This window comes from Uloborus diversus, chromosome 9, assembly GCF_026930045.1.
Source record: "Uloborus diversus isolate 005 chromosome 9, Udiv.v.3.1, whole genome shotgun sequence".
Classification (NCBI taxonomy): Eukaryota; Metazoa; Arthropoda; class Arachnida; order Araneae; family Uloboridae; genus Uloborus; species Uloborus diversus.
Window position 1 is genome coordinate 120,049,335 of NC_072739.1, and position 72,089 is coordinate 120,121,423.

The 72,089-nt window shown below is 35.2% G+C and overlaps 2 protein-coding genes across 2 annotated transcripts; one reads left to right on the forward strand and one right to left on the reverse strand.

Moving 5' to 3' along the window:
* Nucleotides 1-283: 283 nt before the first annotated feature.
* LOC129229634 (probable RNA-binding protein EIF1AD) lies at nucleotides 284-25,269 on the forward strand. The gene is given in 5 exon segments (XM_054863987.1): nucleotides 284-330; nucleotides 332-371; nucleotides 4,308-4,416; nucleotides 13,863-13,971; nucleotides 25,090-25,269. Coding segments are annotated over 5 exon segments (456 nt in total). The 3' UTR covers nucleotides 25,241-25,269.
* An 18,111-nt stretch (nucleotides 25,270-43,380) lies between these two features.
* Nucleotides 43,381-58,691, reverse strand: LOC129229822 (uncharacterized). Its single transcript, XM_054864196.1, has 3 exons — nucleotides 58,570-58,691; nucleotides 50,170-50,707; nucleotides 43,381-43,660 (listed from the first exon to the last, which is right to left on the reverse strand). The coding sequence occupies exons 1-3, from the start codon at nucleotides 58,661-58,663 to the stop codon at nucleotides 43,513-43,515; spliced, it is 780 nt and encodes a 259-aa protein (XP_054720171.1). The 5' UTR covers nucleotides 58,664-58,691; the 3' UTR covers nucleotides 43,381-43,512.
* Between the last annotated feature and the right edge of the window lie 13,398 nt (nucleotides 58,692-72,089).

A 72,089-nucleotide genomic window follows, 5' to 3' on the forward strand; every position in this document is an offset into this window, starting at 1 on the left:
GATGATCTTTTCGAACCCTGATTAGGGGCCTCCACACTTCCAAATCCGGCCCTGGTTGATGTGGGGGGGGGGGGGGGGTCTTGATCTCTATGCCCCTTCCCTTGTATCCGCCCATTCTCAAGTACTTGACAACCAGGTAGAATGTAATATGATATTTGATGCTCTTGAATGTAAGCATTGATTCAAAAACTTTCATTAATATTATTTCATTCTTCTTAGATATCAGCACTCAAAGAATACTCCCTGTTTTAACTATTCAAAGTTGCAACCTAACGTGATTGAGATGTCTCGCACCACCAAGAAGAAATATGTTGTGGATGAAGTACTGAAATAAATATGATCTTCCTACAAGTGAACAGAAAATAGTTAAAGTATGACAATCATGTTACTGTGGATAAAATTTGAATTTTTTATTTGAAGGAAGACTCCGTCCCAAGCTTTATGTATGAAGAGGGCTGTATTTTTTTGAAGGGAAAAAAACTATGATTATTTTCACCCTCTTGCACATTCCTATTTTCCAAATTTATCTGTTTTGTTAACTTGTTTTTTCTGTACAACTGTATAAAAAAATTTAAACAGTCAATTTCTTTGAATCTTCCGCGGGAATGGATCTTTTTCTGCGACTACATTCAAGGAATAAATCTGAGAAATTTCTTTGGAAATCCTACCATTTCAAACGAAAAATAGACCCACGGTCTAAAAATTGTTCTTTCTGTCAAAAAAAAAAATGTTTTAAGCACCGGACTGAGGCTTTCGGTTAAATTTATAAGTTTAACTTGTACTGTGAACGACAGAGCTGAATAGCTCGATCGGCCAAGCATTCGACTGGTAACCAGAAGAATGAGTGTTCGTGCCCAACCCAAACGATATGCATCAAAAAAATTTGTCTAATATCTCGCATTACATGAATAGAGTCTGGTGGGGTAAAGTGGTCATAAAATCATAGGTTTTCAACTTTGGTGGATAATAAATACAACAAATAATTTAAACACCTCAACTTTTTTTGTTGTTATTTTACATTGCATTATTAAAGAACACAGTACACTGAAGTTTAGAAAAAAAAATATTGCTTTAATTAGTTTTATAACACTTTCTTTTCCCTTTGTATTTATGACCACTTTACCCCATAGGATGGGGGAAAGTGGTCATAGCATGGGGTAAAGTGGTCATAGTTAAAAATAAATGCAAAACCGTATTAAATAACCCTAATATTTGTATATTTCAGTTATTTTTATGGTTACAAGTATATGCACTAATATTATGCGTGTATTCACGAGTATATACGTGTCGTGTAAACATGAGTAATCACGTTCATGTATGAGTAGATACCGTGCATACCTGAGTATATACGTGTATAGTAGACGTATATACGCATATATGTACAAGTGTACATGTGGGTATATACATAACTGTACATAAATGTATATACGGGTATACACGAGTTAATTCGTGGATTCATCCAGTGCGTGTTTGCACGTGTCTACTCACGTATTTACCAGGGCTGGCAAGTTTTTGCCGGGGTGGTTAAAACCACTGGTAGAAACCGGTTAAAACCGGCATGGCAAAAACCACTTTCTGCCACATTTTCGGCAGAAACTGGCAAAAACTCTCAAAATGACAAAAAAAAAAAAATTGACAGACAGTAGAAAATGCATGGAAAAAATAATTAATTGTTAACCAAATCACAGTTTAATTTACAATATTATCACAATTCAGAATCAAATGTTACATTGTTTGGATTCTGCAGTTGCTTCTTGGAAAAGGTGGTTCCAAAAATCTAAATAGTTTCTCAATTTAATATGCACGAATGAGAAACTTTAGAATATTCTTGCAACAGAAGAGCTAGCAGGCAATACATCAAGGAACAAGCACTATTCATAAAACTTTCAAATTGTATATTTTTTAAACTGGTCCATCATGTACTAACTAGGGTAGTGGTAAAAATTCGACTAGAAAAATGAGTTTCGAGAAGTGGGGCCAATTTGTTTTATGAAGCTGTGATATTAGGTACAAAATGTAGATTAATATTGGGAAGTAAAATTTGTCACTTTCTTCTTGAAGCACATGATAATTTCAATCACAAGCAACTTAGATGAAGCTTATTTGCGAGCAAATTACAAACAGTAATGCCAGTTTAATTCTGCATGTCACTCCTCTATCCTAAGAACACATATGACTTTTGTCCTTTGTTAAGATTAATCCAAATATTACGAACATCAGCAATTGAAAAGTTCCCTTTCTGAACTAAACCAAGGGCACTAGCATAACATTTTATTTTTTACAATGCTGAAATGAAGTTTAATTTTTTAGTTTAAACAAATATCATTTAGTAAGTACCTTAGTTTTTTAAGACAATTTTAAGTTTTTGCCGGTTTTAACCGGTTATAACCAGTTTCTGCCACTGGCACAGCAAAAACTAGTTTCTGCCGGCAGAAAGCCAACCCTGGTATATACACGTATATATGGAAGCACGAGTATATACGTATGTATACGTGTAAACACAATTATATACCTGAAAAAAATGTATATACGTACATTTATGTGTCCGTACATACTCGTCAACCAGTACATATATGTATTCACGAGTATATATGCTTACATACATGTATGCCTACAGAGCGAATCCAAGCTCTTGAGCAAAAATCTAAGGGGTGTGAGAAGTGAGGATAAAAAGCAAAGAATAATAAGGAGTTTATGGTCGTTGACGCGCTACATGCACACAAAGCCAGAAACTGATGGATGCAAAACAGGTCACAAATTTTTTACACAAAGATGATTTTACTCAAAATTTAGTTTTTAAGAATATTTAGAGCACTTTTCAAAAGTTACGGCCCGTAGTAGTTCTAATACACGCATCGCAGCAAAGGCGCAGCGACGGATGAAAGTTTTTCAAAAGTCTCGTTATTAAAACAGAGAGTGCTTTGTGATTGCGACGCATGCATTACAGCTGCAGGCCGCAAATTTCTTCAATCGCTTTAAAACCTTCTTACAATCTAAAATGTTGTGCAAAATTGTCTTAGTGTAACAAATTTGTGACCTGTTTTGCATCCATCAGTCTTTGGCTTTGCGTGCATGTAGCGCGTCAGCATTGTGTTTGTGACCATATGTTCCTTGGGATTCTTGCTTCTTATCCTCCCCTCTAACACCTGGTAAAAATTTTCCCAAGAGTTTAAACTAACCCTGTATACTTGTATGTCATATGCTTGTATGTAAGTATCTACTTGAGTACGTACGTGTATATACGTGTCTACCTGAGTATATAAGTGTTCGTATACATACGAGTAAAAGCAAGTATATACTTGCATTGTCGAATGTAAGTCTGCATAGATAAAAAATACCCATATCGCAGATACCCATATACGTATTTATTGGTGCATTTATGTGAATACGTTTGTATACGTGCCTACACGAGTATATGCGTATGCATACGTATATACTCGTATATTTAACCCCATTTACGGTAAAAACAATACATATTAAGTGACATTAGAAGAACAATATTCGTTAAGCCTAATATTATGACCACTGTACCCCATCTTACTGAAATTGTTCTAAAAAATGATCTAAAATATATTCAGCTAACTGCTAATGAGTAAGCGATCTTAAGACATGTAGGAAGCTTCCTGTGCCGTCAATCTGTTCATAATTCTAACAGACAAAATTTCCCAAAGAAGTTAAAAGAGGTGTTTAGATTTTTAAAATTTTCATATTTACACAAAATATTTTGTTTACCAAATAAAATTTTGCCAGGTTTGGAAATTTTGTATTAAAAATGTAGTTTCTAACTCCCCAAATCTAAAATAAAATTTTCACATTCATTCGAACATTTATTTCCAAGCTATAGTCATTTATTTGACGTATGACCACTTTCCCCCACCAGACCCTACTTGATAGCAATAAATAACACAAGTGAGGTGATAACATAAATGTGATGGAAACGCTCCTTGCTGTAACAAAAATGTGATGCAACCTTTAGCTAAATTGATACTGAATTTTAAGTTTTATTTTAAAGCTTTGGCTTCGATCAGAAAACTAAAGCATAATGTAAGCGAAAAATTAAGTATCGGGTTTAAGATTTCAGACTACAAAGGAATAATTTTTTGTTCAGAAAAAAAAATCCTATACTGAAATGTGGATTCTTCTAATGGCAGTTTTTGACTCTTTGTACAAATAAAAAAATTACTACCCCAAATTGAAATTTCGCTTTTTATTTACTTAAACTATGAATATTTATTGAATATATATGCAAAAAAGCATAAAAATATAGTTGCATGATTTTTCATTAATATTTTTCTGGACATTTTTAGGTAATAAGAAGTTGTGGTAATAATTTACATGAAGTTGTTACTTCTGACGGAGAACAGTTTTTAGCCAGCATGCCCATGAAGTTCCGAAAGCACATCTGGATCAAAAGAGGTATCTCTTCCGACATTTTTCTATAATGCCTCATTACCATTACTTATGCAGTATAATGATCACTTTATGGTTAGGTTATTCTCTACTCTATATTGTTTTAATTACTTGAGATATTTTACCTGGAGCTGTATGCTGTTGAATCTGAGTAATTATTGAATGATAAATGTTTCCCAAGCATAAGTGTTTATGTGAAAATCACAGCAAATTTCTGCATGCTTAAAAATAGCTACGAAATGTAAAATATGTTCTTAAGTTAATTTTGAAAAGATGCTTTGTTCTTGTTCAAAAAATTCTTATTATCTCTTTAGGTCTACACTTAAAAATTGTTAGAAAAGTTTTACAAAGCGAACCATTGTGAAATCCTTATACGAATTTGGAATTGTGAAAACTTACGTATTTCATAACTTTGTTGTGACCTTTTTTTCATTTTCCTCCACTTTCTTGTTTGATAAATAATAGGAATTTTCTGTAATACTCAAATGTATTTGTGGTATTGATAGAGACGAGCCAATTGATTGGCGGAAAGAATAATTTACAAAATATTTCTTTTAAGTATACCTTCAACAAAAAACTATAATGAAAACATTTCTGAACAATAAATAAATGTTATTTTCTGCAAATTGCTATAACATGTAGTATGAAAGTGTACAGGTTTAGAAAGTGTGTAAAACTGAATGAAATACTAAAGAATAACCCTCATAGCTGATATTCACATGACACTATTATGAGAATAATTAAATTTGAAGACTTTTAAATGCAGCAAAAAGAAAGTAAAAAAAGTCCCGTCGCCCCCTACTCTCCAACCACATATTTGCAATAAATAGTTAGCACTTTCAATCCATACCCATATCAAGTCAATATTTATACCATCCTAGACCCTCTTCCACCACTCTTTTTAAACCACCTGCCTTCCAGCTACTTTTTGTTTAATGTTATTGATGTTATTTCTATTTATCTTTTGAAGGACAGAAATTTAATAGAAATAATTAAAAATGTTTATGAGCCCACTGCAAGCTCGAAATAGAAGAAGCTTCATAATGCTTTTGTTTTATTTTTTAAAGAAAATCAGGATTATTTCTTATGTTATGATATCCTCAACCCAACTTTTGATGACTCACATTTTTTTTTTCAGTTATTTTATTCCTTCTAACAATATACATATGATTACATCATGCATTTTAGAACTTACTCTCTAAATTTCAAAAACATTTGGCGTAAGACTAATTTTTCTTTTTTAAGTAACGTCTAATTTAGAGATAGCAAACAATTTGGGTTGAGCTAACTTTGAAGTAAATTCGTATCATTTTATTTTTATTTTAAAATTTTCAATTCAAATTCCATTTGAATTTGTGTAATTTCTCACTTTTATGCCATTTACTATTCTTTACAAGAAAAAATGTGAGTCGATTAAGCATTTAATATAATAATATTGTTGATGATGCCTGTATGTTTTTACAGTAACAATAATTATTGTAAAAAGCTGAAAAAGGCGTTTGAAATTTTTAACTAATATCAACACTAGGGAAGCAAATTCGCCAATTAACGATTATGTATATAATCGTTAATTATATTAATATTTAACTCTACAAAAAAATATTACGATTAAATATCATTTGATTAAAAAAAATGTGTACATAATTTATTTTTACAAACAGATGGTTGAAGTAATGTTTGAATGAAGTTATTCAAATGATTTTTTTCCTGAATGAATATACACATGTATACAATGTTGCAACGTTTTTCATGTTTCAATCCTTTTCTCCTTTAGCATAGTACTTTTAGATAACATTATACTTTTTATTAAAAAAATTAATCTTTGATTCAATGGCTACTAATAATTACAAAATCAATTCAAATTAAAAGTGATCCTAAATTAACCTGCTGACCACTGGCTACCCCCTAATATTTTTAAAATGTCATTTATAGTTAACTAAATATAATTTTATTAACAATAATATGAAATTTTGCTCGAAGAAATTGGATGGAACTTTAAAATTATTTTGAGAAAATGAGGAAAGTGGAGAAAAATAAATCATCTCTCAGAAACAAACAATTAACTATTTCTAACATCGAAGTTATAAAAGAAAAAAAGATGGAGAAATTGATAGCATTAAAAATAATCGTTAATTGGCCAATTTGCTTCCCTAGTATCGATATTAGTTAAAAATTTCAAACGCCTTTTTCAGTTTTTTACAATAATTATTGTTATTGTAAAAACATACAGTTAACATCAACAATATTATTATATTAAATTCAGGGGTCGAAGTAGTCCTATATATCCTATATTTCCTATATTTTCAAAAAAAGCATCAAAACCGTCCTATATTTCCTATATTTTTTGAAAATGTCCTATATTTCCTATATTCCTGTTTTTTACCCTATCTATCTTTTAAAAAGAACAGTAAATCAACTTTGTGACATCGGATTTTTCGCTGAAATATAGCTGAAAGTACGTCCCCAAACGAATTTCAAATTAAAAAACAAAACTGACTAAATCCTGCAACAGGCATCTTCGCTCATTGGCTACAGCAATGTGACGTCATTATAGTGGGGTGGAGTTTCGAGAACTAAATCTGAAGTTGGTTTTAAAATTTTGCGTTTGGGCAACAGCCATTTGTTTTGTTTTCCATCACGGTTTCCGTTCGTATATTTTTGTGTTCAGTGCATTTTGGGATCGTAGAATGTTAGTTCTTTATGATGTTAAAACATAGTTTGTTGTAATATGCGGAATTATAATGGCGAAATCGCATCGCTTAACAAAATTTGGTATGGAGTGGTTGGACCAGGAGGACATTAATCGTACAAATTTTGGTGCATGGTGCACTAAAGGAAAAGATTATTTTTTCTGCATTTTGCCATTTTTGCAACTGTTCAGTGCTCATAAGCGATAGTGGATTTTCGCAATTGAGGCAGCATGCTGAAACATTCAAGCATAAAGAAAACTCTGAAAAACGTCAGAAGGATCCTTCTTAAGCTCTGTTTGTTCTTAATACAAGTGGTAAAGGGTTCAGTTTAGATATAAAATCAAAGAACAGTGGAATTAGTTCTTGGGTCATGAGTGAGGAAAAAATAATAAAATTATCTTTGTTCAAATTTTGTTTAGTTATTTAGTCTATAAAGTACACTGTTTTTTCAAAAAATATTCTTTCAACTACAGGAAAGTCATTTCAGATGTAAGTTGTAATTTTGTTTGAAGCAAAATTATTCGTATAATGTGTCCTATATTTGTCCTATATTTTTTGTGGAAAATGTCCTATATGTGACAAGTCGATCACTTCTACCCCTGTAAATTGCTTAATCAACTCACATTTTTTATTGCAAAGAATGGTAAATGACATAAAAGTGAGAAACTACACAAATTGAATTGGAATTTGAATAGAAAACATAAAAATAAAATGTTACGAATTTACTTCAAAGTTAGCTCAACCCAAATTGTTTGCTATCTCTAAATTAGATGTTACTTAAAAAAAAAAAAAATTAGTCTTATGCCAAATGTTTTTCAAGTAGGAAAATAAAAATCTTATGGAAAAACGTTGGCAGAGCGTGAAATGTGTTTTTTGTTCTGTCCTGCAGAATTTTTAAGAATGAATTGAGCTGTTTTGGTAAAAAAGGCACCCTTCGTTTCGACGGAACACGACTACATTCACACGACCTTGTGGTGCCACTCTTCGTAAAAAATTCTCCGATTGTATAAAATTAGGGGCGCCTTGCGGAGCTCCCTCATTACAGGTATCATTGATGCGCAGCCATAAATAATCAAAATAGAGAATCATTGCAATGGTTCTCTATTTTGTCCTCTGGCATGAAAATATTCCTGTCTCTCAGTCTCCAAAACATTCGTTTCCTTTGTATCATTGAAACAGTTACAATTTCTGAGAATATAACTGTTTAGAATCAGACAAAAGGCACTTCTCTTTTGTCTATTTCTCACCAAATTTGCTTGAGTTCTGCCCCTGCATGCAGTGACGTAAAGAGAAATTTTTTTTAAGGAGGCACTTCGAAAAAAAAATGTTTTTTTTTTATTGATCGGATAGGAAAAAAGGTATTATGTTTTTAAATAAATCAAAATCAATTCCTTCTCCCCCTAAAGTTTTCGAAGTTGAAGTCTCAAAAACGCAGCTTTAGACAAACTTAGAAGATTTTATGAATAGGAGGATCTGGAGGATCTCCGAGGAAAATTGTTCAAAATTGTGGTCAAAAGATTTAAGCAGTGTTTACTTTCAGGAGCTATCCCACTTAATTGTTTTGTAAGTGTAGTTTGAAAAGCCCATTGCTTGTGATATTAAAGAGAGGCGGCATGGGGGCGAATATTTTTTTAAACTCAAATCCTAAAAGCAATTTGTACGGCCATATTTTGTAATTCTAGGGTCAGTGATTTTTCAAAATTAGAGCTCCAAAAACACAATTCTTAGCGATTTTCGGTGTTGTTGAGTATTTGTGGGCTTCTCCCTAAAACTTAAAAATATTTGATGCAAAAGAATGACATCTTTGTTTGTAACATATAAGAAAACTGATATTAAATTGGTACAAGTAAAACCAAAAAACTACCTATTGAAAAGAATCATTGGATGAGTTCAGATCGAGATTTAATTTTGATGTAATTTACTTTGATAAATACATTTTCTCTTTATAATCAGCAAATCATATTCGTGTTCTTAGTTTGATCAATCAATATGAATAACCAATTCAGTTTTAATTGTTTGTTTTTTATCTAGTGGGATAGCATTTTACTAGATAAATATTTGGATTTTCAACATTTCCGTTTTTCGAAAAGTTTTTTAGGCATTAATGTTTCTCAAATATTAAAAACAGATTCATTGCTTGTGTTTTAATTTGTATTATGCATAGCCCTTTGATTGTTCTGTTTATCAATTTGTAAAAAATTCAAGCATGTACTATGCACTGATGTTATAACTAACTTGATTTTCCTGTGTGTATAGGGGGGGGGCGCCAGGAAACTTTCGCCCCGGGCACCGTCAGCTCTTCGGACGGCCCTGTATACACACTGAAGAGCCAAAACATGACCACCCCTAACTTTTTCAAGGAATTCGTCTGGATGACGTGGAGACTGCATGATGAAGTTAGGTTGGTATATAACTGAGGCTGGAGAAGGCCAGGCTTCATTCGAGCACTTTCTTTTGTGAATAATGGGAAAGGGTAACGATCTCGGTGAATTTGATAGAGGGCAGATTGTGATGGCCGAAAGGCTTGAAACGAGTATCTCAGAAACTGCAAGACTGGTAGGTTGTTCATGATCTGTCGTTGTTAGTACTTATGCGAAGTGGAAAAAGGACGGTGAAACCAACAGTAGTCGTAAAGGTGTGGGACGGCCTCAAAGATAAGGGACGTCGGAAACTAGGCCACTTGGTGAAGCAAAATCGGAGGCAGACAGTTGATCAACTGACAGCTCAATGCAATGTCGTTGCGAGTGAAAGTGTTTCCAAACACAGTTCAGCGGACACTGCTGGATATGGGACTGTGCAGCAGATGTCCTACTCAAGAACTCAAGTGCCTCTATTGACCAACGGTCATCGCCAACTACGCCTACAGTGGGACCAAGAACACCGAGACTGGTCCTTGGATGACTGGAAGAGAGTTATCAGGTCCGACGAATCACGATTTCACGTTCATCACATAGATGGTTGTGTCATGGTTCGCCGTCTTACAGGCGAACAGTTACTCCCGTCTTGCACCGTTGGTCGTAAACAGGCTGATGGTGGCGTTATTATGGTCTGGGGGACTTTTCCTGGCAGGCTCTGGGACCCTTAGTTGTGGTAGAACATACCATGAAGGCTGTGGACTGTCTGAACATCGTGGCAGATTAGGTGCTCCCGTACATGGCGTCGGTCTTCTCTACTGGAAATGGCATCTTCCAGCAGGACAATGCCATACGTCACCGGGCTATAATTGGGTTGGAGTGGACCCAGCAGCATGATGAAGTATTCCAATTAATGCCCTGGCCACAAAATTCACCGGATTTAAATTCTATCAAATACATTCGGAATTTCACGGAAAGGCAGCTCGGAGCTGAAACTCCCCCATGTCAAGAAATCTCAACTTTGCTTGACTGCTGCATTAACATTGGGTACAATCTATCTTCAGATGTCTACCAAGAGCTTGTGGTATCCATGCCAAAGCGAGTCGCAGCTGTTTTACAGGCCAGAGGTGGCACAACAGGTTATTAACTGGGTGGTCATAATGTTTTGGCTTATCAGTGTATATATATATATATATATATATATATATATATATATATATATATATATATTCAAGAGCCAAAACATTATGACCACCACTACATTTTGCAATCAACTCACCTGGATAACGTGGAAGGCAGGTGATCAGGTGGAAGTGGTATTTAACTGCTGCTGGAGAGTCTGAAGAATCATTCTTTCACTAAACTTCTGTGTGTGACGGGAAAGGCTGCGGATCTAAGCGACTTTGATATAGGGCAGATTGTAATGACTCGAAGGCTCGGAACAAGTATTTCAGAAACTGCACGACTCGTGGGTTGTTTGCGACCTACAGTTATAGTACTTATGCAAAGTGGATGAATGATGGTGAAACCAGCAGTAGATGACATGGTATTGGACGTCCACACGCTATCAAAGGAAAAAGTCGTAGGAGACTGTCTCACATGTTGAAGCAAAACCGGAGCCAGACAGTGGCTCAGCTGACAGCCTAATACAATGCAGGGCCAAGTAGAATAGTATCGAAGCACATTGTTCAGCGGACACTGTTGGATATGGGGCTACGCAGCAAACGTCCCACTTGTGTACCTTTGCTGACCAAGCGTCACCCCCAATAGCGCCTGCGCTGGGCCCGGAAACATCGCGACTGGTCCATGGATCAGTGGGAGAGAGTTGTCTGGTCAGATTGTTGGGACTCGCTAACTTCCGTGGATGAAATACCCGAAGTTCGAGGAACTAAAACGGGTTGTTGCAAGCCCAACAGAAATTGTGGTGTGATCTGCTCGGGGGAAAAATGGAATTGAAAAACACATTTAACAGTCAAAAACAATTTTATTCAATAACGATAAATATATCTTAAAATTTGTAATATCAACAAGGGTAAATAAACTACTTTTAAAACCCAAACATTTTGACTGAACATGAAACCCCCCCACAAGAACATTTATAGGAATACATTATATAATACTGTATCGTTCGATTCCAAAACTTAACTGACTAGTCAACGCTAGTCCACCTTGAGTCCATTGCCTAAAAATAGAGTAGTCCTGATAATATTCAAGATGGAAGTTCATACCATTCAGGATATTCACTCTTTAATACTTGGCATATCAAAACGTGAAGGCCTGATCCTTCCATAGGATCCTACGTGAAAATTGATTGCAGCTCGTACCACACGTGGCCAGCCGCCATGCTGGACCTTCCATAGACTTGACCTCTCGGACACCAAGAACCGCCACATCCGGTGAAGAACCCTTACACGCGGACATCCAGTCCAGCCAGACTCCAGGACATCTTTTAATCCAATCCAGCGTGAACCTTCGACGGTCTTGTGAAGCCTACGTCCAACAACATCAACTTTCGTGAAAGAAACTCCACAATCTTTCACCTTTTTATCCTTCACCACCAAAATGCCTCAAGGTGACCAATGGAACCTGCCCGCTCTTTTAGCCGGGCACAACGAACTTATTTCCTACATTTTTCTAAAAATGAAGTCCACTCAACAACGTGGAACTGATGAGAAACTGGAGCACACCGCTCCCAGTAACCACCGAACTGCAGTTACGGCAACATGTATCAAAACTGATAAGATAAGAATAACAAGAGTAAGATTGATTGATTGGATGCACTCTCTTAAATACATTTCCCAATTCCACCACGTGATGATGTGACGTTTATTGAATCACATGCATAAATTATCGCTGTGAAACAACACACCTTTTATTTTCTAACTGTGAAACTTTTAAAATAGTTGTTCACCTGCACTCAGTAAAACGTTACTCAACTCGGTAACAGTGACGTCACATCATCGCGTTGTGTAAACAAACGCATGATTCTGTTGGAGTTTCTACTTTGGGGAACAATTCGTCTGCCGGTTAGGTAGTGGGATAATTTTTCAATTTTTGTAATACAATGAATTAAGTTACTAGAACTTTTTTTAAACCTTTGGGAATTGTCTTCAAGAACTAAAATTTCATATTTTTGCTAACACAGATGAATCACGTTTTGTCATGCATCGCAGCGATGGCCGTGTCAGGATATGTCGTCTTCCGGGCACAGTTGCTCCCTCAATGTACAGTAGGTCATACACAGGCCGGTGGTGGCGGTATTATGCTTTGAGGGACGTTCTCTTGGGGGGTCTCTGGGACCCGTGGTTGTGGTAGAGCAGACCCTGAATGCCGCAGGTTATCTGAACATTATTGCGGACCAGTTGCACCCGTACATGGCCTCTGTTTTTCCAGCTGGAAAGGGAGTGTTCCAAAAGGACAACGCCCTGTGTCACAAGGCTAAAATTGTGTTGGAGTGTTTCGATGAACATGATGCTGAATTAAAGTTAATGTCCTGGCCGCCTAACTTACCGGATCTCAATCCGATAGAACACATTTGGGATGTCATGGGACGGCAGCTCAGAGTTCAAAGACCTCCAATTCGCAATATCTCGGATTTGCGTAACAATTGCTTAAACATCTGGTACAATCTGTCTCCGGCCATCTACCAAGGACTTGTGGCATCCATGCCAAGGCGGATTGAAGTTGTGTTGTATGCCAAAGGTGGGCCAACTCGTTATTGACAGGTGGTCATAATGTTTTGGCTCTTGAGTGTATATATATATATATATATTGTCGATCCATGGGTGAAAGTTTTCATTCTTTTGACGTATTTCCATCTTTTTTTTAAATTGGAAACGGAATGTGATGTTACAAAATAAAAGCGAAATATAATCGGGGAGTAAGTTATATCTAGGAAGTTGAATTAACTACGTAAGAGGAAACTGCTTCTTATTGCCTAATGATGACCAAAAAAATTCTCATATTGGAAATTTTTTAAGTAAAGAAAGGGTGTGTACCAAAACTGGTTTTAAATTCAAGAATAAAGTACCTTGTACTTGAAACTAAAAATGTTTTTGTAAAAAGGGTTTAAAAATAAAACTCATAAACAACCAACGAGTAATTCTATCTTCAGTAGGTTGCTTATGTTCTATTTTTAAATTTTTTTCACAAAAAAAATTTTTTTGCGAAAATTTTGTTCATATTTATGTTTCACAAATACCTTATTTTGAAGTATAAAGTGCTGTATTCAATCCTTGGATTTAAAATCTAATTTTGGGATGCACCCTCTTTTTATTTGAAAAATTTCCATCATGAGAATTTTTTTGCACTGCGTCAATCCATATTATGTATTTTTTTCCCTCCTGTTTCTGGTATCTAAGAGAAGAATAAAACATTGCTCTTCCTTTCTAATATAAATATTTTTCAGGAAATTTCGTTGTTATTGATCCTATTGCAGAAGGTGTGAAAGTTAAGGGAGAAATTGCCCAAATTTTGTTCAAGGATCAAATAAACTATTTTAAAGAGCAAGGCATTTGGTAAATTCTTTTTGGATCATTTTAATTTACAATTTACTTGAATTTTTTCTTCTTTCTAGATTCAAACGTCTCACGTGTAATTCATTGTTGGGCCATTCCATTTGGAGGAAGGGGACATTGTTCAGCATATTTTGTTTTATAAATACAAATAAAACAAGCTAGAAGTTTTATTTCTGATAGCAAGAGTAAGGATTTGTCGTCAGGATTCCGTAGAACACTAAACATATCGTTTTTTAATAAAATAATTGATGAATGCGCAATAAAGTACACGTGAAGGAACGGGACTCGTATGGATCCCATTCCATCACAGGCATTTTATTGCATGTCACTCGATTATTTTATTCAAATTGACTAACTTTTGATGTTCTACATAGCTCTTAAGACAAAGCTTTACTGTTGCAGTCAAAAATAAAATTTATAGCTTGTATTATTTGTATTCATGAAACAAAATCTTATGACAAAACTGCTCAAAATGTCTCGTTCCGTCACATCGTCTCTTCAGAACAACAGTAGGATATTTTAGTGTTATTCCTGGGATTAGATACAGATACAAATGCGCTGACCAGCAACAGAATCTGGGCCCAGCTACGCTGGTCCTAGTCGATTTATTAGTCCCCAATGAAGATCAATGGCTTAAAGCTATCCACTCCTTTGCTCATTACCACCTCATCCGATAAGCTGTTCCAAGTGCCCTCGACCCTACTAAGGAAGTAATTTTTCCTAATATCCAGGTTAGGCTGAAGTTTGAATTGCTAAAAACAGTGTCCCCTCGTCTTGCTTTCTGCAAAAAAATTTAACCAGTTAGCATCTTTCATTTTGATAAATTTAAACAGCTGAATCATGTCCTCTCTGGCCCTCCTTAGCTCCAGACCGTACAAATTAAGCCTATCAAGTCTGTTATCTCTACATAGTATAAAATGAAGTCCCCAAAAAGCGTCTGTGTGTTTGAACTCGTAAAACTCGAGAACTACCCGGCCGATTGTGCTGAAATTTTCACAGTTTGTTCCTTTAAGTCCTGAAAAGGTTTGCAGACCAGTTCGAATAAAATTCGATGAATAGTTCTTTTTTTATTCCAATTTACTTCTAATTTTTACATAAGTTGTCAAATATTGGGGTAAGAAATTTCTTGCACATATTAATATTACGTATCGTTAGAAAGGGTAGAATTTTCCGCGTTCTACGCAGTTTGTTTCAATGCTCTAACTTTATTATGACGGGAGTTATTAGCGTTTTTAGCTAGAATTTTTTTAGGCTTAGCTGAAATTTAGGTACTACTTTCTTCATTAAATAAATCAATAAAAAGTGAAGGAGTTGTCCCACAGCTTTCTTTTTGACGCCATTGGACGAATCGACCTTTTTTACTCCAGATCTAACTCGACCTATGGTCGAAAAAATAAGCTTTTATCTCGAAAGGAAAAAAAGTTACAAGCCTTTTTAAATCAAGTTTAAGAAATCGCGATTCCATTCAAATTGTGAACCATTTTCTTTCGCATTTTAATTCCTTAATCTTATTTTATTTTGTGTTTGCATGGTTACACATTTTAGATCATCTTTCTGGATTTAATTTCTTAAAAGTATTTTAATATCTGTAGTCATTGTTTGGAAGGGAAATCGTGATGGTTTTTTTTAGTTATTTTTTACGCCTGATTGTTGAATATACGTCACTTGACACTATTTTTATTTTCAAGGTAGACCGGGCAAAGCCGGGCAAACCAGCTAGTCATAGTATGAATCTGAAAGTCCTCTTACTAGTCTAGTAACCCTTCTTTGAACTCTTTCCAATACAGAAATATCTTTCTTCAGATAAGATGCCCAAAACTGAACAGCATACTCCAAATGAGGTCTTAATATTCTAGATAAAGGCAGAAGAACCTTCTTAGATTTGTTTGAAATAGATCAATTGGTAAACCTAAGCATTCTGTTTGCTTTGTTCAGTGGCTCAGCCAGAAAATTTTTCTGTCAGGTTGTTTTCAAAATAAAAAACTGTTACTTTCTTTCCCATTCATTTACAATGCATAATTATTCAATATCAAAGAGTTTCTATCGATAAGTAATTATTCATTCTAAGTACTTGCTGAAAAACAATTAATAATTTGTTTTGATATCACTATAAAACAAAGAAAGTGGGAAAAAGCACAGAATATTTATCATTAGTTTTACTTTAATCTTACATATATATATATATATATATATATATATATATATACAGTAAAACCTGTAAAGTTGACCACCTTTGTAAGTTGACCACCTGTCTATGCTGACCGCTTTTGTCAGGAACGGAATTAGTCCTATGTTATATAATGAAGGAAAACCTCTGTAACTTGACCACCTCTCTATCTTGACCACCTGTCTATCTTGACCACTAATGAACAACAATTTTGGTTTGGAGCATTGTAAAAAACCCTTTGTAAGTTGACCACTTGGTTTATTTTTTTTTAATTTTTTAGCAAATTATTTTATTTTATTTTTTTTATAGCTTTCCAAGAACATTTTTGATACCAGACCAGCGTTTTACTAACTAAATGAAACAGTAGCATAACTAAACCTCCTATTGAGTTTAACCACACGGGAAAACTATTAAGAACCCTTTTATTCCCCAAACTTGTTTTTCTTTATGAAAACATGTGTCAATAGAAAAGTACAAAGTATTTTTTTCTAGTTATAAAATTTTGTGACAACAATGGAATTGTGCTAAAGAGTAAAGTTACTTGCATTGCAGTATTTCTGGTGCAAGGGATTAAGAGATACGACATTTTCACTCTCAACTGCTTTTTTGAACTATGAGAGTCCAGCTTGTTGCTCTTTGTGTTATAGTTTTACATAAAATGGCTTCAAAAAGAAAGTTAGTTGAACTTGAGATTGATAAAAAGTATGAAATATTAAAACTAATTAAAAAGGGAGAAAGCTAGAGAAAATTAGCTGACACATATGGAATTTCTAAAACTAGTGTCTAATAAGTGCGCCAAATTCAACAAGGAGTTATTTTGTTGAAAAGTAGATCATCTTGGAGTTATAAATGTACATGAGAAAAATTTGCAATTTTTGAGAAGCTATGAATTTTTAGGAACTATTAATATCAAATGAACTTTTCATAAACAATAAGATTTTTTTTTAATCATTTTGCTGAAATTTTAAATTTGCATGACACATTATACGTCATTCTGGGAAAATAATCTCTAAAAATATTTGAATAACATTCTAAATTATTGTTTCAAAGTAATACTAAACAATAAAAGTGAGTTAAACGGAAAGAGTAAGGGTCAATCAATCAAAAAATGAATACATGGTGCAAGAAATGTCAAAAAAAAAAAAATAAAAAAAATCATTGCCTCCTCCATAAGTTGACCACCTGTCTAAGTTGACCACCAAAGGACTGCACCGCAAGTGGTCAACTTACACAGGTTTCACTGTATATATATATATATATATATATATATATATATATATATATATATATATATATATATATACAGTAGAACCTCCCTTAAGGGACACTCTATTTAAGGGACAGTCACAGAGAAAGAAATTACAGAAAAATTATGTACAAGTAAATAAGAAAGAGTGAATTTACTGGGATTCAAGTTTTACTTTTCTTCTAAAAATTAATTGAGGAGAGTTTAACATTATTATATGTTAAAGAAACAAGTACATTTTGTAAAAGTCTTGCTGAGAGTTACATGCACGATTTGCCCATCAAGATACTTATTCAAGTAGGCTCAGGGCCAAAGGAGAGGGCAAAAACTGACTAGCTTTTTATATAATAATTGAAATGTGAACACTAATTGTAATTCACAATGTCTTGCATTGTAAATTACATGAAATAAAGCAAATTCATGCAATGAATTACTTCAAAATAATTGCTTTATGCTGCAAAATTTTTGACTCAATTATAAATTATAAAATAGTAAAAAATTTTTAAAATTTTTGAGTGTAAATTTTATTTAGTTGTGTATGAAAAATGTATAGTATTTAATTATAACCGTTAATAGTCTAAATTCATAAAAAATTATACTTAGTTAACCAGGGTTGGCCAGATTGGACCCAATTGGGTTGGACCCAATGGGTTTTTTTGAAAAAACCCGTCTAAAAAAACCCATTATTTAGCCCACTTTTGGGTTTTTAAAAATTTTCTGAGAAGTTTTTTAAAAAATTGATTAATTTAAATACTTTCACGAGTTAATCTTATTTTTTATTTGTTCTTTACCACAGACAATGGACATAAAAAATGAAATTTTGAACTTGAATAGTATTTCTTAACTCCTGACGGCATTAAAAAATACTTCAAAGATTTTAAATATATTAAACTTTTTTCTTTAACTGGTCAATAATTAACTCAAATTTTCTTGACTTTGTCTTGTCATGTCTGATTTTCTCAACATTTGTAGATTGTACAGAGGAAACTACTCTGGCTAAAAGGCTTTCATGTGAATTATTTTCTACAAACCAACACGTCACAAATCTTGAATAAACAAGGTATATTTTTTTAGAAATCAACAGATTTCTCAAACGGTCAGACAGGAAACAGAATAGTATGTACAGTATTTTCATTATCTTACGAAAAAGTTTAATGTTTCTTACTCTTACACAGAAATAGAAAAAAAAAGGCAACATAAAGTTCAAAGAAATGTTTTGATTAAGCTGGAATTCAGTAAAAAGGGAATTAAACTACTTGAAATTCTACGGTAGTTTTGCATAACAAAATGAAACACAATAAAGTAAAATGCAAAAAAAAATTGTAGTAATTAAAAACGAACAATAGATCGAGAAGTAACTTTGTCTTAACTGTTGGTAATCATGGGAACTAAAAAATCAGAAACTTCACCATTCTTGGGTTTTGTCGTCTTTTATACTTTTCTTCAGAAAACGCTGAATTTTAACTAGTTTTCCAGCTTTTTTTACCCCAAGACAATTTTTGCACTTTGTCCATATACTTACGCTACAATATGTTACAAGTACCCCACATTTTCCCTTAAAAAAGACAAAAAAACCCACATTTCTTTTTTAAAAACCCAGTTTTAGTTGGGGTTTTTTGGGTTTTATTTAAAAAAAACCCATAAAACCCTGGGTCCATGGGCTTTTTTAAAAAAACCCGGGTTTTTGCCAACCCTGTAGTTAACACATTGCATGCATAAACTAAAATACCTCCGAAGGGACACCTCTATTTAAGGGACAAAATGTCTGGTCCCATTAGTGTCCCTTATTGAGAGGTTCTACTGTATATATATATATATATATATATATATATATATATATATATATATATATATATATATACACACACTGGTGTGCAAAAATTAAGGACAAGACGGTTTTTTCAATATAACTTTGTACAAAAGCGATGGGATTGAGATCCGGAGATCGTGCCGGCCAATCCATACGTTCAATATCCTCACTCTCTAAGAGCTGTTCGGCAACTACTGTGCGATGACATGTTGCATTGTAGTCCATGAAAAGGAACTGCGGACCCATAGCGCCTCTAAAAAGACGCACATATGGAAGAAGAATCTCGTTACAGTAACGGGTCCCTTTGACTCAGGCGCGGATCCACGGGAGGGGAACTGGGGGAACGTTCCCCCTCCAAAATCCCAAATGTACCTAAAAATTTTCAGAACAGAATAATACAGCACCATTCTTTCCTTTTTTAAAACTTGAACTTCAAGAAAGGCGCCAGGAAAAGCGAGGAGAGAATTGCAAAAGCAGATTCAAATAGGAGAACTGTGGGAATACCCCCCCCCCCCCCGTCTCAAAAACAATCCCAAGTGTACCTAAAACAGTACAGAAAACAGGAGTACAGAATTTTTTTTTCCGTTTTTTAGAACATGACCTAAGGCATCAGGAGAGGCAATTAGACAACAATAGAAGCAGATCCACGAGGGGAACTGAAGGAATGCCCCCCCCTCTCATATATACCTAAGAAATTTTACAACAGTGCAGGAAAATTCTTCTACTTTATACTTTAACTTGACTCTTACTTTAACTTGAAGAAAAGCTCCGGAAAAGTGATTAGAAAATAGCAGAAGCAGATCCACGGAGGGGAACTGGAGGAATGTTCCCCTCCCCCCAACATATCATGGGTCCCTAAAAGGTTTTAGAACAGAGAGCAGGAAGATATTGTTTTATATTACTTGAACTTGAAAATAGGCTCCAGGAAAAATGATCAGACAATAGCAGAGGCGGATGGCGGATCCGTGGAGGAATGTCCCCCCCCCCAAAAAAAAAATCTCATGTGTACCAAAACATTTTCACAACAGAGTATAGCAAAATTCTTCTGTTTTATAAAACTTGAACTTGAAGAAAAGCGAAGAGAGAACTGCAAAAGGGGATCCAAGGAGGGAGAACTGGGAAATGTTCTGCTCTCCTCTGGAAAAAAAAAAAAAAAAAAACCAAGTAATCCTAAAACTGCCCAGAAAACAGAGTACAGGATTTTTTTTCCTGTTTTTTGAGCTTGATGAAAAGCTCCAGGAAAAAAGATTAGACAATAGCGGAAGCTGATTCACGGAGGGGAACTGGAGGAATGTTTCCCTCCCCCCAAAATCTCATGGGTACCTTTCTAAAAAGTTTTAGAATAGCAGGAAAATTCTGTTTTATATAGCTTCAACTTGAAAGAAAGGCGCAAGAAAAAGCAAAGAGAGAATTGCAAAAGCGGATCCAAGGAATCCTGGAGAATTGTTCTCCTTTCCCCTCAAAAAGAAAAAAAGAAAAAATCCCAAGTGATCCTAAAACTGTTCAGAAAACAACGTACAGGAATTTTTTCACTGTTTTTTAGAACTTGACGAAAGGCTCCAGGAAAACCGATTAGGCAATAGCAAAAGCGGATCCACCGAGGGGAGCTGGAGGAATTCCCCCCCCCCCAAAAAAAAAAACTCATGTGTACCTAAAAACTTTTAGACAGAGTGCAGGAAAATTCTTCTGTTTTATAGAAATTGAACTTGGAGAAAGGCGCGGTGAAAAGCGAGGAGAGAATTGCAAAAGCGAATCCAAAGAGGGGAACTGCAAAATGTCCTTTTCCAAAACACAAATTCCCAAGTAACCAAAAACTGTTCAGAAAACAGGGTAAGGTAAAACCACCAGTAGTTGACACTTTAAAGATTAATTTTTTCTGTTTGATAACATAGCTTTAGAGGGAATTCATCGTAGGAGAAACTTTTAATAAGTGATAACTGTACCAACTATTCCCCTATTATAATGCAACAAAATTAGATTAACAAAAAGAATACACATTTTTTTAATAAAAAAAAAAGGCATTGGGTAGGAGTTGACACTAAACTAAAACGAGAACATCTAATTGTTGACACACTTTGTTTTCAGTAGTTGATACATGCTTTGATCCAGAAAAACTGGAGTTGCTTAATAAATGAATTCGTGCCTACTTGTGTGAATATAGGAATCGCACTGCCGGATCTAGGCAGCAGCAAGGCAAAACCTTTGGCCTACCTTTTGTACATAGTCGATACCCTTTGCCCCTCCCCCCCCCCCTCCCCAGTTGCCGGGTAACAACTTCTAGGAGGATGCAAATTTAGACTATTTCTGTTGTTTTTTCGTTGAACCTACATAAAATTTCAACGAAGGTGGGTAAAAGGTGGCGGGATTTAGGTTTTGCTCCGGTTCAGAAAAATCGAAGATCCGGCCATGCAGGAATGTAAAGACAGTTATAGAAAAATATAAAAATTAAATGCTTCCGTCGTAGGTTATAAGACTATGAGAAGTTTATATAAAAATTCGAATGATCGAAATCGGGGAATGAGTAAATATTTTTCATCGTACTAAAAGGCTCATCGATATGGCACAGTACAGCTTCCCAGTAGTAGTTCAATTTATCCTCTTTAGGGCCATTTCCAGTCTCCTAAATTTTCGTACTTGCTTTTTGCATCTGTTTTCCAGTAATCTTTCAAAATAAGTCTTTTTGAACACAAACCAGTTTAAACTGTCTTTTGTATTCATTTGGTGTAGAGTTGATCAAAAAATTTAAAGCTTCTACAATTCAGTGGCGCAACCAGAGGGGGTGGGGGATCACCCCAGAATGCTGATTAGAATGTGTCTTAAAAACATTTCTAACAATTAAAGAGAATAACAGAACGGACCTTGGAAAAACATAGTTGTTTCAATAAGTTGAAAAAAAAAAGAATGTCGCGAAAAAATCTACATTTCTTTTGAGAAGAACCTTGAAATAAAAATTTTCAATCGTGGCGGTTTATTAATCAGTTAATTACATCCCCTCCATTTTTCTTTTCTTTTTCCTAGTCTGTCTAAAAATAAGAAAGTCCATAATTGGGAAGACCCTTTTCCCCAGTGAAAACTTTAAAGACTGTCTCAAATCTCGTTTAGGGCTTGAATTTCGAAAAAATTCCAGGGGAGAACTATCTACCACCTCGCATTCTAAAAACATCGCGAATCGTTTAATATTGCTTTTTTGGAGCTTCAAATTTGAAAAATTGCCAAAACCCGAACGTTACCAAATATAATCTACAGTCACGTTTTTAAGACGTCCATTACGAAAAATTTCCGGACAAGGGCCCGAATGCTCTCATAGGAAATCAAAAAATGAAAAAATCACAATTTCGAAAAATTTAAAGGGGTGAGCATTTAAATCCTTCGTCACTGAATATCACTTAAAAACTTCGTTTCCTCTGACTTCAATTTCGAAACATTTTTTTGGTAACAGCCCCAGAACCCCACCGCTCGTAACATCATCAAAGTTAGTCTGTACCTGTTTTAGGAAATTCAATTTTGAAAGATTGGGTGGAATGGTGATCGATTTAGATCTATTCTACAAAAAAAAAAAAAAATGATCTGGGGCAGCCCCCAAAAGTCCCGTCTCTTACCTCGAGATGGGAAGATTTGACTCAGTCAATTGGGCGCCGGGCATATTGGGTGCCGGAACATTGGGACCAATGGTGCTCGGCGCTTAAAGTGCTCGGCACCCAATGTTCCCCGCGCCAAAATGCTCGGCACCCAATGTTCCCGGCGCACAAAATTCTCGGCGCCCAACCTTCCTAGACCGCTCTTACCTTACCATCAACAAATATCGCCTATAATCGCGTTTTTAAAACTTCAATTTCTAAAAATTTCCATAGAAAGCCCCTCTAAACTTTCCTTCCCGTAACATCATCAGAGGGCGTCTAAAACTGGGTTCTTAGGGCTATAACTTTCAAAAAATTTCGGGGGGAAAACCCCCGGATCCCCTTATCAGTTGGCGAAAATTTAAAGATTTGAATATAAATATAGCAATGAAAATAACGATTTTCTAAATTATTTTCTGAAAATTATACTTGCAAAATCTGTAAAGCAAAAATTTTTTTATAAGAAGCGTGAAGCAGAGGATAAGTTGTAAAACTCAATTTTTACGGTTATTTTCTAATGAATAATTTCATATACCCCCCTCCCCTCCTCCATAAACATAAACATAAACGGCTAAAAAAGTTCCCCTCCCAAATCCATAGTCTGGATCCGCCCCTGCTTTGACTGAACCTGCGTCGAAGATGTGAAGGTCTGTACGACTACCAAGCATGATGCCTCCCCAAACGAGAACACCGCGACCTCCATACCTGTCCCTTTCAATGATGTTCGAGGGATGATCCCGCTCTCTCCAGATGAGTATGCAATGAGAATCGCTACTCAGACTGAATCTGCTCTCATCTGTAAAGAGTACTCGTCCCCATTCATTGGCAGGCGTTAGAGGTACACACCGTATAGGGCGTCGTGCAAACAGACCACCACCGTGCAGTCTTCTGGCCACGGTAAAACGCGATTTCGGTCGTCCAGTCGCCAGTGTCGTGTGTCTGGCGATTTCTCCCGCTGTCTGCCGCCTGTTTCTTCTGGCCTGTAAGACAATATACCGGTGATCTGCGGGTGTGGTTCCTCGGGGACGACCACTACTGAACCGCCGGATAGCTGTTCCTGTAGTTTGAAATTGTCTCCAAAGTCGTGAAACGATGCTGTGAGCAATTCCGAACTCTGCAGCCACACTTGTCACACTGCGTCCTTCCTCCAACTTCCCAGTGATTCGACCTCGGGTAAAAGCATCCCAATGGTCGTCTAACAGATTGATTATTCGCCATTTCTCGCTGAGGCAGCAACTCGGTGTGATCTTAACTGCTATACGGCGTGCAATCTCTTTGCCAGAAATACTGATCTTACACCGACAGCATGCTTTATACTACTCAGACACTCCCCCATTACGTCTGCCTGCATATCTGCGCATGTGATACCGTACATCACCTTACTTAATCTCCTGATTGGTCTTTCTCTCCGCTCTGCCTCTTTGCTCAGCTGATATGCTAATTTTTCGACTTCGTCCTTAATTTTTGCACACCAGTGTGTGTGTATGTATGTATATATATATATATATATATATATATATATATATATATATATATATATATATATATATATATATATATTTAAGAGCTTCAGCACAAACATATGTTTGGATAAATGCTGACCAAACACTACTACAGCCTATTGATTATACCTTATTTGACTACGAAAGAAGAAATGGTAGACTGTACCCATGGCAACTGATGAAGCGACCATTACAGGAATTGTTGATTCAGCCCTGTAAATGTTCATCCAACTGTCAAACAAAGGCTCGTTCTTGTAAAAAATTACAATGTATTTCACTTTGCAAATGCATCAATAATGATTGTCAAAATAAAAAAGATGGATTTTTATATTTTGCTTTTGAAGACCTAGGTAAAAATGATTTTTGGTATTAAATAATTTTTTCAACAAAAATTATTCTTTTAATTTTTAATTATTTTTTGTTTTATTTTAAATTACCTAGCTTTAAATATCTTAAATTTTAAGAAACAACAGGACATTGAAACTAGGACAATCATTAAAATGGTTCAGATGAGTTTGCTCAATTTATTTACTTAGTACCTAAGGAAGCGGGGGGGTATAAAAAATTAATGAACCAACGAGCCTCCTGGCAACATCCAGAATCGTAATCTGCAAACTTTTCTGAGTTCAAAACAATTTACAGAATGCAGTCCTCATATTTTGCATACTCAACACCCTTTAGCGCCTGCACTAAGTTATATTATGAAGTTTTATAAGTTAGGAAGTTTGTTTGAAAGTACTTTTTACACCTAAGTTTTTTTTTTTTTTTTTTTGCAGGCCAAAAGGTTTTCTTGAAGATGCCACTTTTAAGAAGCAGCGTCAAAATTCAAACTCTGATGATGAATTATTTGTAAATACTAACAGACCTTGTATAGACTCTGAGTCTGAAACTGAATCAGATTCTTGCTCAGAAAATGATGGTGAATAATTTTTATTAATAAAAATATGAAAATGGTTCTTAAAGCGTTCGTGAATACATAGATGTCGCATTTGCTGTGAATGGTTTGAAATCTGGAACTGTCTGAAAATTCAAAAACTTAAATGCAAATATTGAACAAGTTGTGAAAATAAAAAGGAATTTAAAAAAATAAAAAATAAAACATGAAATTATAAATTTTTTAAACATAAATTAAGCAAAATTCATTTTTGAAATGAAAAATTACACCTCACATAGGTCAAAGAAAGAAGTTAAGACTAGAGTTCAAACAAATATTTATGATTATTCAGTAAGTTACCGCCCTATAGCCAGGGCTGAGGCAGAAATACATGAAATACACCGCCAGCTCTGTCATTTCCAGCCGAGGATTGCAGTTTCGTGCTTATTAGCACTCATCAGCCCGGCATAGGAGCTGGAGGTGGAAAAACTATTAAGGAAGCCAAGAGTGCCAAACAAACTGGTAGCTAATACAGAATTAGCACTGACCAGATGAGTGACCGAAACAATGGTTCGGTTCAACCCGAAAATTGAAGGCAAGGCAGGTATATTCATTAAGTTACCGCCCTAAATAGCCAGTGGGGGTTGAACCTTATTTTCGGGTTGAACCGAACCATTGCTTCGGTCACTCGTCTGGTCAGTGCTAATTCTATATTAGCTACCAGTTTGTTTGGCACTCTTGGCTTCCTTAATAGTTTTTCCAACTCCAGCTCCTCCCGGGCTGATGAGTGCTAAGCACGAAACTGCAGTCCTCGGCTGGAATTGACTGAGCGGGTGGTGTATTTCATGTATTTCTGCCTTAGCCCTGGCTATAGTGCAGTAACTTACTAAATATACCTGCCTTGCCTTCAATTTTCGGGTTGAACCGAACCATTGCTTCGGTCACTCGTCTGGTCAGTGTTAATTCTGTATTAGCTACCAGTTTGTTTGGCACTCTTGGCTTCCTTAAGAGGTTTTCCACCTCCAGCTCAGTCACTTCCTATGTCGGGCTGATGAGTGCTAATAAGCACGAAACTAGTCCTCGGCTGGAATGACTGAGCTGGTGGTGTATTTCATGGATCTCTGCCTTAGCCCTGGCTATAGTGCAGTAACTTACTAAATATACCTGCCTTGCCTTCAATTTTCGGGTTGAACCGAACCATTGCTTCGGTCACTCGTCTGGTCAGTGCTAATTCTGTATTAGCTACCAGTTTGTTTGGTACTTTTGGCTTCCTTAATAGTTTTTCCACCTCCAGCTCCTATGCCGGGCTGATGAGTGCTAAGCACGAAACTGCAGTCCTCGGCTGGAATTGACTGAGCTGGTGGTGTATTTCATGTAAATATTTATGGGTTGGAAAAGTTTTTCATATTTCAGAATGCATCTAAGAACCAATACTTTTTTAGCATCAGAATTCTAGAAAATGTTATTTCTAAAATATTGTTGTAGTGAATATTTTTTGCTATTAGCTTTCAGCAAAGATCTTTTATGAGTGAAACATGTTGTTTGTTGTGGATAGTTGTGTAGATATTTATTTAACTTTTCGTTCTTGGCATTTTGTATGAATTGTTCAAAGTCAAAAGTAAAGGAGTCACTTTTGAGTGATTCAATTACTGAGAAGGAAAAAGAGAAACCTCTCTTCATAAAAGAACTCTTTTTACTACATGTGAAATACAGCAGAACCTCATTAATCCAGAATAAAAATGGGGATCCATCTTGTCCAAATTAATGAAAGTTCAGATTCAACAAAATAACCTTTAAAGTGCACTAAGCTTCAAAAACTACTGTACTCTGTAAAAATTGTATTTCGATTTCAAGAGAATGAAATATGTTTTTTTTTACACAAGAGATGAATTTTGAATTACATAATTCGAAATTGTGTGTAAAGATCTTTCCTGTAAAATATTCCTGCTATAGAATTGTCCCCGATACTTTTATCATTCAACAGTTCTTTCAATTTAACAAGTTTAAATATTAGTGGTCAGAAAAAAGTCCTACGAGGAAATCTTTAGTTTTATGGAACAATCTTTAGTCGATGGTACTAAGAAATACATATACAGTGAAGCACCGTTTATATGTTTTTGAAGGGACTGTACGAAAAAAGCGTACAAATGAAAAAACGTATAATTGAAAAAAAAAACATAAAAGAGAAACGTATAAATGGTGATTCACTGTATTTGAACTCATTTTTCTCGGTTAATTGCTAACTTTTATTTTGCTGACTTCATTTTATTGTTCTTTGCTTTTTTTCCGCCATTGACAGTTTTCAAAAAGTATTCTTACTTAGACACACATATAACACACGAAGAAAAGTTAGCAAAGAATTTAAACAAAATAAGTTGATGCAGCATAAACTAGGACCTTTTCATGCAGAGATTTTCAAATGCTGAGATGCAGAGATTTCCAAATAAACCAGTGACAGAAAAGGGATATTTACTGGGAAACATGCTGTCGAATCATTAGTTTCTAATTTTCTTCCCTTTCCCATATTTTCCCATGGTTTTTAGAAAAGATTGAAATATTACAAAACTTCATTTGTTTTGAGCTGATTCAAGCCCGGGTCTAAATTTCATCATACTTGGACCTTGAATGTTAACTGAATAAAACCGAACAACGGCCTGTAAAAATTGGCTACATAAATTGCTATAAATGACAAAATAGAAATGTGTATTTAACTTCTGTTCAGAGTTATTTTTGCTCACATCACTGATCTCAGCTTATTACTTAGTTTATTGATGAAGAAATACTTCATGTCCAAACTCTTTTCGAACTATCAGTTAAATATTAAAGTCAAATATTAAGTTAAATTTAGCCTCCTCTCACTGCAAAAAGCTTGATATATGTGACAAAACCTACCTCGAAGTATCGAAAGCACTAATGATCGAAATCAAAAGGATGATAAGATCGTTTTGAACTTTTTGAGCAATCACGATTGCTTATTGCTTTCATTTGACTGTTTTGATGTCCTATCTTTTTATTTTCTCACCGCCACCCTCCAGGCGTCCCCGTCTCCAGGTTGTGTCAATATCCTACACTTACACGCATACATACACGCACCTACACATACACACACCTACACACATACACAAATGCATACATACACCTACACACATACACAAACACATGCATACACCTACACACATACACCTACACACATACACAAATGCATACATACACCTACACACATACACAAACACATGCATACACCTACACACATACACAAACACATACATACACCTACACACACATACACATTCCCCCCCCCCCACCACCACAAACACTCATACACACAACTGCCCACACACTCATACCTGCACACAGGCACAAACACACACACTCGTGATTGCGAAAAACATAATTTGAATTTCAGATGTCAAAATTCAAATTAATTTTTAATTTTTTTTGTTTTTATTGGATTGATTGAGAGCTGTACTTGTGTTTTAGTTGATTTTGTAGCGTTTTAGTTGTGTTTGTGCTGTTTTAGTTGTGTTTGTACTGTTTTAGTGTTTTAGTTGTGTTTGTGCTGTTTTAGTTGTGTTTGTACTGTTTTAGTGTTTTAGTTGTGTTTGTAGTGATTTTTTTGACTTTTTGTTTTGAATTTTGGTTAGTTTTTCATGGATTCAGTTATGCTGAATAATCCTCATTTAGGCCATAACCCCCGTTATGCGGTGGCGTATGACAACTATGGGTGCATGGCAGTGGAAACAGGGTGTCAGGATGGCTCCGGACAGAGCTCCTCTTCAGGTAGCGTGACACAGTCTGAGGCCGTTCCTCAGATTTCGGTGGAAGTGATTCCACCGAAAAGGCCACCCTAAAGTCTCGGGGGGTTTCGCCGAGGATGCTACTGAGGAGAAATCCTCTGTGATCAAGACTGTGCGGGAAACCACCTACAGTGCCCCCGATGCAGATTTCGCCCATGGGCATCCATTTTTGCGTGCTTTTGGCTGCTGTTCCTTACCTCCGGAATGGGAAAAAGCTTCGGCGAGATAAAGTCGGCCATCACGGCGGAAATGCAATGTGGCCAAAATATACTCGTGATGATACCGGGCATCTTCGGCTGCGACCCTCTTCTGGGCTCCTGCTTCTTCAGCTTCGATTAGATGTTTCGGCCCACGTCTCGTGTTGACTGTTAGAAGCATAGACTAATAATAAGAGTAGACCGAGCTATGGCAACCCTTTTGCTGCTCATAAACCGAACCATGTGACTGGTGGATATCCTAGCAACAGTGGGCGTTGATCGTAGCAGACGATCAACGCCAGCGCGAAATAAAATAAATAGAATTGATGGAACACGGAAGAATGATCTTTTATGGAGTCTGATTTGTAAATTTGTTATTCTAAGTTGTAAATATTTTGTTAATATAGTGAGTTTTTCGTTTAGATAGCATTGTGCATTTTCTTTAGTCAATTTCAATAACTCTCTAAGCAATAAAAGATGCAAGCGACCAAGAAGAATCAGCAAACGGTAAGATTTTTACCTACAGTTTCAATTTAAGATACCGATTAGTACATTTTTGCGTTAACGCAAAACGTTTACGCCATTTCGTTCACGCCAACGCTGACAGCTCCAAATGAAATAAAAGTTACCGAAAACTGATCAAAAACTGTTACTAATGTCAAAATAATGCATAACTAAAAGAAAAACAGTTCAATCTCTGCACCTGGAAGTTTTTTTTAAGGAAAACACATTGTCTTAAAATACATGTCGAGTGCCAAACTATAGATAATGCTGCCATCTAGCAACCATGCTGCCAAAGTCTTCGCCAAGCCCTTCCACCAGTCACATGATACATCTATGAACCAATTTTCTTTATCAGCAAGAATGAGAAAGCTCGGTCTACTCTTATTATTAGTCTATGGTTAGAAGCTTACTATTCTTTCTTGGATTCACCGTTGCCGGAAACGGACTCCGGTGCGTACTTGGTCATGTGTTTATGGCTGATCGTCGACCGAGGTTCTCTTTTGTGACCAACTATACAGTCTACATCATAGGGAAACTCTTTAAGAAGCGGAAGCCTTTTACTCTAGGCCTTGCCCTCTCTTGCGGGTGCATAGGGCATATGCTATTCCAGCGTTTGGTTCGAGGATTTTTCGCATTCCTGGCGGTCGGATCTTCCTTCTGGATCCTAATTTTCCTTCTCGTAATGGGGGATCCTGAATGCCAGCTGGTGTGCACAGTGACTTCAATTCCTGCTTCTGCAGAATTATAAGTCCCTGCCCCGGAGACCCAGATCTCTTCCCACAAGAGGAGGTTGATTCGAATCTCAGACCAGCTCAGTCTGAAGCTCCTGGCAAACTACCGGTTTTGGCCGATTTCTGTCTCTGCTGTCTTTTTCAGTTTGGGCAGCTCGGCGATTGGAACTGCGATGTAGATGTACCATGTACCTTTAATACAAATAATTAAAATAAAAAGCTATAAAGAAATTTTTTAATTTCCATGTAGAATATTATATTTTATTTATATCAAAATGGCGGGGTGATATTAAAATGGCAAAAGCTTTTAACCTAGTTGGATAATCCAGTCTCGTTTTCCTGGTTATACCTGACACTAGCATCCCCTTTGTCCTCCTCTCTAACATCCTCCTTTGTTTTGTTTGCAAGGTGAAACAGGAAAAGAGAAGCCGCCCGTATGTTCCAAACACGTGAATGCAGATCCCTCAGTGTCAGAGGGGGAAAATCTTATTTTCAAGTTCTTTTCATAAAGTTAGAACAGATTAACAGGGTTGCTACCAGAGGCATGCGCAGAGTTTCAGTTATGGGGGTGCCACTATACCAAGGAGCCTGCGGGGGAAGGGGGGGGGGTAAATTTTCACATACATTGTCCCGTAATTTGAAATTTAACAGTGTTGAATATGTACAAAGGGATGGCATATTTAATTTTTAAAAAAAAGTGGCAAGATCAAAAAAAAAAAAAAAATTAAGTGAGCTTATGAAATTGAATTTGAAAATCATCTTAAATATTGAGGGAGGATTTAGCTTCTGGTTTAAAATAAAGTGAGGGAGTCAAAACTAGGTCTGTGTATTAGGAATATGAATCTAATCGTAACTATAATATTCATTCAGAAATAAGGGGGGGGGGGTCTTCCTCCGAGAATTTTTCGAAATTGTAGCCTTAAAAATGCATTTTAGACATCTTTTGTAGTGTTGTGGAAAGAGGGGGGGGGGTCCAGGGACTCTTCCCCCGTTAATTTTTTGAAATTGAAACTTTTAAAAACGCAATTGTTATCTCCGATTATATTGATGTGGGGAGTTAAGAGGCTCTTCCCCCAGAAATTGTTCAAAATTGTAGCTCTAACAATGCAATTTTTATGATGTGGGGAGGAGAGATTCTGGGGCTCTCCCTCGGAATGTTTTCGAAATTGATCAAAGAACTTAAAACGAAGTTTGAGACGATCTTCAACCATGTTGACGAGACAGGGGAGGGGGGGGGGGGGCGCTGTCATACAAAATTTTCGAAGTTAGCTTTCAAAAGAAAGTTTTTACCGGATCTTTGGTAATGTTAGCGGCCGGAAAAGTTTGCTGAACCTCCCTCGGTATTTTCCACAATTGAAATCCCAGAAATTCAATTGTAAATGATTTCCAATGATGTTATCAGGGAGTTTGGGTGCGAGCCCCTTGAAATTTCTTTGAAATTGAAGCTCTAAAATAAAAATTGCAGACGATCTTTGATAATATTAAAAAGAGGGGTGGTTGGGGGACCCCCGAAAAAATTTACAAATTGAGGTCTAAAAAACGAAATTTTAAACAGTCAATATGAATAGGGTGCGTTTCTCAAGGATTTAGGTTGGGTGTTTCTCGAGGATTTGAGTGGGAGCGCTATTCTTGAAGCTTTTCGGAACTGACATCCTAAATATGTGATTGTAAGTCATCCCTGATGAAGATAGTGGAAAGAATGGGGATTGTGGGAACTCTCCCTCAGAATTCTTTTAAAATAAAAATTTCAAAAACACTCTTACAGGTTACCTTTGGTAACTTTTTGTTTCAATTATTAATAAAAATATTGCGAAAACCTCTTCCCGAAACTTCTTTTCAAAACTATTTGAGTGTTTTAGTTATCAATTGTGAAATTTTCAATTTCTATCCTGAATTTTATTTGAAATACGAGCTTTTGCGACCTCAGTAAAAATACTTTTCACATTTTAGACAGATGTGGTACCTTTTAGTGATACAGGAGTGACTCTCGCCAAGGGTGCAACAGAAAGAGAGGCCGTAATTGCCAAGATTATTTCGAAAAAATATGAGTTTAAATTTTTTCGTGGAAAATTAGTAACAATGGAGCTAGAAGGAAAAAAGGGACAAAACCCAATGCCTCCTCCCCTCCCAAAAAAAGAATTTTGCATGCATGGTGCATTTGCTAGGTCTGCTTAATACTTCTACAGTGCAGTGACATACCTGGGAGGGGTGAGGGATGGTTTTCCGCCTCGAATAAACTCTCTTTTTCGAAATGGGGGTGAGATTTCAACCCTCAGTGGGAAAAGAAATATTTTGAAATGTTATTTAAATAAGATACAATATATATTACAAATTAAAAGAGGAGCTAACTCCACCCACAAATGATACAAACATCGACTAAACCTGGGTTTTTAAACTGCCAACTTCAAAAAATGTCTGGGGGAGTGTCTCCCAATTTTCTTACCGAAAACATTCAAGATCGTCTTAAATTTTGACTTCAATTTCATAGAAGTTCAGTGTGAGAGTTTCAAAAACTCCTACCCTAACATTATTGAGGTCAACTAAAATAACATTTATGGAGCTTCAATTTCGAAAAGTTTCAAGTGGAGGGCCTTGAATCTTTCCTCCCTCTAATTACTTGGATTCGTTTAAAACTGCGTTTTGAGAATTATAATTTCTAAAATTACTGGGGAGAACTGTTGGGAAATTATTTACGTTTATTTTGATATATTTGGCTTTAATTAAATCCCATTTTCTTTTATCTTGCACAGTCACAAATGCCAATTCCAATGTTTAACGTATTTCCCGATCTTAGACGCGTGCGTGCCTTATGTCATGAACTGACGAAGTTCCTTTTTCATTTGATTGGCCGCCGTTCTAACATCGGGAAATGCGCATCTCAAATGCATGTCTTGTAATCCATGCAAATGACTCTGGCTGGCATCTTATATGTTGCTTCGGTAGCTCAGTTGCCCTCTCTCTCTCTCTTTTAAAGCGCCATTTTTTTTTTTTTTTTTGTTTTTGTTTCATGGTCAGCTAAGTCGGCTATTTGCCGTCATGCTCTCGATTAGGCATTTTGTAATTGTAAACTATGTCTGCAACCTTAAGTTCAAATTACTGAAACCTCTATAATATAAATGACTCTTCATTAGTCATATTACAAATTTATCAGTAATGGTTTTGCATGTTTTACTAAATTATCTATACTTAGAGAGAACTTATTTTTCTATTTCATATGTAAATAGCTCGCCAGGGATATCACTGTATTATATCACCATGGAGGAAATAAAAAGAAATAATTTCAACAACAGGTATTGTTTTCTGAAAAGGACTCCAATTACACTCTGCATTTCAAAAGGGCACTAATTAAATTAGTCATCTGTGCGATAACTTCGTTGATATAATCTCATTGCACAATACGAACACCCCTTAGCCCCTTCTCTCCAAAATAGTCGAAGGTAATCTACAATTGCGTTTTTATAAATTCAATTGCAAAATTTGCCGGGAAGGAACCCAAACCTATCCTCCCCCAAGTCCTAACATTATGAAAGATAGTTTAAAACTGCGTTTCTACAACTACGACTTCGAGACTTTTCTGGGAGAGAGATAACCGTATCCTCCTACTTCAGCGAGAATATTTTACTTACGATTAGATTCTAATGTTTCATAATGAATTGCTATTATTATTTTCATTAATTTCTCTGAAACGGTGTACGGGTCGAGCGCGCCATCCTTAAAATTCATCAGGAACACTAGACCCCATAGGTATGCCACTGAGCACCTTAAATTTTCTCGCCAGCATCTTTATTTTTCTTTTCATGAAAAGCATACCTTGATATTTTTACAAAGTGTTAAAATGTTACGAACTTCATTTGTGTAAAAAGGGGGTTAAAAATTCATTTGAAGGGTGGCAAAAAGAGTTCCCATTCAGATTTAGAACCTGGCTTGATTTCACGAACCAGAAGTTCTTCCTCTCTGCAGCACCGTTTCATGAAAACATTTTTTTAATACTATCATAACATAAATGAAATGCGTATAGAAGAAAAAAAAAATTATGAAAGTTTGGTGTGTGATGTAGAAGCTGGTTAGAAGAAGCTTCCTTTGCCAGTCAGCCACAGCCACCTCAGCCGCCTGCACAAAACAAAACATTATGGTGCTTTGGACTTTTAACGTCGTTGGTTCTTTTTTTTTTTTGAGCTAATGGGGGTACCGCGGTACCCCTGGTGACCCTTGTGCGCACGCCACTACAGACCTGGAAAAATCAGGGATTTTGAAGATGCTGGAAAATTAGTGAATTTGTAAAAGAACCAAGGAAAATTCAATCAAGGCCGTTTTCACACATGGGGATGGGGGACGACTGTTCCTGTTAAATATCGCGCCGAACATGATGGAATCGGTGAAATTCTAGAATATTTCAATCGAAGACTTTGTGGACTGAGTGGGGGGGGGGGGAATTAAACAGTTTCGTAGTAACTTTGAAAAAATGGGGGAGTTCATGGCAGTATGTGAAGTTCCAAGTGGGAATCTATGGGACAGAACTTCTTGGTTTTTGGGGCGGCGTTGTCTAATGGGGATCCAAGTGGCGAATGGACCTTATTCTCAAAATTATGAACAGTCTTCAATGATAACTTATCGAAATTTAGAACACTACTTAAACTAGTAACGTAGTTAAAGTGTGCTGCAGTGGCTAGGTAAAGAGCATAGCTGCAAATATTTTAGTTTCCCTTCATTTTTTTTTTTTTTTTAATTTTTGTCGTCTATTGTAAGTTATAGCTACTGTACAAGCTTGCTTATTTGGTTTCTGCTGGGGGAAAAAAGCGCGAAAAAAATATGTAACCCTTAACTAAAACATTTTCCTATTTTAGTGTTGAATCAAAAACGTGTTTTTTCAAATATCTTGAAAACTCATTTCTGAGGATCTGCTGCTTACCTGGTCACGGCTGTAAAGTGTTTTTGCACCCTGAATCGCCTTTATCAAATTAAAAAAAAAAATAAGGTGCAAATAAATAAAATGAGAACAATCCCCCCCCCCCCCCCCCCCCGTAGAATTGAAAGAGAAAATTTAATCTTAAGAAGAAATTTAGTAAGGTAAAGGAATTTGTAAAGTAAGGATAGATGAAATGTAAGCTTCAATTTTTTTTTTGATCCCAAAAATAAAAAAAATGTTTAGTACACATTGTTGAAATTCATGCCCAGCCTCAGTTTAAACAAATGAATAGATGAATGAGGTCGCCAACATATTTAATGTATTTTTCAATCAAAACATCATGGAAATCCCAGCAAAAATGGAGAAAAATACCAATTTCATTTTAGTGATGGACCCCCTGGGATCACCTTTGCAGTCTTTAGAAATTGAAATCGTTACACAATAAAGCAGCAAATGGAATAAAAGTGGGAAAAAAAATCTGCAAACTTTAAAAAGAAAATTCGTCCTTTGAATTTTATTTAGAAACATTCTAGATTCTGGATTACAAGTTATCTAGCTTCCTAACCAGAAAAATGTAAGTTTCAAAAACTTTTTTAGCGAAAATAAAGTTTTCAGTGCACAGTAGAAACCCATGACAAGTTTCAGTTTCATAGAAAGTGAATATATATATAAATATGATAGCTTCATCTTGGCAATAATTTTTAAAATAAAATATAATGATAAAAATCGCAGCTTCGTGGCAAAAAATACATGAGCTGCCGAAATTTATTTTAAGTAGAAAATAAGTTAAAATACCGTAAGTAATTAGATTTAAATATTGTAGTGAATATTCACCTATGTAATTAGTTGTGTTTGAATGTGTACAAAAAATAATAATAAAAAGCGACAGTTAACTTAAACTTTATCGAGAGATTCAAACTTTATCAAAGGATTCAGGAGGCAGCATATTTAAATTTAAAAAAAGTGGCGGGAAAGGGCCGAAGGTATCACCGAAAAATACCACATAAGTTCAACACGTAGGGTTTCTTTTTTGTTTTGTTTTTTTGAGACCCGAAGCGCTTTAAGTTCAAACAATTAAAAATATTAGGCTGGAAATTGGAAGTTTAATTATAGAAGACTAAATAACCCTAATAGTTTTGGAAAATGGAAACTTGAGAGTTTTTCACTACATTTTTGTCGACGTTCAGGGGTAGAAGTGGTCTACTTTTAATACATAGGACATTTTCCACCAAAAATATAGGACAAATATAGGACACGTTTAATAAATAATATTGATATGAAAAAATAAACAACATATAGTATATATAATCTAGATATTCTTTATCTTTTCTTTACTAATAATAAAGCTGCATGTCCCTCTGTCTGTCCAGATCTCTGTGACGCGCATAGCGCCTACACCGTTCGGCCGATTTTCATGAAATTTGGCACAAAGTTAGTTTGTAGCATGGGGGTGTGCACCTCGAAGCAATTATTTGAAAATTCGATGTGGTTCTTTTTCCAATCCAATTTTAAGAACAAAAATATCATAAGATGGACGAGTAAATTACGAAATCATCATAACGTGGAACTGTAACATGGGTACAAGCCAATTGGCGAGAAAATTCACCATACATTATTTGTAAATATTCAGGCGAACCAAAAGACCTTTTAATTTTCTATTACGGGCAAAGCCGTGCGGGTACCACTAGTCTTGCATAAATTATTATCAATTATTTCAATTAATCATACTGCATACAGTTAAAAACCCCAAATAAAAGTTATAACTTTTACTTAGAACGAGTCTGCAGTTCTTGAATGAATAGCTTCAGAAGAAAAAAAGTTTATACATATACATATATACAGTGGCTCCCAAAAGTGTTCGTACACCTACCACTTTCAATGAAATTGACCGTTATCCATTGGTTAGAATTAATATTTCGGAATGGGTATTTTATTATAAGATCTATGATCTATTTCTAACAAATCTACATGAAAATTTTTAATAAAACATTAAAACATAATTTTGAAAATAATCAAAAACCAAAAATTGCCGCAAATTTTATCTCACAAAAGTCTTCGTACACTTTGAAAAAATGTCAAAAAATTGGTCAATAATCTAACTTTTTACAAAGTTATTATTTAGTAGAATATCATGCAGTATCAACAACAGCTTTTAAACGTCTGGGAATAGATTTCATTGTTTTTTTTTTTTTTTTTTGTGCAATTTCTGAGTAAGTGTTCAGCCGCACTTCGAGTCTTACTGTTTCTAGTTCGCTTTTTATTTCAATGGTGTATTTTCGTAAGCTAGCTGCCAGATATCTCCAAATATGTTCCATTAAGTTTAAATCTAGGGATTGAGGAGATATTTCTAAGCTTAAGGACAATTTTTGAGGCACCAAACGCAAACGTGTGCTTCTTATCGTTATCTTGATAAAAAATAAAGTCGTTTCCGATTACCAAATTTTGGGCTAATAGTTTAGAATTATTTTTTAAAATATTTAAATGAACAGCATAATTTATTATTGCATCAAAAAATTCCAAATTTTCAAGTCCTAATGCTGTTATGCACCTTCACACAAACACACCCTCACCGTCTTGATTAACTGATCCAGCTAAGTTCTTTAAGATTAAATTTCTCACCTTTTTTCTATTGACAATTATACAACAATTTAACCCAAAGTATTAAATTTATTTTCATCTATAAGTAAGACGTTGTTCCGAAACGTTTTGAGCTTATTTATCATTGATTTTACGAAGGAAAGCGTAAGTTTACTGTTTTTTGCAGGAACAAGAAAATTTCTGTGGGAAAAGGTCCCCCTTTAATCCAGCGAATCAGAGAACTTGGCGTACAATTTCACGTGAAAACTAAACGTAAAATGTTTCATTCAATTTTGCAGAAACTTTTTCAGCACTCAAATGTGTATTTTTCATAATTTTTTTTAGAGACGTACCGAGTAGCACTTTGGCCGAGTACCGAGTACTCGGCCTTTTATTACTCGGCCGAGTACCGAGTTACCGAGTACTCGGCCGAGTTCCAAGTACCAATTATGTTTTAAGAAGAACCACCGACACACATGTGATGAATTTTGAACTTATTGGAATAGTAGTATAAACCTCCTTGCCCATATAATAGTTTTTAAAACTAAATTCCTGCTGAAATTTAATTACGCATCATATATATACAATTTTGTTTGTGTCAAAAATTTTACAAAAAAATAATTTTTTAAATTAAAAATAAATAAATAAAAGGTATGATTAATCAAGTTGGAATTAAAACAAATTACAGTAAAATCCCTCTAATGCAGACACTAACAGGACAAATTTTTTTTCTGCAATATAGAGATGTACGCAGGTCAGGGGTTTAATAATGTTATTTGCATTGGAACTGGGGAATTAAAAATTGTCCGCATAAGAGGGGTGTCCGTTAGGAGGGGTTTCACTGTATACCAATCAATTATAGTTCTAATCTGCCGAACATAAATAATTTTTAAAAGCAGATAAAACAAATGTGCAGGAACACTCCAGACACGTGTTTCTGCCCCCCCCCCCATTACAAGGAACGTCTTTTTCAGTGCATAACATGTGAGCTAAAGAATCTAAAGACATTCAACAAAAAAATACGACTTTTGTTGGATGCCTTTAAATCTACGAGCCCCCATTTTTTGCATTGAAAAAGGAATTCCTTGTAATGCCAAAACACGTGTCTGCAGAGTTCCTGCACTGTACTTTTAAGGTTGTTTTAATTTTTAAGCAAAGGTATTTTTACATTTTTTATAACTAATTTTTGTTTGTAGCAAAAATCCATTTTTAATATAAAAATTCCATATTTTCTATACTTACATTTTTTGCGTAATTTTTAGTGAATAAGTTTTATTAACTTTGGGGACATTAAAATAAAGATTTATTCCATTAAAACATTACAAACTTCATTATTCTCAAAATTTAAATTTGACTTATAAATTTTAATTGTAAATGATTGCAGAATATAATGCTTGCTCTTTTTCATAAATTTTAGTATCTGTCTTGGACAATATTCAATTTTTTGCAACTACTCGGTATTGGCCGAGTATCTGATCAGAATTTGGCCGAGTACCGAGTACTCGGCAAATTGGCCGAGTAGGCCGAGTACCGAGTAGTTACCGAGTACTCGGTACGTCTCTAATTTTTTTAATTGAAAACCTCCGATCACGCTTTGTTAACTTTGCCAGTTGACTTTTTGTTACCTTGTTTTCGATCCAATTCTTGTCTTTAAAGCATTTTATCAAGCACTTCACTTTGGAATTATATAAATTAACTAATTTAGGGACATTTCAAACCAATTTATGGCTACTGTGAGGGGAAAAAAAACAAATTTCGAGTCATGTTTGTTGTTTTCTACGCATACCTTCATTTTAAAATAATACGCAGAATATTAGGGAATAAATAAACAAAAAATTAAAGGCAAATGACTTTACAGTGTCATTACAATGCAAAAAAAAAAAAAAAAAACACATATGATAATTTTAATCATGAATTTATTCGAAAATATTTGAGTGTACGATGACTTTTGTGGCGTATTTTTTCTCTGTCTTTTCGTTTTTTGACAAATTTCAAAAATAAAATCGGGCAATATTTTGAAAAACACTGCAGGGTTTTATTCAAAATGGCATAGGAATGATGTAAAAAAAATTGGACATCATATTCGAATTCAGTTTTGCGTTATATTGGTTTTACTACAAAATTTTAAGGTGTACGAACACTTTTGGGAGCCACTGTATGTACTTATGTTTAAGGCCATTTTCTATGACTTGACTGCCTACATTAATCAGACTGTGCAAAATCAATTTTTTCTCTAAGTTTCTTTTTTTTTTGGGGGGGGGGGGGAGATACATAAACCTTTTCTTTTGCCTCTTATTGTTATGCATCTGTACAAGAATTTCCCATTTCTTTATGAATTTTTTATTTAGTACTATGATAAATTATGATAAAATGGAACTCTTTCCTTGGTAAATCATGCATAATTTATTACTTTTCCAATTGCAGAACCTTAATTAACCTTAAAACTCCTATCATAGAGTCAATGCTTTAAGATGATCTTTCTTATGTCAGTATCTTTTTGTTTACGAGAAAAACCTCTTTTAACTGATGCTACATCTTATGAAAGGTGCTAAAGACTTTCACTACTAAAAAACCTAAGTATTTGCATCTAGAAATAAGCTGATCAATTTTTATAATTACGAAGTATTTTCCCAAAATGAATTATTTTACATCCAAGTAACATCCAATCCCCATTCCTCAAAGTTTTTAACAAGATGGTGACGTATCAATGAAAGGATCCTGTAAAAATTTTATTTCTTTTTTTATATTTCTGAAAAGCCTTTTTTCAATAACCAACTCTGCTAAAAATATAGTGTTCAAATAATGTAAAATTCTGATTTTAGTAAGAAGTTCAAATTTTGAATCCAAGCAGGGTTAATTTATCTTTTTTATTTATTTATTTATTTTGCATAATTACCTACATTTAAATCTGAATCTCCTCGCAGTTGTTTGTGAAAATTCATTGGCAAAGTGCTTCATCAATAATTTGGAGAGCTTGTCATAAAATATAGATCATTGAAGCATTCTCTTAAAACAAATTGAAAATGCTGTCAAAAATACTCTACAAAATTTAAAGAGACAGGTACTGACAGAGATTCCAAAAAAAAAATATTTTTTTATAAACAAGCATCTTGTTTTTAAGCAGTCTTGAAATGTAAAGTCGTGAAAGAAAGTGCGAAAGAGTGACCAAAAGGCTTTTCAATGGTAATTTTCTACAATTTTTTGTTACAAACTATAATAATATAGGAAATATAGGACTACTTCTACCCCTGGACGTTGAAATAAATATACGTAAAAAAAGATAGAAACGTAGTCATTAGAAATAGGAAGGTCCCCGAACCTTTTCCCTTCATTTTACGTCACCAAAGGTACCCTAGAAGTGCGTTTATAAATTTTTGATTTTGAAAGAATTCCAGACTAGGGTTCCCGAACCCCCTTCCCTTCCTCAATTGTTATCAACGGTGGCCTATAATTACGTATTTAGGACTTATTCTAAAGGCTTCCAGGAGCGAAATGGGAAGATTGGACGCCGAGCATTTTGGGCACCGGGAACATTGGGCGCCGAGCATATTGGGTGCCGGGAACATTGTGCCCAATATGTGCTCTGCGCCCAAACCCCCGAGAAACGCCCCTTCTCCATCATTAAAGATCGTCAAAAATTTTGTTTTGAAGATTTCGATTTGAAAAATTTCTGGAGGTCCTCCGGACCTCCACCAAAGTTCGTCTGAAATTTTGTTTTTAGAGCTTTAGTTTATAAAAATAAAAAAATTCTACGGTAGAGTCCCCGAGCCACCTGATATAACATCTTCGAATATTATCTGTAATTGCTTTTCTCGAATTCGGATTCCGGAAAATCTCCGAAGCAGGGATCCTGAACCTATCCTCTCACTAACGTTACCAGAGATCGCCTAAAAACTGCGTTTTAAAAGTTAACTTTGAAAAATTTCCAGTGAAGGTGAAATGTTTTTCGTCAATGTCATGAAAGACCGGCTTAAATTTCGTTTTGAGGGTTTGAATTAAGAAAAAATTCAGAGGGAAAGGGCCTGCTCCTAGCATCTATGAAAATCGACTAAAATTACATTTTTAGGGCTTCAGTTTAGAAAAATTGTTTGTTCTTTTTGGCGTTTTTATGATTTCCATTCAGAAAATTTCCAGGTGTGGGCCCCCTAGTCTTTCTTCTTTTAACATCACCAAGGATCGTCTAGAACTGCGTGTTTAGAGCTACAACTTCGAAAAAATTCCTGAAGAGTGCCCCTCCCTAGCATAATTTGATGTAATTTGTAATTGCGATTTAGTTTCAATTTCAAAAACTGACCAAGTCCCCAAATCCGCCTTACATTACCAAAGACAGTTTAAAATTCGTTTTTTAGACTACAAGCTCTAAAATCTTCCTATGATGGACCCTCAAATCTCTCCTCGTCTTAACATCGCCAAAAATCGTCAAAAATTGCATTTTTATATCATAAAAATTTCCGTGGAAGGGCTCCCAGATCTCCCTCGCATCTCCCTAGCATAATCGGATATAATAAATGCCCTTTTAAAGTTTAAGTTTGGAAAAAGAGACGGGCTTTCAAAGTTCTTTTACTCCAAACATTTTCAAACATCGTCTAAAATGCATTTTAAGATAACAAATTTCTGGTCCCAATATATCTGAGCGCAAGTATTAAACTAACCAAGGTTAATGTTGCTAATATTTGATCCAGTAATGCCTCTCTTTTAAACCAAAAACTGAATTCCCCCTCTCTCTGTTTAAGGTGCGTTTAAAAAAAAAAAAACTTAAGAGGCCGTGAATTACACTCACTGAAGTTTTTGATCTCGCAAACCGCCCAGTCTCAGTAAATAAGTTTAAAAAGAAATCGTGTGGAGGAACGATGACTTTACAGTTCTTCGGTACAGCCCCCTTCCCGCGGGGATGATTTTTTAAAGAAATATACCAGGTGCGAATTTTCTCCCCAGTGCGTCCCTGTTCAGGGTTAGGGGTGTGGGGATTCTCTTCCGAAAATTTTGTGAATTTGAAGCTTTAAAAACGTTATTTCAGGCTATCTTAGGGTAACTTAGGGAGGAGGAAGTGAGTTCGGATACACACTCCCTTATTTTTTTTTAACTGATGAAGTGTCCTAAAACCTCAATTTTAAACTACCTTAAGTGGATTCAGGAGAAGAGTCGGACCCTGGATTTTTCTTTTTCTAAATCGAAGTCTGAAAAAATGAGAATGACATAAATTAAAAAGAAGAAAAAAATCAAACGACGTTGTGTCCCCTGTTCATGATGTGAACTATATAAACTATACAAGCTGTTTCATATAACGTAACAAAAACGTGATATACAACATCTTGTAAAACGTTTGGGAAAAAAGACAGGTAAACTCAAACAAATTCCAACTGACAACTATCAAACCGACTTACAAACTGGTATGGTGGAAAGAATGACTATACTGTAAAATATTAAAGCGCTTTTTCAACTTGTTTCAATCAATAAGCAACAATCTTTTACACAACATTATTTTTATTGAAAATTAGCCACATAAATCCAACAAAACGATTCACATTTTGCACACAGTAGCAAGTCTTCATGAAAATATTAAAATATGTACAATTTCGGAAAATAGCTATGTCGGATCTTATCTACCGAAATTCATGTCCAGAAATTCGGAGGCAGCATAAGCACGGCTTTGTTACTCAGTCGAATCTCTTCCCATTGAATGCCGTCCGTTGGGAAAGAACTGTCTTGGCCCATGGACAGGACGTAACGACCGACTGGCCACAGGCAGTAATGCAGGAACCTATTGACATAGACACAGGCAGTGGCTGGCACACAGAACTTAGATGCTCAATGAAATATGCATTGGTGGAATATCACATTATAAGTTGGCACGATAGGTGGTGGGACATGCACAGGCAGTGTGAGACTATAGCAGTAAATATCCGATGAGCCCATGTGGTTATATCATAATCTTACTACACGGTGCAACTTCAGTTGCAGCAACTTCCTGCAACTTTCTCCGCCCACTCGCAGGTTTACCACAAGTATTGGGGGAACATTGAGCATACATAGCTGAGATCATTGACGTCGTGCAGTCTGGAGAATTCTCATTGAATAAAACATGCAACTAGGTGCAACTGCATGCAATTGTGGGCGATACCGAGCGAGCAATTTCCTCCCTTAGAAATACATGGAGTTTACTGGAAAAAGTTGCATATGGTAGCACCGTGCAATAAGACTATTACTCGGTGATGTTAGGTATTAAGGTAATAGTGGCTGTTAGGTCCGTAATTATTAGTTGAGTCAGGGCCGACGAGAGGTCATGTCTGCCTAGTCGGAAACAAAGGGTCCCGTATCTTGAAGAAGCTCGGCCAAGCATAGGAGTAGTATAAATTTGACGTTTTATGAGAGGAGGAGTGGGAGACCCTGTGACCAAACTGACAAGGGATCCGCCTTGAATCTCCGCGGCTTTGGTTAAGATTTCGTGTCCCGATAATTTTGTATTAAGCAGCGGGTGCCTACCTGGGGGGGAGAGGCGCCATTGAAATTTTCAGGGGGGGGGGGTTGTTTTGACGGGTATCTTTCTCTTTTTTCGAGGAGGGGGACTCTTGCTTTTTGGGAGAGGTCTTTGCAATATTTAGGGGGTTGCACCCGTGCTCTTAGGGGGGGGGGGCACCGCTGCATTAAGTGTCAAGTTTTTAGGCCCTAAATTTCATCGCTGAAGGTAGGACAAATCTGTTTAAAAATAATATGAACACCATATTACTTCTTTGTACGTATATTTTCAAGTTTTGAGTAAAATGCGTTTAAAGATTAGCTCATATAGGTAGGCTTTCATTGAAATTTTTTTCTAAATCAAGCTGTATACTGGAACATACCAGGGCTACTAGTACTGTATCTTGCCCCAAGATAGAGGAGGGGTTCACCTACCATGTGTACTGGTTATCTCCAATTTTTTAATTTTTCCACTTGCATCACTTTGCTTCTCACTGCCTGAACTATTCATTTATATTTACTATTTTAATTTTTTAAAACAACGAAGAGTTTCCCTTTTTCTTCGTTTGTTGCATCGCTAAAAGGGGCGCCCCCACTTCTGGCAGCTTCACTTCTGAAAAACTGGGTGGGTGTAGCACCCCCCCTCCCCTTAGCGTCGACCCTGAATATTATGTCTGCTAAGCTGTAATCTTATTTCGATTTAATTCTAATAATTTGAAATTAGCAAAGTACTATCGTTTATTTACTGGACACCAAATGGGCTATCGAATATTTACTGAAGCTTGATGGCTAAATTATAAAATTATCCAAGCTGATATTTTGTCTTTTATGTTTTCCCATTACATTAGGGAATATTTTGTCATCTCTTTTTGAGTTTCAGAAGCTATTATTTTTTTAAATAATAAGAAAAAAATGCATGCTGCATTTTTTCATGAAACAAAAAGTTCTATATGACCCGTAACGGAGCATTCGCACTCAAACACATTCCATGTACACTTACTCCAGTACACAGTAGGGTGATTCAAAAAAACTTTTTTTCAGTTACAGTCCAGGATAACCTCTATTTTTACTTCCTTTTACATAAAAAGGAAGTATTGTATTCGCGAAAAAAATTCACCCGAAAATCGGCCTTAATTTCCATTTTGCTCACCCCCAAATGAATGTTGAGTTTTTTTTTCAACCCGACCACCCGTGGATATGTGCCTAGAAACGTACAGACACCCGAAATATCCATTTTGACGATCCCCGAGTTAATTACATCGAATTTTCTCGTGACGTCCGTATGTACGTATGTATATGCATATGTGTGTATGTATCTCGCATAACTCAAAAACGGTATGTCCTAGAAAGTTGAAATTTGGTACGTAGACTCCTAGTGGGGCCTAGTTGTGCACCTTCCCTTCTGGTTGCATTCGGATGTTCCTAAGGGGGTCTTCGGCCCTTTTTGGGGGGAAATCATTGTTAATTTCCATGTAAACTCAAGTGGTGTTATAATTTGTCAGACACTTGGCGATATATTGCCAGTCTTTTGTCGCCAACTTGGCGACAAATTTGGCGATTTTTTTTAAATTTTTTTTATTTTAAATTTTGTTTCAATTTGGCCACTGTTGGTGAAATTTATAGAGTAAACAATTGAATCACATTAAAATTGCCAATAATGGGGAAATGACATTAAATTGGAGTAAAAGGAAGTCATATGATGCACACATCAGCTCGTTTAGACTTACTAATAGTATTATGCTATAAAAGTTTTAGCTTCTTATTCAAGTTTTAAGACCCCTTAATTTAACATTAGCCGTAGCATAGAAAATGTCACAAATTTAGAAACATTTAATTTCCCCAACTGTTTTTTTTTTTTTTTTGTAAATAATTATTTTATTGCAATGTATATGCCTACTAGTGTATATTATAATATGTAGCATTGTTTTTTCTGTTCAATGTATTTTTTGAACCCCCCTCCCCATACTTATGAAGTTTGGGGGGAGGGGGTTGAGCACCCTCTTTCAGTTGAAATATGAAGCTAAAATTCTTTCAGTATATTACTGTTCACAAGTCTAAAAATATTGAGGGCTCTCCTGTTATCTACTTGGAACTTTTTTTCTAGATGTATTTTTGAACCACCCTAGTACATAGTGTATACTTGGAATAAATGCGATATGAATGTAAATGTGGTTAGGAGTACAGAATATATTTTAATTTAAATCAGAGGTAGTTGAGTTCTGCATTTTTTGTGAATTTAGTAGTTTCGAAAAGTTATAAATTATTCAAATTTAATCCATAAGACTGGTTTAAATAGTCATGGGTAAACAGTCAGTTTCTTGTTAAATCGAAATTAAATGCTAAATAAAATAGTAAACGCATCAAATCGATATTGTTAATCGATCGATTAAAAAAAAAACTTTGTGCAATAATAATATTATTTTTTTACTATCAATCTTAGACCAAAAGCGATTAATAAACTCAGTTTAATCATCCAACATTAAATTTGTTATAATTTATCAAAATCTAACCATTCGATTTTAGAAACGAATACTATTTATTATAAGTAAAGTTGTATGTTCATTGCATTTAAAAATAAAAAATAATAATAATTAAAAAAATGCAAAAATTTAGGTTTGTTATGTCATTTAAAACGTTACTTTACATGCTGTTCCGATTTTAAGAAATAGTAAATTAAATGCAAGGTAGAAAACTCATAGAACAACAAGATATGAAATCAAATTTATTTATTTATTTATTTATTTATTTGTTAAGCCCTATAAACTAGCACAAATTGAATTTTTACCCGTAACGTTAAGGAAACCTGACTAGTTCACGTTTCTTAGTTATCTTCTAATTGGTTAATGTGAAAGGACTCTAGCAGAAAATATGTTTCAAGTCAGAAATTTTGTTTCTTTTTAGGTACTTTTTAAACAAGTTGTATGTTGAAAATATTGTTTACAGTTTTCTTCAAATGATAAAAAAAAAGAATTAAAAAAAAAAGCTGTGATCAAAATTTTGATTTAAATCATAGTTTTCTTTTCTTTTTTTTTCAGTAAAGACTACAGAACAAATTGAAGCTGGTATTCTGTATGACGATGCTCCAGTCTTATATTGTACTGAAAATACCTTTGAATATTCAATAGTTTTCAGTACTATATGACAATCACCTGAATCAAGTATTTTTTAAGTCTGTCTTGGATAATTTTATCATTGGGACCAACTAATCTACAGTAGTTTGAATGTCTAAATACTACACAATTGAATTTCGCAGTTATTTTCATCAATTAAAAAATTCTAATTACTTTTCAAAATAGCTTTATATCTTAAATAACGAGTTTAGCGGCAGGTTGTATTTCACAAACCTACAAATTATTTTTCATCTATTTATCTAAATATCTTGATAATGCTTATGAAGTTTTGCAGAAAAGCATTAAGTAAAAAAATTATTTTTAGTGGAGAAATTAACTATAACAGTCAAATTTTCGTGTTTAATTGTCTGGGACTCATAAATTATAGAATTTTTTTTATGTCATGGGAATATTTTTAACGTAAGATATAAGGGTTTATGCAAAAATATATACAAGTAAGTTTAACAAATTCAAAAAAACTTCAGAGGTTCAATTAACAGTGTTTAAATACTTAAATTTTTCATACTATGTCGTTCTAAAAATTGAAAGTAGGTGGATAAAAATAAAGTTAAAGATGCATCGTACATAAATATTTAGAGTTTATTTTAGCAATATACAAGTTTTTGCACGTCTACAGAATTTTTGTCTTTCTCTCGATATTTTTTCTAGTTCTGGAATATTTTTTTTTGAAACAGTTTTGAACGTATGTACTTGTCAAAAAAAGAAAATTGCGAGGTACGATATTTTGAATTTCTTGGGAATCTTTACTAATATTATAAAGAGAGAGGGCGGATTTTTGTGTGTTTATATGTTCGAGGTAATCTCCGGAACCACTGCACCTATTTGAAATATTCCTTCACTATATGAAAGGTGCTTTCTTACTGAGTGACACTGACAACAATTCGAAAAAATCCGATAAATAGTTCTTTTTTTTATTCAAATTTAGGCCCAAATTTCACATAAATTCCCGAATATGGGAGTGAAAAATTACTTTCACATATTAATATTATATATCGTTGAAAAGGGTAAAATTTTCCGCGTTCTAAACAATTTGTTTCAATGCTCTAACTTAATTACGGCGGGAGTAATTTGTGTTTGTAACTTGAACTCTTTTAGGCTTAGCTGAAATTTAGGCACAACTTTCTTTATTAAATCTAGCATTAAAAAGTGAAGAAACTGTCCCAGAGTTTTCTTTTTGACACCATTGGAAAAAGCGACATTTTTTTACTCCTGATCTTTCACGACCTATGGTCGGAAAACTTAGTTTCTATCTTCAAAGGAAAAAAAGCTACAAGCGTTTTTAAATCAAATTCGAAAAATGTCGTTTTGATTCAGGTTTTCAAGCATTTTATTTTCGCGTTTCCACGGTTACGCTTTTTGAATCCATTGCTTCTTTCCTTATTTTGCAGTTTATTTCTTAAACTTATTCTATTTCGTGGTTCCAGGGTTACGCTTTTAAAACCCATCTTTCGCATTTTAATTTCTCAAAAGTATTTTAATATCTGTCGTCATTGTTTGGAAGGGTAATTTGGCATGGTGTTTTTTTTTTCTTTTGTTTAAGCCTGATTGTTGAATATATGTCGCTTGACACAATTTTTATTCTCAAGGTAGACCGGGCAAAGAGGAGCAACGCAGCTCTTAATATATAAAGATTTGAAAGCTAATGTGAATGTGATTTTATACTTTTTTGTTTGTTTGGGGAAACAGTTTTTGTTTCCAAAGAAAAAACATCCGCTTCACTCGCAAAAGGGCTGGGTTCCGGTAGCGTGGTCACTTGGCGCGTTAGGCGCTGAGCAGTTCAGTCTAGGATTATTGTTTTAAAACAACGGTAAATGTATTCATTGTTTTAGCGATTTGTTTTGAAAGAAAAGAAACTTTTGATTTGTTTTTATCCGAGTGAAATGTACGACAGTTTGTTCTTCTTTTCTGACGATGATTTTTGAATGTTCCACTGGATGTTTTTTTTTTCGTTAGACGGATGGATTATGACAGTTTTTGATGAGCGAGTTTGGTGATAAACAATAGAGTTGCGGAACTATTTTTACATTTGAAAGATTTTATTTGATGTCTTTTTTTGTTTATTTGGCGAAATATTTTAAATATCAGTAAAAACCGCTTCACTCGCTAAATAGAGTTTTAAAGCAATTGCAAATCTAATGTAATGATTTGACGAAAAGTTTTAAATTCAAAAGAAACTTTAATAGTTTTTTTTTTTTTTTTTTTTTTGAAAAGGTGTGTACGCATTTTATACAAAGAAAAATGATCATTTCACATCAGAGGGGGAGGAGGTGTCAATGATTTTTATTCAACGGACTTCCATTAAATTTTTAGCGCGGGCATCGCTGTGCGGGTACTGCTAGTATTTTAGTGAAATGGCAAATCAATTTTTGAAATTCTTATGAATGAAATAAATATTTTATTTTATTTTAATGATAAAATACACCGTTCTTTAAATGATTGATTAAAATTAATTAAAAGAAAAAAAGAAAAATTGGTAATTTCTTATATACGCAGCCAGCTAAAAGTTTGATGCCCGTATAACATTTAAAAAATCTCCATAAATATTTTACAATGGTAAAATCTTAAAAACAGATTTCCACCAGATCCCTAGTCCGCTAAAACTTACGAGATACGAACTACAATCTACTTGGCAAGTAGCGATCACACGTCCTTTTGCCCTTTTCCTATGGTAAATGTAACTTGCCATTTTTTGTTGTCCTTCAGCTTGCCTGCTGGCAGCCTGAAGACGTTTTTCTCTTTGCCGTGTCGAATCTCGAACGTGATAGGCCCCTCTTCATCCTCCTCGGGGTCCAGAACCGTCTCTAGAGGGATGGGCTTGACCTTCCTGCCAGCCTGTTCCTCGAACTTGGACACGATTTCCCGGATTTCCTGCACCGTGAAGGCGTGCCTCATCTTCGGGCCGACGTTCTCTGCTGACATCTCCACCACGATGGTGTCTTCGGGGTGGATGTCCGACCCCAGACGATCGTTGATGGCCGCCAGAAGGGCTGCCGGAACCCTTCTGGGGAACGGGTTCGACAGGGAGGGGAGGCTCTTGGACGTGGGGACACCGATCACTTTTCCTTCGCAGGTTACAAAGGCGGAATTCTTTTGTGGACTATCGTCCAGGCGGTCCCAGCTCTTGGAGCGGTTAATTGGTATCCTGGATAGCTGATCCAGTTTGGATTTCGGGACGATTTGGGGCAATGACGGCACTCGGCTCTTCTCCATTTCGACATCATCTGAAAGATTCAGCAATTTTAAGCAATCTAAATGTAACGACATTACGCGTTCACGATATATGAACCATGAAGAAACAAAGTTTACTGTAAAATAAGATCAGGCAATTTCGACAAGACTTTTGTTGTAAAGTTTGCTGCACTTTTACTTGTTGATAATGTTTTATCGTCAGTTAGGCTTTCTGATGACAATAAAATCACGATCTAGCCAATTTTTGCTACCTTACATATAAAAAAAGAAGGGGGAGGGAGGTGACCTTATTGGTCTGCATGGATTTAGTTACCGCACCCACCTTATTACTACGTTTATTACAGGCGATTTTTTTTTAAAGTCATAACCCTCTGTAACGCTGCTGAATTCTGCACCCTGATATTTAGCATCTGCACCAGTTTTCTTTACTTTATCCCCAAGAAGTTCAATCTGACGACACCACACAATTTTGTCTGAGGTTTCATGAAGCAACAAGTAAGAAGTGCTCGATATCACACAACGCAGGAATTACGAGCAGTCGTGGAACACGCCGTCACCCTCGTCCCTCCAGAGCATCCACGCCAAGCACCTGCGAGAACATATCGCAGAGCTCAGCTGTGTTACGACATGGATGGCGTTCATACCGATGTTTATGGATCTTAAGACTTCAAGGGAACTGTATACAACAAACATTCAACCATAGCTAACATACGGGACTGGGGCATGATAAATATGTTGTAGTCACAAAGTCCTCCAAGGGAATCAATCTCTGGGCGGGCTTGACTAGCGATTGTTCGGCTTCTGGTATGGATTTAAATAATCAGAGCTGTCTTCAGGGCACCACATAGCCGGTTAAACCACATATTCTGGTAGTTGCCCTGGAGATACTACGCTATGTTAGTTATATATGATATAATAACTAACATAATGTTGAAAATAAAGGGTGAATGGTATACTCACTTCTGAACCACTCTATAGTTTAGCTTTGGTCTGAATAAAGCCTCTATATCAGTGGTGCTCTGCCTTATGACCTACGGGCCACATCCAGCCTGCGAAGCTGATTCATGTGGCCCGTCGTTTTGTTTAATGTTATAAATCGAAAAGTACTAGTAATGACAATATTACAAATTTGTAGTCAAATATTCAGAAATTGGTTTTCTGAAAAGCAGATGCATTCAATGAAAGAAGCATAGTAAAGGCAAAAACAATTATCGGTTTTTAATTTTTCTTCCTTTTCCATGTTTTTCGAAATTTTTTAAATACAGTAAAACCTGTAAAGTTGACCACCTTTGTAAGTTGATCACCTGTCTATGTTGACCGCTTTTGTCAGGAACGGAATTAGTCCTATCTTGTATAATGAAGGAAAACCTCTGTAACTTGACCACCTTTCTATCTTGACCACCTGCCTATCTTGACCACTAATGTACCCCAAATTTGGTTTAGAGTATTGCAAAAAACCCTTTGTAAGTTGACCACTAGGTTTATTTTTTAAAACTTAATTTAGCAAATTATTTTATTTTATTATTATTTTTTCAAAGCTTTCCAAGAATATTTTTTAAGCCAGACAGCATTTTACCATAAAACAGCAGCATAACTAAACCTCCCTTGTAAGTTTAACCACATTGGAAAACTACTAAGAACCCTTTTATTCTCCAAACTTGTTTTTCTTTTGTTGTTCTATTTGAGATTACCTTTTGTACTCTCTGTTCAATGAAAACATTTGTCAGTAGAAAAGTACAAAGTATTTTTTCCAGTTGCAATATTTTGTGGCAACATTGGAATTGTGCTAGAGTAAAAGTTACTTGCATTGCAGGATTTCTGGTGCAAGGGATTAAGAGATACGATGTATTCATTTTCAACTGCCTTTTAGAACTATGAGAGTCCAGCTTGTTGCTCTTTGTGTTATAGTTTTGTGGCTTCAAAAAGAACGTTAGTTGAACTTGAGATTGATAAAAAGTATTAAATATTAAAATTAATTGAAAAGGGAGAAAGCCAGAGAAAATTAGCTATTGGAATTTCCAAAACTAGTATCTAATAAGAGCGACAAACTTCAATAAGGAATTATTTTGTTGAAAAGTAGATCATCATGATTGTAAATGTATTAAATATATATGAGAAAAAAAAAAAAAAAAGCGAAAAATTTGTTATTTTTGATTAGCTATGAATTTTTAAGAACCATTAATATCAAATAACTTTTTATAAACAATGATTTTTTTAAAAATCAATTTACTGAAATTTTAAATTTACATGACACATTATACGTCATTCTGAAAAAATAACCTCTAAAAATATTTGAATAATATTTTAAATTTTTGTTTCAAAATAATGTTAAACAATGAAAGTGAGTTGAATGAAAAGAGTAAGTGTCAATTAGTCAAAAAATGAATACATGGTGCAAGAAATGACAAAAAAAAAAAAAAAAAAATCATTACCCCCTTTATAAGTTGACCACCTGTATAAGTTGACCACCAAAGTACTGCACCGCAAGTGGTCAACTTACACAGGTTTCACTGTACATTGAAATTTTGCATGTGTTCTGACAAGCGAAAATCATTTCAATATGAAGGTTGGCCATCGGAGAGAAAAAGGTTGGGCACCACTGCTCGATATAAATCTATATAGTAGTTTTAGGTCTGGGGACTGACTATTTTGATGTCAGTAGTTATGTAGTATCGGATGTTTGGGCAGCTAGTGGCGCACACAAGGGAGGGGTCCAGGGGGTCCGGACCCATCCCATTGGTCTTGCTTATTTTCCCCCGATTGATTACGATTCTATGTAAAGGGTGTTTTTCTTTCGAGGTATAGAACTTTAGTTTCAAATAAAACACCGTTAAATGATATAAATCGCCATGAATTTGGCTTTATTCTAAAGATGATTCTTTGCCATTTTTATTTAAATGTGATTTATGGTATATGGCCACTTCGAATATCTTGGAGAACGTCTAATCGGGAAGTCCAATTTTTTATCACTTTTTGCAGAAATGGGGGCCGTATGTGAGTGATATGTGGCGAATGCTCTTGTCCAAGACTTCAATCGTCTGTGGCTTATCGGTGTAGACCTGAGACTTCACACAGCCCCACAACAAAGTCCAGAGTAGTTAAATCGCATGATCTTGCAGGCCATTCACGGTCCATCAAGCGAAATTATTCGTTCGCCGAACGTTTCTTTCAATAAATCAATAGTGACACGCGCTGTGTGGCATGTTGCACCGCCTTGTTGTCTATTCATGATGAAATGGGAAACCGAACTGAACACAAAACAAGTGACAGTTATCAAAATGACACACACATCAAACAGTGTTGCCAATTTAAAGTTCTATACCTCTAAAAAAAACACTTTCTTTTGCACAAAAAAATATTTCAAACAAAACTAACAATAATTTCAGTTCTAATAGGTGAAAAAATAAAATCCTCATGTTAAAAGATTTTTAAAAATATTGTGCACATTTCCTATTACGAATCGCCTATAGGAAGCAAAATGGTGTGTATAAATAATACACTGTAAAACCCATGTTTTTAGTTTTGTAGTTACAGATTACATTAAATGAGATGCTATGAACTTCTTTAATCATATGGTGCTTCTGCAACGATGAATTTGCTTTGCTGAATTCATTTTTTAATTTCAAGAAAAGTTAATGCGTACATATTGTTGCTTTCTGATAATTTATTTAAACATCTTATATCTTTAAATGAGCAATTCTTGTGGGTATGTATATATTTCATATCTCGAAAACGGCTCTAACGATTTGGATGAAATTTTGGATTTAATTGTAGTTTTGCATACTAAGTTCATCTACATCAGTGTTTTTTCTGTAAAAACGCGATTTTTCACAAAAAACATTTTTTTAAATATAAAGTCTAATTAAGTTAAGCCTTGAAGTAAACTGTGAATTGACGCATCAGGCAGACGATTTGCAACCACAACAATAAAAATTTGCCAGGCTTGGCTGATATTGGCCACTTTGGCTAATTTCAAACACACTTCGCTGAAAACAAATTCAAAGGCATTGTAAGTCGATGTAAGACTTTTTTCTTTTTTAAGTGAAACTATTGCTTGACCGTCCTATTTTATTTATTTATTTTCTTTTTACACTTCAAATAGTTTAACATATTTTTTTTTAAATCGCGCATCTAAATTTCATTTCGGAGAAACGTAAGTCTTGAGACTGTTTATGTTTTGTTAAGACAATTGTTATCATTTGTTGGAATGGTTTGTGGATCATCAGTTTTGATGGATATCATGCTGTATGTAGCATTTTCTGGCGTAAAGTGACCAACTACACTAAAAGTACTTATTCAAAAAGAAAATCTAGATTGGGATAAAATCGTGAAACGCTTCATAGTATGAAAGGAAGTATTCGGTTAAAAAACGATTTCACCATAGCAAAACTGGCTTCAAGGTCAAAATATTTTATTACAGACAAGAAAATTGTATAGTGAAATCAAATGTAACAGATAGTTTAAAGTTTGTTGATTTTATTGCATTCAGAATCTTCTTTGATTGGTACTTTAGTGTTATAAAAAGGTCGAGTGCTTAATATTTCGTTAACGTGAAGCTTTTCAAGTATATTTGGAAAAGTATTGAAACTTAAAAAAACACGAGTTGACAAAAAAATAATTCTTTTAAAGCCGAGCGAGGCTCGGTCGTCCAGGTACTACTTCATTAAATATGCTAATTATTTATTCCATAGTTTGTTTTTTACTGTTTTTCGCACTCAAGAATCGATAAAATCTAATCAATAATGTTACAAAATCTGTAAATAGTAATTATTTTTGTGATTAATTTGTTGTAATCTGGCTAAATTAGGCGTTTATTCCATTTTTTTTTTCATCCAATATCTAAGTAACGTAACCTGTAAATAGCTTCTTGTAATGTACATACAATCCCCTAACCTTCGACTGAAGTATACGGTTCCCCTATTTCTGAATGATAAGATTTGTGAATGGAATAAAAAGAAACTATTAGAAAGTTGTAGAATTTTGTCAAACTTTCCAAAGCAGTATAAAAAGCCGTGTGGTATTTGAATGGGAGCGTTAGTTTTGCTTGTGAATCGTATCAGCCGTGCGCTGGAGAGCATATATTTAGCTCTGTGTGTATTAGCCTTTACGCTGTGTTTTCGCGTATTTTGATGTAAATACGTGTGTGACCGTTGAGTTTACGGAGTTAATTGATATTTGCCTAATTGCTATGGTTAATTTAGCAGTTGCTAACGATATTTCTTGTACATAGTTGTAAATAAATCTCCCGTATTTTCTCAAGAACTTTGTCGTCATTTAAAAAATTTCTTGAAGTGGCTGAACTCGTAGCAAATTGGCGACCAACGTGGGGCTTCTTCAGGACTTTCTTGGAATAACTGTGACCTTGGCCTTTTTTTCTCATAAAGACTATTTGCATTTGATCCTGAGTTTATGGTGATAACTCGGGCAATGAAGAAATTATTGGAAGCAATTAATGCTGTGAAAAGTGACTTGACTGAAAGTTTTACGGCAAATCAAGAACAATTGAAAAGTGATTTAACGGTGCTGTGAAAAATGAGTTAGCTTCTAACCAAGAAGAAATTAAAAACGACCTTATTTCGATAAAGACTGTGATGGAAAATAAATTTTATGACATAGAGCATCGAGTTGATGCTATTGAAGAAAAATTTGAGGCTGTTGAAGGCCGATTTATCGCTGTGGAAAACAAAATCGAAGTAAAATTTGACGTAAGATTCGATTCCGTAAGAAACCGTATTGCCACCGTTGAGAAAATTAGACCTAGAGAGGAAATTGCCGACGTCTGGAAGCGGTTCTGCTGACTTTGTGCATTCAGCTACATGACCTTCAATTAAGCTCGCCACATTTGACGGCAAGTCTTCATGGCAAGTGTACAAGACCCAGCTTCTGATAGTTTCCGAAGCAAATGCCTGGGACTTGGTTACCAAGGGCTGCCATCTTGCAGCATCCCTGAAAGGTGACGCAGCGGACATTCTTCAGACCCTTCCGGACAGCCAGCGCCTGGATTTCGCCGCCCTCATATCTGCAATGGTGTTGAAGTCCCGTTTCCAGAAAACCGGGGAAACCCTGCAAGAGCTAGCGGCGGACGTCGAGAGACTGTCTCATCTTGCTTTTTGCGACTGTCCTGCAGATGTTCGAGACAACTTGGCACTCAACTACTACATCGACAGGGTTCGAGATCCTGAAATCCAGAAAGCTCTCCGGATGGCGGACATTAAAGATCTTAAGTCCGCCGTAGTGTGCCATGAAATACGAGGTCTGGCCGCCCAAGAAGCAACCCGTGTGGATCGCCATCCAATCCGGGCTCTGGAAGCTGATGAGTCTGATTCCAGGTCGTTCCGTTTTGCTGAACTTGAGAGAAAACTTGGTGACTTGGCAAGACATCTGAACAGCATTAATGCTTAAAAGCCACAAGAGCATAACTGTTGGAAATGCGGTAGTGAAGGGCATCTGCGAAGGAATTGTTCGGCTCGCCAAGCTACGGAGGGAAATAAATCACCACCACCAGAGCTCTGCAGATTTTCTAGTAGTGGCAGTAATGGACTTTTCATTTACGCACATGTAAGTGGGAATTCCTGCGAACTGATTGTCGACACTGGAGCCAATGTGACCATCATTAGGACAGATGTGGCTCGTGAATTTGGATTGAAACTGTTGTGGACATCGCCACGCGTAAGTCTCCAGACTATGATCGGTGACAAAATCGAGATTGAAGGTAAAGTGAACTTGGAAATAATGTTTGGGAATGCCACTTACCTCATACGGCATTCGTTGCTGATATCACGGACTCCTTCATTCCCGCATTGGACTTTTCAAAGAAATATGACTTCACCCTTGACTTCAAGACTAATGAGCTGCACTCGATGAGAGAAGACATAGCCATCTTCAACGCAGAAAATGACGTAAAATCCACTAATCAAATAATAGCACAAAAGGACTTCACCATACCCTCTAGAACAGAATCATTAATATCTGGCTCCCTTGAAGAAAGCAATAGTTTTCTAGTTGGTCTCATCGAATACCCTAATAACCTAAGCAATAACCCAAAAGGAGTGCTGGTAGCATCTATGTTTGTGAACCTTTCTAAGGATGTAGTTTCTGTGAGAGTCGTCAACATGAGTGAAAGGCCAAGGAATATCCGTAAAGATGAAGTGTTGGCAACTTGTACTCAAGTAAACTGCATCATTAGAAGAATCAATTCCCCCGAGACTGTGTCTTCTGAGTCCTTGACATCGAAGTTAATTGGGAGTGCGCCATTATCGAAAGATCAAAGAACTGCTGCGGAACAATTGGTGGACGACTTCAAGCATCTGTTTTCATCTACATCGGATGATGCCGGCCGTACGAATTTAACGCAGCATAGGATCTACACTGGAGAACACCCCCCTATTAAACAGCATCCAAGACGACTACCGTTCGCCACGAAGGAAGAGATTCAGACTCTCCTGAAAAAGATGCAGGAGAATGACGTCATCGAACCCTCGTCCAGTCCTTGGGCCTCTCCCATCGTCTTGGTTCGAAAGAAAGATGGCCCCACCAGATTGCTATGGTTAATTTAGCAGTTTCTAACGAGATTTCTTGTACGTAGTTGTAAATAAATCTCCTGTGTCTTCTCAAGAACTGTGTCGCCATTTAAAGAATTTTTTGAAGTAGCTGGACTCGTAACAATATGTTTGACGGCGTATTGGGGTATGACATGAGAATGAGGCTTTCGATCTTGGACCCTCCCCGTGAAAAATTCCTGTGTGCACCACTGTCGGGCACAGTAGTATCATGTTTGTAGGCTCAGAGAAATACGAGCAAGTAAAATATAGAACGCTTTTAAAATTTTCGCAATGGAACCTATAATTAAGTTCTTCGTAAAAAGATGTTTCTTGGAAATGACGCTTATGCTTACCTTCGTCATATTGTGCTGTGTGGCGACACTTGTGCGTTTCACAGGTACAGAGCGCATGCGCAGCCCTGGTGGTTTTCCGAGAAATAGGTGCCATGTACAATCTCTCAGAAGTATCTGTAGTAGAGCCCTGAAAAAATACTTGATTTTAAAATGATTGTCTTAAAATTTTTTTTACCAGTGGTGATAATTAAAATTTGGACGAATCGCCATTTAAAATTTTAGGTTCCTACACCCCCCCTTTCCCAAGATTATCCGTTTACGGCTCAAATAATGTCAATCAAAACGTGAGTTCCAAAATGTGTAATTACATTAAGGGGGTCCGGGACACAAAAATTGTCAAATTTTGCAATTTTTTTTTAATCATGTGAAAAATTATGCCGTTTTTTTCTGCTTAAGAGGACGTTTGAATCTTGTTTCTATCTTAAATAGAACGAAAGATATAATTATTTTTGTTGCATGCACCTAACTAATGTGTACTTAACTTTAAAATTTTAAACGCGTTTTTCTCCATGAGGCAATTTTTCTCGGTTTCTTGCATTCAAACTCTTATAAGTCAGGAACCGATAAAGATAAAGTAATGAAACTTGGAGCATATCTTTCTCAAACAGTTTACTTTAATTTTTATTCGGCGAATTTGAAAAAAAACGTTTACAGCAAAAATTATGATTTTTTTTTAAAAAAAAAAGGTATTTTCGAATTTTTCGAAATATTTCTTCAAATATTTTTTATTTTTTATTGAATCAATATTTTTAAAATCGCCGAATAAAAATTAAAGCTTAGATATTTGTGCGTAATTTATCTAAAAAAAATTGAAAATTGATCAAGAATATTTTGAGTTATAGCAATTTAAAGCAACCCCATTTTTTAAAAAAAAACTAATTAAATTTAAATAAAAAATTTTTTTTTTCGTATTTATGTTATGATTTTGCTTATTAAATAAATGATAAATCAGTGCAGAAAATTTCAAAACTCTAAAGTATATAATAAAAAAAATTTCAAAATGTGTCCTGGACCCCCTTAAGCATCATGTTGTAAATATACAAACATTTTGAAGGGAAATATCAAACTTTCATCAACAGAATATTCAAAGATTTTTATTTTACTCATTAATTTGATTTGTGTAGTCAATAGGTTTAATCAGTAGCCTAAAAATGTTAACGAATGCTTCAATTTTTATAAATAACTAACAAACATATCCAGCATTGCCTGAGTCAGTAATTATATTGAGAAATAATTTATACCTTCCTTTATTTATTTTTAGCTGTGCCACGCAGGTTCACCCGTGTTAATAAGACAACAATGTATTAAAAAACAATTTTAAGTACACCACGTTATGATAGATACATGATATACATATATAGTACAAAATTACACACCCTTATCCACATCGATAAACCCTTGATTAATATATTAATTAATTTTTAAATGAGCCGGGTAACAAATGCTGACAACCTTCCCGCCCGCAGCCGTGTTCAAACCTGAGACCCTAGGGTTGCTGTCCAGCGCTTCACCGACTGAGCTGTTCAGTCAACAAAAGTTCGATTATTGATGCAACAGGAAATTAATCATGATTATTATTGATTTAATTTCAATTTATTGCCGCTCCACTCCTATTAGTCATATAGCTCATAGCGTGATGTTATGTAGCCTATAGCCTTTCTCAATAAATGGACTAATCAACACGAAAAGAATTTTTCAATTCGAACAGTGGCGGATACAGCCGGCGGGCAACCGGGCATTTGCCCGGTGGGCCGGTCATGCTTCGGGCCGCTCAACTTACAGCAAAGTCTTTCGGGCCTGTCTACTAAAAGCAAAATGTAAATTTTACGCGAAAGTGTTTAGAATAACGCAAATTCGCAAAACACAGCTTCAGCTCCTCTTTACGCATGGGCTAAAGCTTGCGGGTGAAGGGAGAGAGGGCCTTCACCAAGAGAAGGGGGGGGGGGAGGATTTCTGAAATGGGGGCTACCCAGGGCCTGATTACCACACAGGCTGTCTAGGCTTAGGCCTGGGGCCCCATGTTCTTTTAAAGAATTATGCATAACATTGCAACGATATGAAAAATACATGTATTTTTTAAAAAATAAAAAAATATGACTTATTAAGTAGAAAAAAAACTTCCTTAAAGGGGAATTTTCAATCATTCTGCCAGTAACGAATTTACTTGGTCACGATTATGAGGGGGCCCAAGGGGATTCATAAATGCACATAAGTGATTTATATATAGTTGTGTGATTAGACGAAGAGGCCTCCAAAAGTGCATTCGTGGTTTAAAAATGTAAATCAAACACTGCATAGTCTTCAGGGAGCCTCCAAATTAATGTGGGTCTAGGGCCTCACTTTTAGTTATTCGGGCCCTGGGGCTGCCAATATATTTTTAGTGGCATAATAAAATATAAATGAATAAATTTAAAAAAAAAAGGGAAATCTTAGGTCGTAAAAAGTTAAAATACTTTTGGTCTCTTTGACGCTTTTATTTATAAATGACAATTCACAATTGCTATAAAATGCAACTTACAACAAGGGCCGACGTGAGGTCATGTCAGCTTAGTTGGTGAATAGGAGTTTGAGCTCGGAATTGAACTCGTGCAGAGGGTAAAAAATCCTAATGGTGAAAGGTGTAGAAGGGGGCCTGTGAAAAAATCGACCTATGTCATTTTTTTTACCGGATCCGCTTTTGCTCTTGGCGAACATGTTTATAACAATTGGAATAAAAGTGACAAAATATTTTTTCTTAAAATTATATTTAAAAAAAAATGCAATCTTAAAATACCATTGAGGAGCATGAAAGACTCTACATTATTAAGATTATCAAATCAAAGGCCAAATGTCGCCGAAATGTGAGTTCAAAGCATTTTTTGAGGAAACATAAAGTATTGTGTACGCTGTACAAACGCACGGTTTCGGCCCCCTCAGTTTAATAAAATAAGTTTAAAAAAATAAGTTGATAAAAACCAATGTCGAAAGAATTCCGGTGGTCCCCAGAACCTCCCCTCCCTCCCTCTCCTAATATCATCGAAGATCGTGTAAAATTTAAATTTTTGGGCTTTAATTTTGAATTGCTTCATAAGAGAACAGCCGAATCCACTCCCGCCATAACATGGAATTCCAGTTTCGAAAATTTGCTGGAGGAACTCGAACCTCTCCCATTTTTTTTTTAACATTCCCAAAGATGGTCTAAAACTGTGTTTTTAAATTAACAGTATCAAAAATCTTCCGGGAAAGAGCCCCGTCTCCTCCTCTCTCTCAGCATCATCGATGAAGAACGTTTTAAATCTCCTTTTTAGTGCTTCAATTCCGAAAAATTTCCGAGGTGAGCGTCGTGAAAACTCCTTTTCCTAACATCACTGAAGGTCAGCAAAAAATTTCGGTTTTGGAACTTAACTTTCGAGTAACTGTCGGTGCTCTAGTCTTAACCAAAAAAAGGCTTTTAAGACTTTAATTTGAAAAATTTCTGGTGGGGCCTCGGAATCTATCTCGACTTAAAATCACCAAAGATCTTCTAAAACTGCGTTTTCAGAGCTAATATTTTTTAAAAAATTTCAGAGGAGAGTCCTCGGAACCGCTCTTCATACCATATACTCGAAGATAAGGGTCATTCCATAGAAATGTCAACCGCAGAAATTTTTTTTCAACAAAGCCCTAATTGTGACTTATCATTTCATTCAGCATACTTCCTAGTACATTAATCCAGTAACAATTTGCAAAAATTTCATTCGGTGTTTTTCTTCTTTCTCTAAACGTGCGAGGTTGTAGAAAAGGCTTAAAATACGCTAAAAACACGCGTCTAAGTTTTCTTGTGTAACGTAAAATTTTTTGCAAATTTTTAAAAGAACTATTTTTATTCTAAAAGATTAGATGTTGGCCCAATAAAATTGACTGTTCTTTTTGCATACATTATAAGATAAGTATTTCAATTAGTTTGGTTATTTCACTGAAAATATTTACGATACGTTAGTCACGAAAATGAACTATTTTCTGCATAAAAACTAAACCAGATGATTGAACCAAACATCACTTTTTATTTTCTTACATCTATGTCATATCTACTTAAAAAGTGCAAAATATTTATTTTTGTATCAGTAGATATAAAATAATTAGTGTGACTAACGTAACATTTGAGATGTGACTAACGTAACAGTTTGCATGTGACTAACGTAACATTTTAAAAATGACTGCTAATCTTTAAAACTTATTTAATTTAATGTACATTTTCATGAACAATTTTGGATAAGTAGGCATTCTATATTGATAAAAAATATAAAGGGTGAAAAATACCAGTAATATTACATTGTAGACCTTCTGTCTATTTAGAAAAATACTTTTTTAAAGGTCTTTAAAAATATACTTTCAATTTAAAGAATTATTATTTAAAAAAAAGGGGTAAGTAAAGCGAAATGAGTACTCTGCTGAATGTGCGTGCATTCAACACAGGAATCCAAGCTGAATAATTAAGAAAATAGAAAGACAGTTTTAACAAAGAAGAACGTATACTTTTTAGAAAATACATCTCCACTTATTATTAAAATGAAGTAATGGCAGCTCGTTGGAAAACATTTGAAGATGTTACATGATACAGTGAGAATAAGCACTGCTGCCATATATTTCAGAAAATGCAAGAATGATCATTTAGAAATTCAAACATTTGCGGTGATATCCGGAATTAAAATTCATTCTGCAAAAATGTTTGAATATTTTTTTTCAATGTTACATTTTGATTCAGGATGCACAACACTATTCGTTCGATGAATCAGTATACCTTAAAAAATAATATGCCGTTGAAAAGTACTACGGAGTTTCTTATGACAATAACTAGTATATCGGCAGAATACTTGAATTTGGTGAAACTATCAACCCGTATACAGTTAACTTTTTAAAAGACAGATATTCAGAATTTAATTAGCCCAAAAATGAGGTTATTCAGTTTGTAAAAGCAGTTTTTTTATTTGTTTATTTTTTTTCGCACATTCAAATTGAGTTAATTGAACTGAATCCTTCCATTCAATTTTTTACACTAATTTAGAAAAAAAGTAAAGAAAGAACCATAATGCAACACAAATGAGGTTCCTAAAAAGTGTAAAAGTAATATAAGAGCAAAAAATTAATTACAAAAAGTTTTTTACATGCATTCATTGCTTGTTATCCGATGGTTACGTTAGTCACGTTACGTTAGTCACACACAGTTTTTCGTAAACGCACCATTAAGGGCCAAAAAAGATTTATGTGTAATAAATCTGTAGTATATTTATAAAAATAGACTGTTAACCTCTTACAAAAATATCGGCCAATTTTAAATCCCTGCGTAACTTTCAGAAAAATTTGCCTCGTAACATAAGCATTGTTTCTCAGGGTTGCAAAAATGTTACGTTAGTCACGATGCCTTTTTTGGCAAAAAAATACCTGCCAGCGCTTATTTTGCTTCAAATTCTTGGTAGAAATGAAAAATAGTCATTTTGTACATTTTAAATCTGCATATTAAATCAAAAAACATTTTTTTTTACTCCCGGTGTAAGTAAAAAGAGTAAGAAAATCAGCTGCGAATGTTACGTTAGTCACTATGGAATGACCCATAATTTAAAATTCTGTGTTTGGATTTCCACTTCCGAAAAATTGCAGCAGGAGAAACCCTGAACCTACGCTCCCCTAACATCACCAAATATTCTCTAAAATTGAGTTTTTAAGACTACAATTTCGAAAATGTTCGAAAAAAAAAAAAACCCTCCGGACTCCATATTTCAGACTCAATGTTAATCTTTCCATTAAGTTTATGTTGCTAATACTTTAATGACTCCCAGAAGCCAGAAAGCTAAGTCCACTCTCTCTCCCTCTTTCTATTGATACATGCGTCTGAAAAAAAATGAGGGGCTGCCAAACTCGTATCTGACCTCCCCACCAGGTTTTTGACCTCGCATCGAGTCTGGGGGGTCGTCAGGGTAAGGCAGTATAAAAAAGGAAACGTTTATGACAGGTCCCAGTAATGTAAGTTTGTGTCAAGGGACCCATCACGTTCTAAGACGGCCCTAGTCTCACCCATGAACATCGCTAAATCAGTTTCATAAAACAGGGCAATTAAGTTACTTATGATGACTGCAGGAAAGGACACATTAGCCAAGCAGTGTTATCATTACGGAAATATTCAATCAAGTTCCGGACATTATAAAAATACTTGAATGGACAATTACAATCACAATTTTCCCCGAAAATATTGTTTAGCTAATACTGTATCAATTTGTTCACCATTAAAGCGCAAAAGTGTTCTTATCTGTTAAATTTTGTTTAAATAAAACATATTTAGTTGTTAAGAATAATTTCCTCATATTTAAGTGATATCCCAATCGTTAGGTAAAATTTACTATACGATCTATGGGGCCGCTACATCTCCTAATGCCAGGGCCGATTTTTTCAACCAATCCGCCACTGAATTCGAACCACTAGTTCCTGAGATTAGTGCGTTCAAACAAACAAGATTTATATTACTAGTATAGATAGATTCGACTAACTACAGTGCCCGCCGCTTATTAAAATCACATTCGTCCTGAGAACATTTGATTTTATTAAACGGATGATTTTATAAACCGGTATACCTACACTCACTTAAAAACATGAAATGTTTTGAAGTTCAAATACTTCAAAAACGGAATGAATTGCTTCATTTTTATTTATTTAATTATTTGTTTTTTCAAGTGTTTCAAAATACAGTTGACAATTTTAAACATGTGACGGTACTTTTTTTTTTTTGCACAAGTGCCTTAATTAAACAACAGTACGCCAATGTGTAACAGAATTGGAGAGTCAAGAATAATATCGTTTAAACGTTTCGTAGCTTTCAACATTATATTTTCCTTTCCTAATGTTCATCGTATATCGTCAAGCGCTTTTCTGACATCTATTGAGAAGGACAAACTTAGCACTGAGATTTCAATCATCTTCTGAGATTGATTCCTTCACTTCTTGGTGCTTCTTTATTAATTTTTGCGTATGATATCCAAAAGTTTTATTTTATAAAACGGCGATTGCGATTTTATTAAAGAGGATGATTTTAACATGTTTCGATACTGCAATGAATCAGTTCTTCCAGATTTGATTTTAAAAAGCGGCTGATTTTATAATCCAGTGATTTTATTAGTGGCGGGTACTGTATTCGGAACTCCAGCGCTCGAATACGCTACCTTGCGGTGATTTATAAAACTGCGTCTGCACCTAAAACATTGCCACGTTGCGCATCACGTGTGTCTGTTGACGTAAACGCGGTCAGTTTGTTCTGAGTAACGCATTCAACATGTCTAAGAACGCCTTCAACAACAGAAATTAATTCGTCCCTTAGTAGTATTCTCGAGCTTCTCAAAATAATGTTAGTTTTCCTTATTTCTTTCAAAAAAGTATTAAATGGTGGAAGCGTAAACAAGAAAACTTTGGATTAACAAAATTGGATAACGTTATACCAGGTAAAATTTTTTATTGTTTTGTATGAATTTGTAAGAATATGGGGGTTTTTTTAATCTTAAATTAATTAAACTTACCATATTTTACAGCAGCATTTAGTTGGAATGGACAGTATGCAAAATATTTTCTTGAATATATTATCGTAGAACAAAATGAATAACCGAGAAAGAATTTACTTTATTCCTTTTATTCTCAGCTGAAAGGTTTCGCCAAATTTGTTTAGGGTTATTAATTTTTAGTATTGTGCGAGCAAAGTAGCCTTGGCGAGATTTCGCGTTTTTAGTTAAACCATTTTTAATTTTTATCATGAGTGGAATAAAATGGTAGTAAGATTACAGAATTCGATAAGTGAAAGGAAATAATGGTCAATCAACTGAAAAGAAAACTACCACCATATATCCGTGAGAATTTTGTTGATGATTTGCATAACATGACACAATTAAATCGTAACTCAGAAATTAGAAAAATCGAAACAGAAAATTTTTAAATGAACCGATTCGGGAATTCGAGAGAAATAACTCAACTACAAATGGAAAAAAAAATAAGCGCTAGCCAAGCAAGGCAAAAAAGTATCATCTTCTTTCGATAACAATTTGTAATGTCACATTGAATTTTCTAGCATTAATTGTTATTCTTGTCAGGCCACAATTATTATTTAGTTTTATCAAGAATTGATAAATATCGAATTCAACATCGTGGAAATGGCTGCTTAGAACTACGAACTACGTAGTTTGCATGAATCTTTGACGTTTAGTAATGCTTCTTGAATTCTCATTTCTTTCTACGTGGGCCAGAATATCCACAAGACTTTGAAAATTAATTTTAAAAGAATGAAGCGAAAAAATCATACGTACGAACAAAAATCACAACACTTTTAGCATTTTCTTCGTTACCATGTGCGTTTGTTGTAGTTTTCAATTCCGCCATTAGACAGTGACTTCAGTGCCCCCTATAGTTCGTTGGAGTTGCGAATTTTTTTTGTTACATTTTTTTAATACATTATATATTTTTTAACTTTTGGCCTTAAATTTTTTACCAGAAAATTTTCGGCCTTTCTGCCTAGTTTCTGGTCTATAGACATTCGCAACTCCAGAGCTCGACACTACCTTGCGGTGATTAACAATACTACCGAAAAAGGTAAAACATTCCATTCCACGCGTTTTCTTTGGGGTAAATTACAGGCTTCAGACAGTTTATGGTGTAATGTAATTTCAGAAGAATAGAAAAGAAAGCTTCCCACAAACACGATGAAACATTAATGTCATTCACTAAGCGACAAGATCAAGTTATAAATTACGCATTTGTTTGTTTTACCTTTTTCATCCGCCATTAGACAGTGACTGCAGCGCCCCTACAGATTATTGGAGTTGCGAATAGGAAAAGGGAAACAAGCATCTTTCACTCTCTTTTTGGTTTCACATAAATTATTTTTACTTTTTCACGGATAAATGGCAACATAAATAGAATTTTCATGAAAACTGAACAGACTTTTGATTGAGGTTGTTTTGGCTAACACATCAAATTTTTTTAAACAAAATTCCATGAGGACTTTTAATTAATTCCAAAATTTTGCATTTAATTAGTGTCGAATATGTAGGGGGATACTTTTTACAGGTGAGGATTATTATATACAATTTTAATTATTAGGAATATTCAGTTTTCGTTTATAAATATAAAGTTCATAGTAAAATATAGTCACTTTGTCAGTACTCCGAATTAATCATATTGATAACTAAATTTATAAGCTATTTTTATCAATATAAAATCCATTAGTGGAGCAGTATTTGCCACAAACGTGAGAGAATTATCATAACATTTTCATTTGACTCGTTTTCAAGGTATTTCGCCAAACTTCTCAAAACAAAATGCGTAGTTGCTTAGCAAATTATGCCAAAAAGCAATGTTGCTGAAAATTGAAATTAAGTGTTGAATTTTGAAACAAAACAAGTCACCGAAAGAATATACAAGTTCCAGTAAAATTGAAAATAATCCGCCAAATAATTGAACTAATCAATGTAATGACCCACTAAAAAACAATGGTACTTTTCCCTTAAAGGTACGTCACTTGGCTCATTTTTCATTTTTGGCGATTTTAATTTATTTGTCGCTACTGCAAACTTAACATTTTGTAATCAGAAACACTTAATAACTTCAATTTAAAAATTCTAGTGTTGCGATGTACTTGAAGATACCGCCAATCGCTTTAAGCAGTTTGTCTATTGTCACCAAGGTAGAAAGTAAACCGGTCGCCAAATCTTTAAAAGAAAAGTATCAAAACAATAGTCTCCATTTTAATTTAACATTAATTGCAGCAGAGGGATTTTTTTTCTCCAATTTGGCATGTTCCACGTTAAAGTGATTTCTCCGCAAAGGTTGGTTATTGGAATGAAGGATAAGGGGCGACAACCAGAGATTTCAATGCGATTAACTTTAGGCAACAGTCGTGGTGGTGTCAAAAAATTTGGCGACACTTGAAAAAAATGCGAAGAGCCTCAGTTATCGAAATCGCCGAGGACTGCTAATGTATTTCGATCTTGCTGATGTTTCCAAAATAAAATCATTGCTGCCCTGTCACCCGACGCGTCAAAATGTCAGTTGTCAAAATACTCCTCTAGTTTCCAGATAAACAGTAAAATATGACATTCAGTGGTGATATTTGTATAATTGTGTTTTGGCGCCATCGCCAAATTTTCGGTAATAACGTGCATTCCACGAAAAAGGCGCCATTTTGTATCGCAGCTCATACTGTTTCATCAAAAATTATATTTTTGAAAGGAAATGAACATATATTTTTGCTTAAGAAATCACACGCACACTGTCTGACCATAAATGAGACGGAAAGGCGAATATCCGGTTTATATGAGGAAATGGACGCATCTATTATATTGCAGGGATGTCATTTTAACGTTAAATTAAAAATAATAATTTTAAAAGGGAAGAAATCTTGTAAGCAGTAGCCGAATTCAGTCATCATGCGACGCTTACTTAAGTGGAAAAGTTTGATAAATACTCTCTGACCACGGATTGTATGGAAAGACAAACATCCGGTTTACAGGCGGAAATGGACGTTTTTCTACTACTTTACCGGGATGACAGCTTTTGCAGATGTATGTCAGCCTCTAACTTAAGTAGAGTCATTCAAATGAGCGGAACACGTGAATCAAATATTTACTCCCCTTCCTCCCCCCAATCAGATAGACTCGTCTTAACTGAACGTTTATCAATTCCATACAACCCGTCGTTGGACTGTACAACGTTCTCAGCAGTAAATGACCCCTCTAAGCCTGAGCTGAGGCAGAACTACATGCTATTTTAGCTATCAATTTGATGGTACTTAGCATCAGCTTCAATGAAATGACACCTGGCTGCTGCTCGGTCACTGACTATTCTAGGCTGATGAATTCACAACAAGGTCGAGAATGCAGTTTCCGGGCTGTCCGTATATTGCATGCACAAGAGTGCTTTAAAATTTAGCCAGAAGTATGGGAGCTTCAAAAGCTTCGGCACATAGATGCATAGTTGCGCCACGGAGAGTGGCGGATGAGCTGGAAGTGGAAATAGAACTCTTCATTTTATAGTGGGTAAGATCAGCGAGAACGAGCAAGCAGTAAAGATTTTAGTGCTTGCGCCATCTTGCTAATCCAACCTATTGCAAATGTTCGCTTCCTGTTCATTCGTCATCTCTCCGTGGCGCAACTATACTATGAGACCACGGATTGTGTGGAAAGTCAAACATCCGGTTACCTCGCGGAAATGGACGCATTTATTAGTTTTTAAGGATGTCCGCTTTTGGTGATGAATGTTAGCCTCTAAATTAAGCAGAGTCTCATTCAAATAAGCGGAACATGCTCATCAAATTTTAACTTTTGCCCCTCATTCAGATAAACTCGTCTTAACTGGACGTTTGCCTATTCCATACAATCCTTGGTTGAGCAGTATTTGATATTTCTCCATTTCGAAAATTTAGAAATCCACCAAGTAAGAATAAGAAGCGTATAAATGAATGCTGTTTATAAAAAATAGAGTTAATTTGTGAACTTGGATGTGTTTTCACCTGTAGGACAGAACTTAAGAAACGTGGAAAGGTGGTATATTTTAAGGAATATTTCCTTACTTTCTTACTCACATTAAAGTCTCAAGGAATGGAATCTAGTCGGATTCAGTCGCTACCAATTACCTCTTGATCTGTCATATGAATCAATATATAATATTACAATTCGATAGAAGCTACCTATGTATATGTATGTATATATGTCATCCTAACTTCTGTCGAATATTAGGTATCAATAGATTCCTAGTTTTTCGGACGCTCTGTTTAGGCAGGTTTCATTTTTATGTGACTTTAATTGGCGAAGATATTAATTAAAAATGTTCTTTTTCTCCCTCCTTTCTTTCCGGCAAATAGCGTTTCTGCTAATGTCACACACACAAGCTGTAAATAATTTCTCTCCTACTTTTCTGCTTAAAGCGAAAATGATTCGGTAGATGGCAGAAAAACGTCTATTCTTGAACGAAAGTGAGTTAAGCAAGGCGCGTTTTTTGATGTGATGATTTTTACATCATTTCCTTTAGAGGAATGTAATTTATGTCCCAAAAAGGTCAATAAAATTATTTCGCTGACTTAAGGGGGTCCGGGACACATTTTGAAAATTTTTTTATTATGTACTTTAGAGTTTTGAAATTTTTTGAACTGATTCATCATTTATTTAATAAGCAAAATCATAACATAAATATGAAAAAAAATTATTTTTTTATTTAAATTTAATTAGTTTTTTTCAAAAAAATGGGGTTGCTTTAAATTGCTATAACTCAAAATATTGTTGGTCAATTTTCAATTTTTTTTCAAAACAGTATGCACAAATATCTAAGCTTTAATTTTTATTCGGCGATTTTAAAAATATTGATTCAATAAAAAATAAAAAATATTTGAAGAAAAATTTCGAAAAATTCGAAGATACTTTTTTTTAAAAAAATCATAATTTTTGAAGTAAACGTTTTTTTCAAATTCGCTGAATAAAAATTAAAGTAAATTGCTTGAAAAAGATATGCTCCAAGTTTCATTACTTTATCTCTATCGGTTCCTGACTTATAAGAGTTTGAATGCAAGAAATCGGGAAAAATTGCATCATGGAGAAAAACGCGTTTAAAGTTTTAAAGTTATGTACACATTCGTTAGATGCATGCAACAAAAATAACTATAACTTTCGTTCTATTTAAGGTAGAAACAAGATTCAAACGTCCTCTTAAGCAGAATAAAACGGAGCAATTTTTCAAATTATAAAAAAAAATTGCAAAATTTGAGGATTTTTGTGTCCCGGACCCCCTTAAACTATAACTGCAGAGTGGAACCCTCGATGTACATCACTAAAAACGGTGTACTTCAGTACTTCGGGGAAACGAATTTAAACACTAGACCGCTGCAGGCGGTATGGGCGAGCCGCCGTTTGTGGTCAATGCTGGCACCGCGGGCGACAAAAAGGGGGCGAAGCCTCCGAAGTACACTGTCGAATGCGGTGAACACAAACCCGCCTCCAGGGAATTGCATAAGCTGCCGAATTCATCGAGGAATTACATGGAGGGAGTGAAGACTTTCATTCGCAAAACCAAGACACCAAGTCACGTGATAGATTTTGAAGCGAAGCATTGGAAGAAAACTGGTTTCTTTCGCTAGTTTCACACAAAACGTGTCAACCATTCGTCGTTGTTAAGTCACGTGACTTGAGCTCTTCGCCCGAGCTTTTGCTAAGCCAATGATAGTTCCCTCCATTTACTAATTAATGCTCTAAGGTCGAAGCGGCTAGTTGTCTTACAATTTTTTAAGAGAAAGTTAGACAGAAAAAAGGAAAGCACGCTAAGTACAGCTATTGTTCTCGTGCGAGGGTATTCCTTCATATTAAAGGAACTTCATATTCAATAGGAATCCCTTCGCTCATTTATTTAATTACTAGCAAAAATACCCGGCGTTGCCTGGGTCAGTAATAATTATTATAAAAAATCGTTACTTGCTTTTGTTTTCTGTTTTAAGTGAAAGAATTTAAAACACATCTTTTTGACGTGATTAAAAATCGAGTTTCTTC

Excerpts from the sequence above, each read along its gene's own strand:
- LOC129229822 (XM_054864196.1), bottom strand. The coding sequence starts at position 58,663 with ATGGCACCTATTTCTCGGAAAACCACCAGGGCTGCGCATGCGCTCTGT. Across the intron at positions 50,708-58,569 it reads CACAGCACAATATGACGAAG|ATGATGTCGAAATGGAGAAG; the intron begins GTAAGCATAAGC and ends TGAATCTTTCAG. Across the intron at positions 43,661-50,169 it reads CTGAAGGACAACAAAAAATG|GTTCCTGCATTACTGCCTGT; the intron begins GCAAGTTACATT and ends CTATGTCAATAG.